This window comes from Rattus norvegicus, chromosome X (genome assembly GCF_036323735.1).
Source record: "Rattus norvegicus strain BN/NHsdMcwi chromosome X, GRCr8, whole genome shotgun sequence".
NCBI lineage: Eukaryota > Metazoa > Chordata > Mammalia > Rodentia > Muridae > Rattus > Rattus norvegicus.
This window is the reverse complement of record NC_086039.1, coordinates 17,036,275-17,092,341: the sequence shown is the minus strand read 5'-3', so window position 1 is coordinate 17,092,341 and position 56,067 is coordinate 17,036,275. Positions and strand designations below refer to the sequence as shown.

General features: G+C 45.4%; 2 protein-coding genes and 1 non-coding gene across 7 annotated transcripts in view; 1 reads left to right on the top strand and 2 right to left on the bottom strand.

Moving 5' to 3' along the window:
• Nucleotides 1-6,539: 6,539 nt before the first annotated feature.
• Was (WASP actin nucleation promoting factor) lies at nt 6,540-15,285 on the bottom strand. Its single transcript, NM_001398747.1, has 12 exons — nt 15,092-15,285; nt 14,642-14,782; nt 14,027-14,113; nt 13,836-13,938; nt 13,662-13,703; nt 13,515-13,568; nt 12,436-12,610; nt 11,554-11,596; nt 11,199-11,352; nt 10,346-10,755; nt 10,013-10,127; nt 6,540-6,780 (listed from the first exon to the last, which is right to left on the bottom strand). The coding sequence occupies exons 1-12, from the start codon at nt 15,221-15,223 to the stop codon at nt 6,725-6,727; spliced, it is 1,512 nt and encodes a 503-aa protein (NP_001385676.1). The 5' UTR covers nt 15,224-15,285; the 3' UTR covers nt 6,540-6,724.
• On the top strand, nt 8,161-8,265 carry LOC120099411 (U6 spliceosomal RNA). Its single transcript, XR_005498599.1, has one exon. It is a non-coding gene; the product is annotated as a U6 spliceosomal RNA (small nuclear RNA).
• Nucleotides 15,286-46,659: 31,374 nt separating the features above from the next.
• The window catches only part of Wdr13 (WD repeat domain 13), a 10,904-nt gene continuing 1,496 nt past the window's right edge, over nt 46,660-56,067 (bottom strand). For 4 of the 5 annotated variants that reach the window (XM_039099770.2, NM_001108247.3, NM_001398749.1 and 1 more), the window contains exons 3-9: nt 55,483-55,592; nt 55,233-55,363; nt 54,259-54,566; nt 53,321-53,501; nt 53,089-53,230; nt 49,378-49,496; nt 46,660-49,005 (exon numbers count right to left, since the gene is read on the bottom strand). In XM_039099770.2, coding sequence (XP_038955698.1) covers nt 48,821-49,005; nt 49,378-49,496; nt 53,089-53,230; nt 53,321-53,501; nt 54,259-54,566; nt 55,233-55,363; nt 55,483-55,592 — 1,176 coding nt within the window. In that variant the 3' untranslated portion in view covers nt 46,660-48,820. The remainder of the gene's footprint in view (nt 49,006-49,377; nt 49,497-53,088; nt 53,231-53,320; nt 53,502-54,258; nt 54,567-55,232; nt 55,364-55,482; nt 55,593-56,067) is intronic. The other variant, XM_063280050.1, reaches the window with a different exon arrangement.

Here is a 56,067-nt window from a genome sequence, read left to right as displayed (position 1 = left end):
TCACAATAGGGAGCAGAATGATGAAACCTTGGGGCTACTTATCAGTGGATCCCCGATTTAAAGGGAAAACTCCGCGTGTGAGAACTGGCTGCTAAAGGCAGAAAATGCGGAAAGACCAAAGAATTGGGCAAGGGGCTGTGGAGATGGCTCAGTAAAGTGTCGGCTATGCTAGCGTAAAGGCTTGAATTCAGATTCTCATTCTCGGCATCCATGTAAAAGCCACATCCAGCAACAAAGTGCTGGAGTTGTGTCAGGAGGCCTGAACTTGCTTTTATAAGACAGAACCCATTCCTGTAAGCTGTCTTCTGTTCTCCACACCTGCACCTTGGTAGATGTGTGTACACACATAGCCCAAATAAATGTAGTAAAAAAATTTAAATACTACGAAATCAATCAAGGAAGATGCTCAACTCTGGCCTACATATCTATATGCTCACACACACGCACAATAAATGTAATAAAATTAAAAATAAAATGGATCACAATCAAGGGAGATGCCCGACATTGACCTCTAGCATACACGTGTGCATGCACATGTACACAGCCCACAGTAACATGTACATATACCAGAAAAGTTAGGAAGATCTAGGATTTCTCAAAGTGCAATTTATTACAGATTTCCAGACTTCATTGTACTCTAGTGTTAGCATGGCAAGAGATACTACACTGTATAGCAGGAGGAGGGGGTTTACATTCTATACTAACTTCAGTACGGCACATCAATTATTTTTCTAAATATATTTCATTAAATATCAGTCTAAAATAATTTGGGCATCAGTACTTATCATGAAATGCTCACGATTTTTTTCAGATTTTCTTTTTTAATTTTTATTGGTTATTTTATTTATTTACATTTCAAATGTTATCCTCCCTCCTGGTTTCCCCTCCACAAATCCCCTATCCCACCCCTTCTCCCCTGCTTCTTCTATGAGGGTGCTCCCCCACCTACCCACCCACTCTCACCTCATTACCCTAGCATTCCCCTACACAGGGGCATCTAGCTTTCACAGGACCAAGGGCCTCCCCTCCCACTGATGCCAGATAAGAACATCCTCTGCTTCAAATGCAGCTGGAGCCTGACTTATCTTAATGGCTTTGTTTATCCCATAGGTTTGGAAAGTAAGCTGAGGCCCTGTGCTTTATCAATGAAGTTATACCTAAAATGGCTGTGGTCATGTCAAGCTGGGTTCCTATAACAAGTCTATCTTTTTTCATTCCCACTAAGAGTCAAGCAGTCAAGATCTTCTGATCTTCTTTGGGAATCTTCAAAGAGACTGGGATTCTATCGGTCTATAGTCTGTAGCCTTATAGGTATCTGAGGAGTCAGGGAGCTTAGCTGGTGTCAGCTGACCTGGGACTCATTCATTCTTCCTCTCAGCTTGTCAGATAAACAGGTAGTCAGTCTCAGTATCCCACTGACAATACTACCTGAGGGATTGAGTCGGAATGCTCAGTATCATGTGCTTAAGCCCAGGTAGACAACCAGCCACCAGAAATAGCTGCCTAGCTGGAGACTCCATACCCTTTGATCGACCAGCCTGAAATTGCCAAGATTACCTCTGCTATTAGAACACCCACATTCATTTACCCGTGACTGGAAAGAGTCAGGTTGGGAACAAAGAAAAAAGCTCTATTTGGGAAGTCAGCAAACAAAAGAAGATAGGATACTATCACGAATGGAGACCATTTTGCTTAGTGTCTGCAGGTATAAGGCAACTAAGAGATTTGAGGAAAGTTATCTTTCTGGTTTGAGGAGGGCTGGGATGGTCATAAATTCCACAGTGGCCTGTTTTTCCATGTAAACTGTTACTGACTAAAGGTTCTTTGGTGTGCTGGAGTCTGTAAATCTCAAGAAAAGTTACTGATTAGCAAGTTTTCTGACTCATTTCTTTATGTCAGGAAGTTGCTTGCCCTTGTGATTTGAGATACCAAATGGGGCAGGGGACAGGAGTTTCAAAGCACCTTTGCCAGACAACAATTTAAGTGATCTGGCAGCCCTACTCAGAGACGATATCTTTAGCAAAGCCAGTGAGAGACTAATTCTAAATTGTTTGCCCTCGAGACCTCCAAAATTAGGGATTTTTTTGGAAGCAAATGAAGCTATGGAGTTTCTTTCAGTGTTTCCTTGACTCTACTTTCTTTCACAGTATCACATCCAGACATTCTCTCAGGCCAGATGTGGTTCTTAGAAGCCAGATTGGTTCTTTAGCCGTTCACAGCATCTGATAGCCCGGTCGACAGCAGTGCCATGGATTGTCAGTGAATCAGCCAGTAAAGCTGGCAACCCAACCAGTGCAGGCAGGCTTGTCATACAACCTGCATGTTCACCCTCTCACGACATCAGAAAAGTGCAGCATCGCTACCCCACACTCCCCTCTTGCTGTTGCTCCGTGGGTTTTAAGGTTCCAAAGGCTATATTCTCTGTTGTCAACTTGACTACATCCAAACGACTGAAACCCAAGTGACTAGGTACACTGGTGAGGGAATATTTTTCTTAATTATCTGAAGCAAGAAGATCCACTTTTAATTTGGATCTTTTGAGGTAGGACAATCCGCCTTTAATCTGGGCCACTACTTTTTTTTTTTTTTTTTTTTTTTTGGTTCTTTTTTTCAGAGCTGGGGACCGAACCCAGGGCCTTGCGCTTCCTAGGTAAGCGCTCTACCACTGAGCTAAATCCCCAGCCCCTGGGCCACTACTTTTATGGGCAGCCTACAAGAAGGACATAAAAGAAGGAAGCTTGTTCTCTCTCTCTCTCTCTCTCTCTCTCTCTCTCTCTCTCTCTCTCTCTCTCTCTCCCTGCTCCTTCATTGGCTTCAAAGGTTACTTCTTCAGGATTCTGCCATATAGGCACTGTGGAACTACCAGGAACACAGCCTATAAACCATTCCAATAAACCCCATATATAACAATAAATGCATGCATACACATATATAATTAAATGTAAATTCTGTTCATCAAGTGGTTCTAGAGAAATGAAAGTATATGATGCGGTTTCAATTTGTTTTCTCCAGACAGGATTTCTCTGTGTAGCTCTGGCTGTTCTGGAACTCTCTCTGTAAACCAGGCTGGCCTCAAACTCACAGAAATCCACCTGCTTTCTGAATGCTGGGATTAAAGGTATATACGACCACTTTCCTGCAAGGATTAATTTTTTTATTTTAAAGATTTATTTACTTATAAGTATACTGTTGCTGTCTTCAGACACACCAGAAGAGGGCATCAGATCTCATTATAGATGGTTGTGAGCCACCATGTGGTTGCTGGGATTTGAACTCAGGACCTCTGGAAGAGCAGTCAGTGCTGGAGAACCATCTCTCCAGCCCAAGGATTAATTTCTTTTTTTTTTTCTTTTTTCTTTTTTTTTTTTTTCGGAGCTGGGGACTGAACCCAGGGCCTTGCGCTTGCTAGGCAAGCGCTCTACCACTGAGCTAAATCCCCAACCCTGGATTAATTTCTTAAATGTCTGAAATAGGCTTTCCAGTTTGCCAGCACGTATAGTAACCAAAGCTCCTCCAGTTACTAAAGCTTCCCTTGGAAGGTTGGAGACTACTGAAAGCTCCTGGTATGAACTATTTTACAAACTTAAGGAGAAAAATGTGCCTGATTATCCTGATCCACAAGTGGTGAGTCTGGATATAACACTTTTGACAATTTGTGGAAAAATAAGGAAGATGCTGCTGCCGGTTGGTTGCTCCTAGCATCTCTGGATAAACTGACAAAGGAGTGCGTTCCATGATAAAAATTAACCAACCAGCATTCTAGCATCTCCGGATATGGTGACAGTGAACTCAGTGATAGAAACTGACCTGTTCCAGATGCTCACAAACAGTCTAAAGGTTCCCGAGTGTGCGCTGGAAGAGAATCTTCTCTCCAGTAGCCACAGAGCTCAAGTTGTGGGAAGTCAAACTGAAGTCTTCAGTACAAAAATTACAGTGAAAATTCAAATCCCAACCTTGGAGGGTGTTGGCAGTTAAAGTAGGGCATTGATTGGTAGAGAATGGGATCTTGTACCTTGAGATGGGGATATGTGGTGGGAGGACCCTATTGGAGCTGAGAACGTTGTACCCTTAGATTCTCCCCCCACTTTTTTTAATGTATGTGAATACATTGTCACTGTCTTCAGACACATAGAAGAGGGCATCGGCTCTCTTTACAGATGTGGTTTCTGGGAATCAAACTCAGGACCTCTGGAAGAACGGCCAGTGCTCTTAACCTCTGAGCCATCTCTCCAGCCAGAACTCTCAGATTCTCAAGAGTTTACCTCACCTGGGGCAGTAGTCTCTCTCCACACTCATCAGAAGATGAACCCCATCCCACACCCACAAAGCCTTTTCAGCTTTGATTGAGGAAATTAATCCTTCATTGTCTGCTAAACCAATAGATAATTTCTCTGATGCCAGGCAAGACAATGCTGACGTCCCTCAGGACCCACCAACAGTTGCCTCTAGACCTATACCAGACTAAAGGTTAAGCAGGGTCCTGGAGGAGAGGTGGAAAGTGTAGTCTCTGAGGAACTGTGCTCCACTACTAAGGAGCTTAATGAGTTTGCTAATTCATTCAAATAGAATCTGGGGGATATATGTGGGAATAGATTTTATTGGTATGGGATACATGTGGAGGGAACATAAAAATTGTATTAGGCTGAGTTTATTGATACGGGCCCATTAAGTGAAGATTTTAGGTCTAATATGGAAACCCACACATTAAAAAAAAAAAAGGGGTCAGCAGACAGTGGTGGTGTATTCCTTTTATCCCAGAGGCCAAGGTCAGCCTGGTCTACAAAAGTGAGTGAGGACAGCCAGGAAGCCCTCTTCAATCAATCAATCAATCAATCAATAAATAAATCAATAAAAGTAAATAGATTTAAAAAAGGGCTGGAGAGTCAGACCCTGTCTTAAAAAGAAAAGAAAGGGGTTGGGGATTTAGCTCAGTGGTAGAGCGCTTGCTTAGGAAGCGCAAGGCCCTGGGTTCAGTCCCCAGCTTCTGGAAAAAAAGAACCAAAAAAAAAAAAAAAGAAAAGAAAAAGAAAAAGGGCTGGACAGATGGCTCAGCAGTTTAGAGCACTGACTGCTCTTCCAGATGGTCCTGAGTTCAAATCCCAGCAACCACATGGTGGCTCACAACCATAAAGGGATCTGATGCTCTCTTCTGGCATGTAGACCATGCAGCACAGCACTCATACAAAAGGAAACAAGCAAGGGGTTGGGGATTTAGCTCAGTGGTAGAGCGCTTGCCTAGGAAGCGCAAGGCCCTGGGTTCGGTCCCCAGCTCCGGAAAAAAAAGGACAAAAAAAAAAAAGAACTAAAAGGAAACAAGCAGATGAATGAATGAATGAATGTAGCCAGGTATGGTGGCACTCGAGAGACAGAGGCAGACAGATCTCTGTAAGTTCAAGCCCAGTTGATCTATACAGCAAATTCCAGGACAACTAGAGCTACATAGAGAGACTGTCTCAACAACGACAAAATAAAATAAAACAAACAAATAACCAAGAAAATGTCTTACACAATAAAGAGTAATTGAGGAATATATCTGTCCTACTTAGAGTTTCTAGAGCTGCAACAAAACACTGTGACCAAAAAGCAAGTTGGGGAGAAAGGGTTTGTTCAGCTTACACGTCCACATCACTGTTCATCACCAGAGGAAGTCAGGACTGAAACTCACACAGGGCAGGAACCTGGAGGCAGGAGCTGATGCAGAGACCACGGTGAGGTGCTGCTTACTGGCTTGCTCAGTCTGCTTTCTTATAGCACTCAGGACCACCAGCCCAGAGATGGCACCACCCACAATGGGTTGGGTCCTCCACACTGAGTATTAACTGAGAAAATGTCTTACAGCTGGATGTCATGAAGGCATTTCCTCAACTGAGGTGCCCACAGTCCCTCTGATGACTCTAGCTTGTATCAAATTGAAAGAAAACCAACCAGTACAATATTCAACACCAACCTTTCGCTTATGAATTTCTCTCCTCCCTGTCCCTCTCCCTGTCCCTGTCCCTGTCCCTCTCCCCCTTCCCCCTCTCTGTCACACACACACACACACACACACACACACACACACACACACCCTACTATATCTTCACACATACACACTACACTCTCTCTCTTATACAGATATGCATACACACACCACACATACTTTCTATGTTTTACACACACACACACACACACACACACACACACACACACACACACAAAGGATGTGATGTCTGGAGCTCCAACCCTTGGAAGACTGAAGCAGGAGGGTTACATAACTCCAATAGTTTGAGGAAAAGCCTAGGAAACACGTACTGAGACTACTGTAGCCCCTTTCCCCAAAATCATAACAAATTTTAAAGCTTCTTTAAAAGGGGGGAGAAGGGAGAAGAAAAGAAATACAGGCTAAGTGGCTGAAAGCTTAAAGGAATAAATGAATAAACACACAAAAGGCTTGATAAACAACACACAAAGCGAGATCAAAGTCCGGAAAGGACTGTGAGGGGAAGAAACCCAAACCACTCATTTAGGATGGGAACAAACACACACTCGGACACAAAGACTCATTTTCATCCTGTTTAATCCCTGCGTGGGAAGAAGTAAAGGTTGACGCGGTGTTGAGTTTAGAGTGGGTATAAGGTTGAATGAATTCACCACAGATGAATTTGGAAGCTGACAGTGAAGAGGAATCTCGATGGCAGAGTGAGTGTGGAGTGAGAGGAACTGGCCTGCAGGAAGGAAGATGAGTTCAGTCGTCCCATTCATCATCCTCTTCATCCTCACCGGTCTGATCCTCCCCTTCATCTGGAGGAAGAAAGATTCAGAGTATTACTCAGGATAGGAAGGGAGGTTCGAAGGCCGTGAGAAAGGTCCTACAACCTAGGAGATAAAGCCTTGGCCCAGGTGGGTGCGGAGAGACTAAAGTTTTCTGCTAAAGGCACACCTTGGGCAAAATAGGGATTATGTTGAGGCAGTGGATTTCAAGTCCATGCAGTACTGAAAAAAAATGGTCAGGCTGAGTTTGGTAGCACATGCCTTTAATCCCAGCATTCTGGAGGCAGAGGCAAGTGGATCCAGCCTAGAGTTCCAGGATAGCCAGGGCTATCTATATAATAGTGAGACCCCATCTTAAACCAACAACAAAAAATGTTAATGGAGCTGCAAACACTGGTGCATTTGTATAACTTCAGCATGCAGGAGCTTGAGGCAAGAGGATCATAAATTTGAGACCAGGCTAGCTTATGCATAATGAGTTCCAGGCTAGCCTGGGCTACATAGTCAGACTCTGTCTTAAAAAGAAAAAGGGCTCAGTGGTTAAGAGCACTGACTGCTCTTCCAGAGGTCCTGAGTTCAAATCCCAGCAACCACATGGTGGCTCACGATCATCTGTAAAGGGGTTGGATGCCCTCTTCAGGGGTGTAGGCCATGCAGCAGAGCACTCATACATAAAGTAAACAAATAAATCTTTAAAAATAAAAATAAAGGCACCTGCCTCTGAGCCTAACAGCCGTAGTTTGATCCCCAGAACTCATAAGGTGGAAGGAGAAACCCTACACACATGAGATGCACATATGCACCAGCATACACACACAGACACTAAAGAAACAAACAGAAACGAATGCAAAAGTACGCATGCTAGAAATGTGGCCCAGTTCTTAGACAGCTTGTCTAGTACTTGAGAAGCATTAGGTTCGAGTCCCAGCATCACATAAACTTGAGTCGTGGTGCACACCTGTTATCCCAGCCCCAGGGAGGGGGAAGCCGGAAGATCAGAAGCTCAATATCATATAGTTTGTGCTGCAGGAGACCTTGCCTCAAACATGTTCTTAGTCTGAATATTCGTGCTAATGCCTTTGTCAGGTTTAAACATTAACAAAAGTGGAGTAATTTATTATTAATTCTTGGTGCATTAATGCTAATATTGCTGATTCAGAATGAAGCTAATGAGACTATTGTCAAATGACATTTGTTAAAATATCATCACAGAATGAATTCACATTAGTCTTGTGGACAAACTTAGGTTAATATTAATATTATTGTGGAGTCAGAATTAATGACATTATTGGGAACCTGCTTTCAACCTATTGGAACTAGAGCGAGATCAGTATCACCCCCACATTCTGGATTAATGACAATATAATTTGGCACATCCAGTTCTTAACATTGTAGAGAGGCTAGGCTAATGTCTGACAGCACACACACAGAGCATATGGAAGGATACAGAGAAGATTAGCATGGCCCCTGTGGAACGATGACACAGACATCTATGATGCATCATTCCATATTTTTTGCCCAAAATGTCTAGTTATATTAGCACGCCATAAGTTGATGTGTTTCTGTGAATTATTGGATTTAATGTTAATGTGACTGCCAAAGACGGAGGTTTCTCTTTTTTAAATTATGTCGTTCCTCATTTGTGTGTGGGCCCATGTATGAGTGTAGAAGTCAGAGAATAACTTGCAGGAACCAAATGAATGGTGGGTGTCACTCAAACTCACGTCATCAGGCTTGGCAGCAGGTGCCTTTTAGCCAACCTTTAAACGCCTTGCTTTTGTTTTTTGGTTTTTTTTTTTTTGTTTGTTCTTTTTTTCGGAGCTGGGGACCGAACCCAGGGCCTTGCGCTTGCTAGGCAAGTGCTCTACCACTGAGCTAAATCCCCAGCCCCACTTGCTTTTGTTTTGAGACAGGGTTTTCATATGTAGCCTTAGCTAGCTCTGGAACACTCTAAGTAGATGAAGCTGGCCTTGAACTCACAGAGACTCATCTGTTTCTGCCTCCCAAGTGGCAGGGCTAAAGGCACGTACACAAGCTCAGGAAAGATGGAGTCTTCATTTTTTTTAAAGTTTATTATTTTACGCATGTGTGTTTGCCTGCATGTACATTTGTGCCTCGAGTATGTGCCTGGTGGCTGTGGGGGCCAGAAGACTCTTCTGGATCCCTTGGAACTAGAGTTTATAGATAGTTTTGAGCTGCCATCTGGGCTGTGGGAATTGAACCCAGGTCCTTTGGAACAGCCGCTATCTCTTAACCAAAGATGGCGTTCTTTATAACAGCATTTTCACATGGTGAGCTAATGCTGTCTGACAGTTTCCTCTGAGATGAACATTGAAGTATTTCATCTGCTTAAGCCCGAAGGTAAACAACTCAAAATAGCTTCAGCAAGTCCCTGAAAGTGGCCAGATTCACCAGGCCCCTTCCTCTCAGAACAAGCAATACAGGCTACCGTGAGTCACTCTCAAGACATGCCAACCACAAAGAAGACCAGACCCGCTGCCTGGAAAAGGTTTAGACCAGAGTCACTTGGGAAAGACACTTCCCAGCCTGTTATCAGCCTGCAGGCTCCAGGCTCCCAACTTTTATGAGCTGTCACCCATGCTGGGATGGGATCTGGTGATACAGCTGTCTTGAATCATATCTGCTCCTGTAAGTGACCCCTCATCCATATTCCTGTAAGTAACCCTAATAAAATCCATTGATTCACCATGTTGGACTTTGGTGTTATCTGTCCTTCAGTCTGTCATGGGTTCCCTATCTAGGGTGAGAAAAGTCTTGTCACACAACTAAAGTTAGTATCACTGAACACATGCGGTTAATGTTCATACTGTGGGCATACCCTGGCAAATGTTAATATTATTGCCAAAGATGCACTTAATTATATTACTGCTGCCTGACGACTTGATGCCAACATGCTGAGAAGGGCCTTCAAAATCCATGTTTCTACGGTTATCCACAGATGGTGACTGTCAGCTTTCATTGCTGCGAATAGACATGAGCCTAAGGCTTTGAGCTAGACAACTGCTGGACCACTTAGCTCTTAACTCCAGCCTCTGTCCGTTGTTATTTTTCTGATTCGGGTTGGCCTTGAATGCAAGATCGTCCTTAACTTTTCCAGCACTGGGTTACACATATGCATCACATATATCACCATATGCACGGGCCTCTAGTGTCACCAGTAAGAGTGACATCTGGAGCTGTTTTCAAGCCAGTTCTAACTAGCTCCGGGGGTCAGGTCACAGTTCTGGCAGAGTGGGCTCACCTGAGGAGTGGATGACTTTACTCCTCTTCTGCATGACATGCATCAGGGCACCCACTAGGCCTTCTGACTGCTGAGGGAGTGCTTGCGGTACTGAGTTCTCCATAGCTCCAGGGGTCTGCAGCGAGAGGTTGGAGCAGAGAGGCGGGCTCAGGACTGTGAGAAGAGCATTTCTCCTGCCCTTTCCTCATTTCTTCTCTCACACACTCCAGTCTCTTTCAAGGGACCACACCAATCTCCAATTTATCACCGGGTCCCCCAAAGCCGGCATCTCAACCACGGCCCACAATGTTCCGACTTACACAGACCCCCGTTATCTATCCTGCCCGTCTTTACCTTGTTCAGCTGAATTCCTTGCCGGATTTGATCCAAAAGTGCGCCCCGGCCCCCACCAGGTGCTGGCCCCACCCCAGACACTGGAGTAGGAGGGAGCGGGGGAGGGGCTGGCCCACTTCCAGGGCAGACTGGAGGTGGTGGTGGTGGTGGTGGAGGTGGCGGTGGCGCTAGTGGTCCCCCAGCTCCAGGGAGTGGAGGAGGTGGTGGTCCAGATCTTCCAGTGGCTGGAGGGGGTGGTGGTGGAGGACCCCCTCGGCCCGGAGGTGGGGGCACTCGGGGTGTTGGTGGGGGCGGAGCACCCCCCATAGGTACAGGGGGCAGTGGACCACAGCGACCCTTATTACTCCCAACAGGGGGTCTTAGGGGCTGGCTTCCTCCTCCTCCTCGGCATGGTGGTGGTGGTGGTGGCTCTGCACAGGGGTAAAATAACACGTAAGTTTGATAAGTTTTGAGCTTCATTTTCTTTCTTTCTTTCTTTCTTTCTTTCTTTCTTTCTTTTAAACAAAGTCTCTTTTAAAAAAAATTTGGGGTTGGGGATTTAGCTCAGTGGTAGAGCGCTTGCCTAGCAAGCACAAGGCCCTGGGTTCGGTCCCCAGCTCTGGAAAAAAAAATTTTTTTTTTACTTTGTGTATAGAGGTACACTGTAACTGTCTTCAGACGCACCAGAAGAGGGCGCCAGATCCCATTACAGATGGTTGTGAGCCACCATGTGGTTGCTGGGAATTGAACTCAGGACCTCTAGAAGGGCAATCAGTGCTCTTAACCGCTGAGCCATCTCTCCAGCCCTTCATCTCTTTTTTTCTTATATATTTCTAGGGTAACAACCCCCAGGACCAGAGAAAAGAAAGCTTACCCTGGCGCCTCATCTCCTGCCGGACTGCCTCTAGACCACCCTGGTCCTCAATAAAGTCATAGATGAGCTTGGAGGTCTCTGCGTCAGTGAGTTGGGCCTCACTGATCCCTGCCCTAGAGAACAAACTGCGCAGATCCGGGTCGAGGTTGTTCACCTGTTCAAGTGGGAAAAGAGCAGAGCGGGGTTAAAAGCAGAAAGAGAATTAGGAAGGGGCACAGATTATCACCATAACCATAAAAACGAAGAACCCAAGAGGGCTGTGGAAGGGCAGGGGCTGGGCGTGCGCTCCGAGCCTTGGGCAATGGGAAAGTATGTGGAAACTGGGTGGAGTCAGGGGGTGTTTGGAGCTACTCACATCAAATCCGTTCTGTGGATCCCAGCCCACGTGGCTGACGTGTCTAGGGAAGGGAAGGGGATGTCAATCAAGCCCCAGGGTCTTCTTTACCTCTTGCCCTCTCCTTCCCAGAGGGAGTCCAAAAGGCCAGAACAAGTGAGCAAATACTTTGGTTCACATTCATCCGTCAGACCATTGGCTGGACCATGCCTCTGTCCCTCCTTCCATCTGCCTACACATACCTGTTTCCGGATTTGCCCACCAGTCTCTCCTCTCTTCTTTTCCTACCCATCTACTCCTACATTTACTTTTCCTTCCTTCCTACTGCTCTTCCCTCCTCTTCCTCTTCCCTTCTCCCACTTTCTTGTCTACGGGTTGTTGTTTTCTTCCATCTACTTTTTAAAAAGATTTATTTAGTTTGTGTATATGAGTACTCCATCTGCATGTGCACCTTACGCCTGCGCACCAGAAGAGGGCATTGGATCCCATTCTGAACGGTTGTGAGGCACCGTGAACCCTTGTCCTTAATGCTTCTATCTCAAAAGTGCCGGAGTACAGAAGTGCCCCACCGCACTTGGCAATCAATCCATTTGCTGTTTTACATGTTCTCTCCACACGTGTGTTCACTCATTATACACTATCCTCATTCTCTTGACTGTCTAGTTTTCTATCCCTGTCCACTATGTGGGTGAAACAATGAATCTGCATAACTGTCTGCATCCTCATTCACTCACCCATCCAGCTACCTGCCCACTCCTACCAATCCCCTACCCATTCATTCTTCGACCCATGAATTAATTAATGCTACCCACTCAGCCATCTGCCCATCCTTCCCTCTGCTCAGCTATCCACCTGCTCAGATGCGTCCCCACCCACCGGGATCCTAGGGGAAGAAGTTCTCACTTGAATCCACTTGGTGCACCAATATCAGCTTTACTGATCTTCTTTTTTCCTGAGCGTTTCTTATCAGTTGGGCCAGGGCCAGGTGCAGGGAGCCCACGGTAACGTGAACTTGTGATGTCAGGATTCTGAATGTCAACTGTCACAAGTCCCAGAGATAGTGGACCACCTGATGGGCCTGTGGAAAACATGGTGAATGAACCACTGACCAACTCACCTACTAACCAAAGCACAGGGGCAAGACATAGAAAGACCATTGGCAAAGTTTGTGGATCTGTTCAATGGTCGTGGAGGACAGGGATGAGAGAGGTCTATGCAAGGCCTATAGAATGGTGGATGGATCCCCAAGAAACACTGACGGAGTCACCAATTCATGTATCTTTCTCATTCAAGTACTTATTCATTCTCTGGCTCGTTGGCTAAAAGGCTTATTAAGTTACTCATTCATTCACTTAATCATTTAATCTTCCCTGGGTAGAATATTACCTCATCTCATTTTTGTGATTTAATTCTTTAAATGTATTATTATGTGTGTGTGTGTTTCTGTCTGTCTGTCTGTCTGTCTGCATGCATGCATACAAATCACATGTGTGGACGTCAGAGGACAACTTTGTGGAATTGTTTCTCTCCTATCTTTTTTTTTTTCCGGAGCTGGGGACCGAACCCAGGGCCTTGTGCTTCCTAGGCAAGCACTCTACCACTGAGCTAAATCCCCAACTCCGTTTCTCTCCTATCTTTATGTGGATTCGAGGGCTAGAACTCTGGTCTCTAGGCTTGGCGGCAAGCCCTCTTTATTCCTTATTCATCTGTTTACGTGCCCATCCATTAATTCTCTGAACCATCTATTCATTACTTAAATACAAGTAAATATTCATTTTACCCAAATACTCACTCCCCTATTTCTCTATAAGTCATCATCAGTTCATCTCTCAATAGTCACGCCTGCCACCAATCCATCAATGTGCTCCTCCATCCACCTAGCCATCCATCTACCTCTCTAGGCATATACAGATGCACCCAAGCCCTCATTCATCTACTAACCCCCCCACCATCTCTCCAGAGACATGAGAATCACCACTCACCCCCATGATCTCCACCGGGATGTGGGGGCACAGGTGGGAGCCCTCCTCTTCTCTCTGGTAAAATGGAATGAGTTCATATCTGTCCCAATCTTGCCCCAGGATTCTGGGTTAGTTCTTCATAACCTCTACTTGAACTAGAGGACTCACCCTCATTGGTTGGTGCTGGTGTCAGTGGTAGCTGGCGTCTTTCTGTAGTGAAACAGGGTGGACTGAGAGCCAAAACCATGAGAGGGGTTTATCCAGCCTCACACCCATGAAGCCACCTCTGTCTAACCCAGCCCCCCTCCCTCCTCGAGCCAATTCCCACCAAGGCCTCCTTACCTCCACTTTGCCTCTGATTCCTTTTTTGTATCTTCTCCTGCACCAAGGCCCGGAAGGCCTGGGCTTCACTCTCATCCGAAAAGTTCAGTCCTACTTGACAGTCCTATACATACCTTGAGGTCAGCAAACTTCTAGCACTCCCTCCCCCAACCCCCCATTCCCCCACAAGGATGTACAGACTGCTCACTTACATCTCCAGCAAAGGTGTGGAAGAATGGGGTAGGAGTAAGGTAAACCAGCTGTGAGTATAGCTCCTGTTCCCAGAGTAGTCGACCAGCCTGGAGAAGATGGAGAACATGCTGGCATCCATGAATCCTGGGTAGCAAACCTCTGCTTTCTGACCAGGAAGCATGGTGCCCAGATTTGGTGTCCCAGGGTTTTATTTAGAGCTCTTTGGCTCAATATTAGAGTTTGGGGTCTAGGTGTCTGATATGGAGGATTGGGGTACACTCTGAGAATCAGATACCCATGTGAGAGATTTAGGTTTGGGATTCAAAGCCTACATGTAGGAGTTGAGGGCTCTAAATTGTGAATTTAAGATTCTAGTTCTAAGAGTTGGATTGAAACAGAGTTGAAGTTGAGGCTCAGGTATAAATATGGTGCTTTGGGGAAGTTTGTGACGCAGATGAGGGTCTTGATAACGAGGTCAGTCTTCAGAATGAGAAAAACACAACTTGGGATCTGTATTGGTCTTTGGTTCTGGAGCTCAGAGGGTCATTGATATGAATGAGGGCTTGGGGACAAAAAACAAACTGGTTTTTCGAGTTGGGAACTAGCTTTACTGTCCAAGGGAGCATGGGGGTCACCTGTAGGCCATAAAGGCGGATGAAGTACGACTTCTGAGGGTTATCCTTCACGAAGCACACAGCCCCGCAGTGTTCCATGGTCCAGTGCTCAGCTCCAGGGGGCAGTGCCAGGTACAGCTGAACAACTGCAGTTGCCAGTGTCTAGGAGGGGAGAGCCCGGGATCAGTGGAGTCTGTTCATGGGTAACAAGGCCTGGTCCTTGATTGCTTGTGGCTGTCATGAGCTTGGGAAAAGAGATATAGCTAGGAGGAAGGTGAGTAGACAGCAAGATAATGGGGGGGTGAATCCTGGGAGAGGAGATGGGGAGAAGGGGAAAAGAGGGATGATGGGAAGGAGAAGGAGCAGGGAAGTATGGGTAAGAGGAGGAGGAGGCAGAAGGGGAAACAGAGGTATAGAGGAAGAGGAGAAAAGGGAGGGAGACTGGGAGGATCAGGGCATCTCCGAACTCACCCAGCATTTTCGGCCGAGAAGCTCGAAGAGTCTCTGGTTCTCATGGTCCTGGAGGAGGTTGGAAGGAATGTTCTGCTGAACTGCTGGTCCCCCTCGGCCCCCAGACCTGCCTCCTACAGGGCCACTACTCATGATGGTGCCTTCTGCCTTAGTCCTCTCCAGCTAAGAAAGCTCTGGGTGCAGGGTAAGAAGAGGAACTTCCGCAGTGAGCAAGGGAACAGGAAGTACAATAAACCACAAGGGAAATAAGTCCTCCAGGGGCCCCCAGAGGGCTTGTCCTCCTCTCTAGGACTGGCTTGGGCCCTCCTCCATTTGCCTGGCTAGATCCTGTGTGTAATGAGCTCAGGGTTTCTTCCTTTCGTCTTTCTTCCCAACCCTCTAACCCTCTCTGTGTGGGGCCATTTCCTTCTGACAAGCTCAGATCAACCTTGCTCTAGTCAACAATGAGAGAGAGTTAAGCCATCTGTAGTGCTTCTACTGCAGGGTAGCTACACAGAGCATAGTCACAAGTCTGTGTAGCCTCCTTCCGTCTTCCAAAAGCACTGAGTTGGCCTGAGGTTGTGTCTAAGGCTCCAGGTGCTAACAGGTCATTGCATTACAGCTTTTCCTTTTAAAGGCATATTGAACCAATCTCTAGCTTTGGACATTGCCAATAATATAAGGCCTTGACTCACTTCCCCATCTTTTACACTTGCCTCCTGTAGCTCCCTAATTACTTTCTTTTTAAAAATTTATTTATACTTTATGTGCATTTGTATTTTGCCTGTGTGTATGTTTGTGTGAGAGTGTCAGATCTTGGAGTCACAGTCGTAAGCTGCCATGCAGGTGCTGGGATTTGAACCTGGGTCCTCTAGAAGAGCAGTCAGTGCTCTTAACCACTGAGCATTCTCTCCAGCCCAAATTCAGACCCCCTACCCTTTTTTGTTTTCATTTTGTTTGGTTTTTGTTTTGTTTTATTTTGTTTTTTGAGGCAGGTTTCACTGTGTAAAGCCCTGGCTGTCCTAGAACTCACTCTATAGACCAGGCTGGCCTGGAACTCACACAGATCCACCTGCCCCTGCCATCTGAGTGCTAGGATTAAAAGCATGTGCCACAGGGGTTGGGGATTTAGCTCAGTGGTAGAGCGCTTGCCTAGCAAGCGCAAGGCCCTGGGTTTGGTCCCCAGCTCCAAAAAAAAAAAAAAAAAAAAAGAACCAAATAAAATAAAATAAAATAAAATAAAAAAGCATGTGCCACTATGCCTGGCCCCTGGCCCTAATTACTTTCTTTTTAACCTTATTCTGGAAGGAAGGACTTCACAGTATAAATAAATACTAAAACAACATCATGATTGATTTTTTTTATTATATTGGGACTTTTTGAAAGTATGTAACCTTTGAAGGCTTAAATTTCTCCATCTTTTAGTGATGAGGATTGGCTACAGGGCCTTGACCAGGTTAAGTACATGCTGTAACAGTGAGCCATACCCTCATGTCTTCTCATTCCATTGCCTCAGGGATGAGGCCAGGGAGGGGGATCTCGGGTGTAGGGACAGCAGTTTGACACGCTGAACAGGTCTCAGGTGTGGGTAAAGACCTTTGAATTGGATGTCCCCAGGGCTGCCTGGAACTTGACTCTCTATGCCTGCAGGCACAAGGTCTTAGCTCCTGGACTCAGGCTTCAAATGACTGTTGAGATGAGTCCTCCAACTTCCTCCACCCTCTCACCTAGTCTCCTAATAGTTTATGGAGCCCACAACACACAGAAATACTGACATCTCCGGATCTGAAGCACCTTACAACCTGATATTTATTGTCTTTCATTTGGGGGGAGAGAGTGGGACCTATAGAGTCTCACTTAGTCCAGGATGGCCTTGAACTTGTGTCATTGTGGGTGATATTAAACTTCTGACCATTCTGGGAATTGAACCTCTGGAAGAGCAGTTAGTGCTCTTAACTGCTGAGCCGTCTTTACCTCATCTCATATGCTGGGATTATAGATACCATTATCCTTGCCTTTTCCAAGTACATATTTGTCTTTTTTTTTCTTTTTTCTTTTTTCGGAGCTGGGGACCGAACCCAGGGCCTTGCGCTTGCTAGGCAAGCGCTCTACCACTGAGCTAAATCCCCAACCCCCATATTTGTCTTTAAAAAGCCATTGTAGGATGCTGGGTATGGTGACACATACTTTTATCTCCAGAATTTGGGAGGCAGAGGCAGGAAGATCACTTTGATTTTAAGACCAGGGGGTCTACATAGTGAATTCAAGAAGAGCCAGAGCTACACAGTGAGACCGTTTCTTGAGAGAGAGGGAGGGGGAGAGAGAGAGAGAGAGGAAGAAGAAGAAGAAGAAGAAGAAGAAGAAGAAGAAGAAGAAGAAGAAGAAGAAGAGGAGGAGGAGGAGGAGGAGGAGGAGGAGGAGGAGGAGGAGGAGGAAGATGGGGGAGGGAGAGGGGAGGGGGGAGGAGGAGGAGGAGAAGAAGAAGATGAGGAGGAGGAGGGGGAGGGGGAGAAAGAGGGGGAAAGGGGGAGGGGGAGGAGGAGGAGGAGAAAGAGGAAGAAGAGGAGGTAGAGGGGAGGGGGAGGAGGAGGAAGAGGGCTGAAGGGGGAGGAGGAGGAGGAGGAGAAGAAGAAGAGGAGGAGGAGGAGGAGGAGAAGAAGAAGGAAGAAGAAGAAGAAGAAGAAGAAGAAGAAGAAGAAGAAGAAGAAGAAGAAGAAGAAGAAGAAGAAGAAGAAGAAGAAGAAGAAGAGGAGGAGAAAGAAAAAGACATTCCAGGCTGCGAGTGGCCCAGTGTGTTAGAGCTGTGGTTTACATTTCCTGTATTGTATGTGTGTACATTTCTAGGTAAACATCTCAATTAATTAAACTGTTTCTACAAGAAATGTATTACAGACTGACTTCTAACTTTCCATGTAGCTGAAGCTGACCTTGAACTTCTGATCCTGAAGCCCCAACTTCCCAAGTACTGAGATTATAAGCATGTACCACTATGATTTTTGGGATGCTGAGAGTCAAACCCAGGGCATCCTGTGCCAAGCAACAGCTGTACTGGCTAGAGTTCTCTCATTTTAACAGTACTGAATGTTGTCTACTAAGAATTTCTAGAAACTAGCCAAACGTAAACACTCAAGAAATATGTTTATTGGGGATGGTGGCACACACATGCAATCCAAAATTTTGGAAAAGAGAGGCAGGAGGATCAGGTATTCATGGTCAGCCAAAACTACATAGTGAATTAGAGGTTGGCCTGGGCTGCATGAGACCCTGTCTCAAAAAGAAAATGTGTTGAAGGAATAAATGGGAGGACTAATAGTCTTTGATTTGGGGCTAGACAGATGGCTCAGAGGTTAAAGAGCACCGACTGCTCTTCCAGAGGTCCTGAGTTCAATTCCCAGCAACCACATGGTGGCTCACAACGATCTGTCATGAGATCTGATGCCCTCTTCTGGTGTGTCTGAAGACAGTTATAGTGTACTCACATACATAAAATAAGTAAATAAATATTTAAAAATAAATAAATAAAAAGAAAAAAGGAAAAAAAGTACTGTCTGTTAACTCACTCAGTATTCCCAGGTAACCCTATGGAAAAGGCACAGTTCTTATGCAACAATTTTCCTGGTAGGGAGATTGCAGCACAAACTGTCTGTGGTCATGAAGCTGATGCCAGCTCTGTAAGAAATGGTTCCTAAACTCTTAGGAGGCACCCCCAGGATATGATAAAATTCGTGGAGTGTGAGAGATTGCTCAGAGGCTGTTCTTCTGAATAGTACCCACCCGGCAGCTCTTAGGCTTGTTTAAATTCCAGTTTTCGGGGCTCCAACACCCTCTTCTGGCTTCTATGGACACTAGGCACACACATAGAGCATAGGCATAGATGCAAGCACAACACTCACATGCATGAGATTAAAATCAACTGCCCCGCTCCTATGGGTTTTTCTTCTTCATCTTCTTACTGCTTCTGTAATAAGAAGCACAAGAGCTGCCCCCATTACTCTATAGACATGACGTCAAACGTCCATGCTTCTGCTAGTTGGGATTTTTAAAATTAACATTGCATAGTTGTGATTCTGTCTGGGTGTGTGCCTTTAATTGGGAGGCAGAGGCAGAGGCAGAGGCAGAGGCAGAGGCAGAGGCAGAGGCAGAGGCAGAGGCAGAGGCAGAGGCAGAGGCAGAGGCAGAGGCAGAGGCAGAGGCAGAGGCAGAGGCAGAGGCAGAGGCAGAGGCAGAGGCAGAGGCAGAGGCAGAGGCAGAGGCAGAGGCAGAGGCAGAGGCAGAGGCAGAGAAGATCTCTATGAGCTCAATGCTGGGCTGGTCAACATAGTAAATTTTAGACCAGTTTAGGCTATTTGGTGAAACCCTGTCTCAAAAAAGAGAAAATTAACTATGGCTGTGTTTCTGCTTTTATTTGTAAGTAGCAGACAGAATTATAATTTATACTTTTTCTCTAAAAAAAAGGGGGGGGTTGGGGATTTAGCTCAGTGGTAGAGCGCTTGCCTAGGAAGCTCAAGGCCCTGGGTTCGGTCCCCAGCTCCGAAAAAAAGAACCACAAAAAAAAAAAAAAAAAAACCACCACCACCACCAACAACAGAAAAGAAAACCTAAATCATATATTTGTTTAAGATTTATTTATTTAGTTATTTAATGTACACTGTCACTGTCTTCAGACATACCAGAAGAGGGGGCATCGGATCCCATTACCTCTGTGTGTGTGTGTGTGTGTGTGTGTGCAGATACACCACCAGAGGCTCCATGACTCCATGATCAGCTCTTCTTCCCAGCCCCCAGGGCCCTCAGGTGGGGAACTGCTTCCAGTTTTGGTCTTGCTTGTTTGTTTCCCACCCCACCATGCTCCAGACAGGGTTTCTTTGTGTAGTTCTGGCTGTCCTGGATCTTGCTCTGTAGACCTTGAACTCAGAGATCCTCCTGCCTCTGACCCCGAAGTGCTGGGATCAAAGTGTGTGTCACCACAGCCCAGCTAGATGATGTTGTTATTGTGGCTGTTGTTTTGTCTTTTATTTTGTAAAATACTTGAGCTATAACTCCAGTAGCCTCAAACTCATGGTTCTCAGCTTCCCAATAGCTGGAATTACAGATGTGTATCACCGTGGCCAGCTTGTTTCCTGTTTATAGTGTTAGCTAGTACTTACTCTGCTTTACGATTGGCCTTCCATGTCTGTGACTTTAATCAATAAAGGATTTAAAAATATCTGAAAAATAAATAAATAAATAAATGAAAAAACCCTCCTTGCTTCTGTATTAAATATGGTCTGAATATTCGAGAATTCCTGGAAAGAAGATGTGAATCCAGAACCTGTTTGACTGGATAAAATTGCACAGACAGGGAGAGGTTGGATATTACCTTATCCTTGGGCTGGTTTAACTCCTAGAGCAGCCAGCCATTTCTTGCCCACCTTTGTGTCAGAACTAACATCCTGTTAGTAAAAGATAAAACCGTTGGGAATCTATTGATGTAGCAGACTTCTTGGTTTCCACCTAAAAGCTAGGAATGCTATCAGATAGCACCTTGGGCTGATAAAAAGCTTCTGCCATCTCTGATGTACCCACCAGTGTGTTTTAAACTTGTCTTGATTTATGACACTCTTTGTTCTGTGAAACTACAAAATTGGATGAAACTGCTTCCACGTAGGAACCTGACATTTGGGGCCAACTAAATCTGTGTTCCCAAACCATGGTCACTCAGAATGTCTTCAGAATAATCTCCTATTCTCTTGAAGATGAGTGCTGTAGGTGTGGTAATAATGGGCAGTTATTTTATTGACATTGCTCCAAAAGGAAGACAAGACTAAGGGCTATAGAGATAGCTCAGTGGTTAAGAGCACTGACTGTTCTCTTCCAGAAGTCCTGAGTTCAAGTCCCAGCACTCATGTGGTGGCTCACAACCATCTATAAAAGGATCCGATGCCCTCTTCTGGCATGCAGGTGTACGTGCAGCAGATCACTCATACATAACGTAAATAAAATTTAAAAATTAAAAAAACTAAAAAAAATAAGAATAGCAACTCTCTACAGAGCATTACATTGTAGGATTTGAGTCATACTGCATTACATAGGAAGGTATATGTAAAAGCTACATCATTTTATACAAAAGAGAGAGTCATTGGAGGAACAGGGTATCTGCTGGAGCAGGAGGATGGACCTAACCCCTAACAAATGACAATGGGGGAGTCAAGTATGCTGGCATGGCCAAAAACCTAGCATTCAGGAGACTGAGACAGGAGGATTGCAAGGAGCTTGAGACCATCCGATCTATGTAGTATGTTTTAAACCAGCCAAGGCTACAAAGACTGTGTCAAAAGAAAAACAACGAATGATTATAATTTGTAAAGATGTTGCCTAAAAGATCCCAATTGCATACCTCAAGCCCTGAATTGGGTATCTTTACATTCTGGTTCCCACCATACAACTGAGTCCACCCTGAAAATTTACTTACACATGGGGATGGGCCAACTACTGTTTCTTAAGAACTAGATGAGAGTGAGATGGCAAATTTTACTCCTGAGGTGTTTCCTGAGGCCAGGAGTAAGTGAGTGGTTTAGAAGCCTCGAGTCCTGGCACGGTGAGTGAGGAACCGGGTGTGCACAGAGAACATCTGTAGAGATAAGAGTCACTTGTGCTGTGCTGAGGGCTGAACTCTGTGCTGCCTTGTGTTTCAGAGGCTTTAAAGTCCATCTTGAGCAACACCGTACACACACACACACACACACACACACACACACACACACACACACACACACACGTACACACACAGCTCGGTAGCTAATGGGCTAGAAGCTAAATTTGGAGCTATACAGTTTGGGCTCTGGCTCTTGTCCTCTTGTCATCCCTGTCCTTTCTGGTGAGCTCTGAGTACCTCAGTTCCCTCTTCCACAGCAAAGAAAATAATAGTCGTTAAGGCCATTAAGATGACTAAGACCATTGGTGTAATGTGATGAAGATGCGGGCGAAATCTGTCAGGTTATAATTATTTTTTAAAATAATTATATTATGGGGTTGGGGATTTAGCTCAGTGGTAGAGCACTTGCCTAGGAAGCGCAAGGCCCTGGGTTCGGTCCCCAGCTCCGAAAAAAAGAACCAAAAAAAAATAATTATATTATTTTAGTTTTATATTATCATCATTATTATTTGAGGCAGTTTTATGTAGCCCAGACTGGCTATATAGTTGAAGATGGGTACCATCTCCTGAGTGCTGGGGTCACAGTGTGTGTCAGTCAACAAGCCTGGGTGAGTTATTATTTGTCATTTTTATAAAACATCGAGTAATGTTCAGTATTACTCCAAGCTTCTCCCCGCCCTCCTCGGTCGCTCCTATATCTCAGTGCTCAGCGGGTTAGGCAGGAGGATATCCTTGAGTTTGAGGCGAATGTGGCCAGCATGGTATGTTCGAGGCCAGCTTGGACACACATAGTATGCGACCCTGCCTCAAAATTAAAAGCCAGGTCGCTCCCAGCAAGTCTTCCCTGTCACAAACGTCTGTGGTCTCAGGACTGAAAACACCCTGAGAATTTGTGTTCAAGGGAAGTATCCACTTCAAAGCCTGTGACGCTAGCATGGATCAAACCACTGCGCGTGGCCCGAGGGGCGCCCACGTCTCAGCCCCTGCGGCCCGGCACAAGCACGGCCGCCCGGACTGAACCACAGGGGTGTCGGGTGTGGGGGGGAGATCGGGAGCGGAGCCGCAGCCGGGGCTCACGCCACTACGGAGAGCGGCCATCTTGGAACGGTCCACTTGTTGATGGGGGAGGAGCGAGGAAGCGGCGCCTGGCCCCAAACGACCACCGGTCCGCCCGCCACACGACCCCGTCCTGGCCTGCCGTTTGCCGTTTGACTCTGGCGGATGGCAGGATCGAGTCGGCGGAAGGACTCTGTCCCACCCTCCACGTTCACCAGCTTTCCTCTGACCCCCTATCCTTCCGTTTGGAACCTGTTCCCAAGGCATTCGCGCAGGCCATTGGCTCGGGAGCTATCCTGGTGACTTCTGATTGGTTCGAGGCTGCCATAGTGATCTCTGATTGGTTTCTAGTCAGATGGAGGCGGGACTTTTCCTTTCTCAGGCTGCGGCCCTAGGAATAGCGTAGCTCCGCCTCCACGTTTGCACCAGTTCCTGTTGACAGCCTCGGTGCATGCGCAATGGTTGTAGCCTGTGACTGGGCATCCTGCCAAAGTCGGGCTTTAGGTTTAGGGACCTTGTGTAGTGGATTCAAATACCACCTCAGTCTGTAAAATTAGTCGTGGGTAAAAAGCTAACGGAGGGCACTTGTTTACTCTGGAAGGTTAGGGAGCTCGCACTATGGGGCTTAGGACTTCTGCAATGAATACTTTAGTAGCCAACCTGGGTCATATAAAGATTTATTTTATATATATACACACACTGTAGTTGTCTTCAGACACACCAGAAGAGGGCGACAGATATCATTACAGATGGTTGCGAGCCACCATGTGGATGCTGGGAATTGAACTCAGGACCTATGGAAGAGCAGTCAGTGCTCTTAACCACTGAGCCATCCTCCAGCCCAAGTCAATTTTTTAAAATTGCGTTTTGTTGTTTGGTTCTTTTGAGGACAGGGCTCAGTGTAAATTTTGTTCTTCAAACAGGGTAATTTCTTAGTGATCCTTGATCATGTGTAGCAGAAGCTAAGCTTTGGTGGCACAGGCAAGTGGATCTCTGAGTTTGAAGCCATCCTGGTCTACAGAGCATGTCCCAGGGTTTCAGGACAGTCAGGGCTACACAAAGAAACTGTCTCAAACAACAAACAACAAACAAACAAAAAAAAAAAAAGACATGCCACAGGAGAGTGAACGTTTATGGTAATAGTAAAATCTTCCTCTGAGCACAAAAGAGCAATCTTGCTACTCCTGCAAACAAAAGACACCAAAGGGAGACTCCAGGGTCTACCAACTGAAGTCGTGATCAGTCTAGTTCCACAGACCCGGCTTGGTGTTCAGAACACCTATATCAAAACAGTCAGCACACATCTGCTCCTCAGGGATTGGAAGCACAAGGAAAACATTTCTCAATACTAAAAATTCTGTGTAGTCTGGATGAATCTGAAAAGAATTGAGGTTTTCTTTTTTTTTTTTTTCCTTTTCTATTTTTCGGAGCTGGGGACCGAACCCAGGGCCTTGCGCTTGGTAGGCAAGCGCTCTACCACTGAGCTAAATCCCCAACCCCTGAAAAGAATTGAAATATGGACTTCAGATATGTCTTCTCTGTGCACTTTGAAAGTAAGAGTTGTCTGGTACCCATTCTGAAAGTACAGTTATTAAAGCAACGTTTTCCTTCAAAACTTAAATTTTATTTAAAAAAGTATTTTCTTTACAAAGCTTTAAAATCTTACTTATTGCCAGCAATTATCTTCTTGTACAGCTGACACAATATTTGGGTTTTGTTTGTTTCTTTTTGAGACAGATTCTCTCTGGTCCTGGCTTGTCTGAAACTGACTGTGGAGGCCAAGTTAACTCTAACTCAAAAATTTCACCTGCTTCTGTCTACCATGTTGAGATTAAATGTGGGTCACTACAACTGACAACAGAAAACATTTTGAAGCACTTTACTTGTGAATTTTCTTTGATTTTTTTTTTTACTGAAAAATACTGTTTTTTTTTTCTTCATTTTCTCTAAGTACTACAGAATGAAGCCAGAACCTTTTTCATGCTAGGAAAGTATCCTGCAACAGAGGTACATCCTGGGTCCTATTTTTTGTCTTTTTTAAAAAAAATCCTTACACAGAAATTCTCTGTGTTGCCCCTGGCTGTCCTAGAACTTGTATCGAAGGCTGGCCTTGAACTTAGAGATCTGCCTTTCTCTGCCACTGGACATCTGGGGTTAAAAGCCACAGGGCTGGGCTGTAAAGTGTTTTTAAATTTTTTTGTTATTGTTTTTGTTTTTTTAAGACAGGGTTTCTCTGTGTGGTCTTGGCTGCCCTGGAACTTGCTCTGTATGTAGACCAGGGTAACCTTGAACTAAGAGATCTGCTTGTCTCTGCCCCCTGAGTGCTAAGATTAAAGTTGCAGGAGACCACCATTCAGCTGATATGAGGGGTGTGGATATAGCTCAGTAGTAGACTGAATTTACAGTGCCCTGGTTTGGTCCCTAACACCAGAAAAAAATAGTAAAAAAAGACAAACTTTCACCAAAGGAGTATCTACAGGGCATACTAATGGACAAGACATGGTATAATTTGCTATCTAGGTTAAATACGTAATTATTGGTCTAAACAACCAAATGGAAGGTGCGGCCTGACTTTAAAAGTGAAAACAGGGCTGGAGAGATGGCTCAGCGGTTAAGAGCACTGACTGCTCTTCCGGAGGTCCTGAGTTCAAATCCCAGCAACTACATGGTGGCTCCCAACCATCTGTAATGGGATCCGATGCCCTCTTCTGGTGTGTCTGAAGACAACTATGGTGTACTCATATACATTAAATAAATCTTAAGAAAAAAATGAACAGGCAGAACTAATTATTAAAAATGAAAACAGCACCTTTGATGGTGTAGGGAGAAAAGGACATTTAAATTGCTTATGTGGAGCTGGTGAGATGGCTTCATTCAGTTCCTGGATCCCAAGATGAAAGGAGAGAACAGGTCAGCACACAGTCTCTGACCTTCATGCCTATGTCATATTGCATGCATCTCCCTTGCATGTACATAATTAGTACAGTTTGCATTTATTGATTTAAAAAAACCTGGGGCTGGAGAGATGGCTCGGCAGTTAAGAGCATTGACTTCCAATGGTCCTGAGTTCAATTCCCAGCCACTACATGGTGGTTCACAACCATCTGTAACTGCAGTTCTAGGGTATCAGAAACCCTCTAATGGCCACTGCAGGCAACATGTATGCACACAGACATACATGTAGATAAAACATTCCCATAGAAGAAAACTTAAAACATTTTAATTGCTATTTTAGTGTATCTGTCCATTCTATTATAAAACTCTCTCCACTTCCAAAGAGGGCTCAAAATTTTTAGTTGGTTTCAGAATCAAACTGGTAATATTAAAATTTGGTCCAGCATCTGGGTAGTGGTGGTTCATGCCTTTAATCCCAGTACTCAGGAGGTAGAGACAGGTGGATCTCCTAGAGTTTGAGGCCAGCCTGGGCTACACAGCAGGTTCCTGACAGGCACAGATACACAGAAAAGTCTGTCTTAAAAAAACAGAAGGAAAGAAAGAAAGAAAGAGGAGAGAAAAACAACTTCCAGTAATATAGTTATGACGGTAAAAAAATGCTTTTTGTCTAGCTTGATGGTATGACTTAAATTTCTGAAACCCACATGATGGAAAGAAGTGACTCCTGCAAGTTGTTCTTTCGCCTCCACACACACAAAGTTTGGTAAGTGTACACACATATGCACACACACAAATACACAAAAAGAAATGAAAAAATAATAAATAAATGTAAAACATTTAAACTAAGTTGTAGAGTCTAGGAATGTGACTGGTAGAATGCTTTTGTAACATCATGAGTCCCCTCAGTGTAGTCTCAGCTGCACCTGCATATGAATGCATACCCACCCTATGTCACACACACACACACACACACACACACACACACACGCACACATACATGCATGCACGCATGCACGGACACTCACACCTCAGCACCTTGTTGATACGCAGTAGCCAGGGCAGCTCTCCTTTTATAAAAAAAGCTAACCTTTCTTTTTTACTTTTGTGCTTTTGCGAGCTTGAATTCAAGTGGTCAGGCTTGGCAGTAGGCGAATTTTACCCACTGACCCTGGTAGGCTAATTTTTTTTTTAAAGATTTATTCATTTATTATATATAAGTACACTGTAGCTGTTTTCAGATACACCAGAAGAGGGCATCAGATCTCTTTACAGATGGTTGTGAGCCACCATGTGGATGCTGGGAATTGAACTCAGGACCTCTGGAAGAGTAGTCGGGTGCTCTTAACCGCTGAGCCATCTCTCCAGCCCAGGCTAATTTTTTTTAATTATGAAGGAGTGAGGAATACAGCTTACTCTTACAGAGACACAGAAATCCCCTAGATATGGAATTTGCCCTCCCCCAACCCCCATATATCATAGTAGCTGTTTTAACAGAGCGCTAGATAACAGTGTTGTCTTTTGGGTTCTCAGCATTAACAGGTGACTTGGTTTTAGATAGAGGTGAGCGTGGGCCTGCTTTGGTCTGATTGGACTTTTAGCAGACTAAACACCAAATCTGTCCTCTTAGTGCAACTCGGAGCCGGCAGCTGTGGCAGGAGCTGATAACTGAACTGGCCAAAGAACTGTCAGCCATCCATTTCCCAGGACTTGTGGAGAGAGGCCTACTGAGTTCTTTTTTTTTTAAAGAATTATTTATTTTATGTATATGAGTACACTCTTGCTGTCTTCAGACGCACCAGAAGACGGCATCAGATCTCATTACAGATGGTTGTGAGCCACTATGTGGTTACTGGGAATTGAACTCATGGCCTGCTGGAAGAGCTGTCAGTGCTCTTACCACTGAGTTATCTCTCCAGCCTCCACTGGATTTCTTTTTTTTTTTCTTTTCTTTTTTTTGGAGCTGGGGACCGAACCCAGGGCCTTGCGCTTGCTAGGCAAGCGCTCTACCACTGAGCTAAATCCCCAACCCCGTTCCACTGGATTTCTTAAATCCATGATTTGAAACTTTCAGTATCAATTTGGACCCACTCTATAGGACTATATAGACGGCCTCCAGGTGTTTAACATAATCATGAGGACATCATGTCCTCTTTATACTGGGTGACAAGACAATAAAGTAAGAGGTGGGCATTTTGGTGGCAGGGCATAAGGACAACAGTTGTAGCAACTATAACAGCTTGTCTGGATTAAAGGTGTATCTTCTCACTTTAGTGGCTGCTTACCTTCTGTGTGTAAGGCCCTGGGATACTCTACAACTTCCCGAGAGAGAGAGAGAGAGAGAGAGAGAGAGAGAGAGAGAGAGAGAGAGAGAGAGAGAGTGCCACAGAGCCACAGAGCCACAGAGCCACAGAGCCACAGAGCCACAGAGCCACAGAGCCACAGAGCCACAGAGACAGACACACAGAGACAGAGAGAGCACCTGAGAGAGCTATATTCCCAGGGTATACTTTCTTTTCTAAAAACTTAAAGGTAGGCTGGATGTGGTGTTATATAACATAAACAAGCACTCAGGAAGGAGATGCAGGCGGACCTCTATGAGCTCCTGGACAGCCAGGGCTACACAGTGCGACCCTGTCTCACCCATGGGGGTTTGTGCTTATTTGAGTACACCTGTGCCAACAGAGTAATCTTCAAACTCTAGCAGCCATCACAGTCCCTTGCTGGGCAGGGATGTATATCCATCCATCTTCATATTGTTTATTTAGAAAGTAGGAGCTAGGGTCTGGGAAACTGTCAGTAAAAACTTCCCCAATAATGCAGATGCAGCCTTTGAAGACCCCACTTTGAGGACCCCTGTCTTATTGCCAGGCGTCATGAAATAGCAGTGGAAGTTAGAAGGCATGGAGGCCCTGGACCATGTGGCTCCATGGTCAGTGATAACTTCTCGCAGGCCTTGAGGTGAGTGTTCGCAGGTTTCTGCACCGAGAGCAGCCTCTTTAGCCTGACCACCTGATCATGGAACTGAGAGGAGCTCTCACAAAGGGCAATGCAATTCTACAAAAGACATCTTAGGATCTGCAGCTTGGATCTGTAATGATTTCCAATTTAAAGGAACAAAGCTGCTACCCACAGGGTAGCTGCCCTCCTACTGGCAGGCAGCCTATCTCCCAACTCTCAGCCTGCTTGCTTCCCTAGCATTTTTTTCAGACCCAAAGGGTGGGAAAAGAGAACATCAATTTGGGGAGTGGGTGAAGGATTACAAAGCTTTTCTGGTTTCTAGGGCAACACTGCCACCAAGAGTAAGCTGTGAGGCATCGCAAGCGGTGAAGTTAAACAAGAAGAAACTGCAAAACCTGGCTGTGAAACTGCTGTCAGCCATTTCTAGAGTCATGAGAAGGATCCAGCAACAATGAAAAGGGATGCAGAAGCCACAGGGGTGTGTGTGTGTGTGTGTGTGTGTGTGTGTGTGTGTGTGTGTGTGTGTGTGTCTGTGTGTGTGTGTCTGTGTGTGTGTGTGTCTGTGTCTGTGTCTGTGTCTGTGTGTGTCTGTGTGTGTGTGTGTGTGTGTGTGCATGTGCGCATGTGTGTGGATATGGATGTGTGTGCATGTGTGTGGGTATGGATGTGTGTGTGTGTGTGTGTGTGTGTGTGTGTGTGTGTGTGTGTGTGTTGCCTGTAATCTCAGCCACTCGAGACTGACACTGGAGGATTGCTTGTGCCCAAATATCAGAAGCAACACATGATGTGATCTTTTCTTTAAAAAAAAAAAGGAGGAAATGAAAAGAAAAAAGGAGGACTGGAGAGATGGCTCAGTGGTTAAGAGCACCGACTGCTCTTCCAGAGGTCATGAGTTCAATTCCCAGCAACCACATGGTGGCTCACAACCATCTGTAATGAGATCTGGTGCCCTCTTCTGGCCTGCAGTCACATATGCAGGCAGAATGCTGTACATAAAATAAATATTAAAAAAAAAAAAAGAAAAAAGGAAGGGGGGAGGAAGGAGGAAAGAAGGGAGGGAGAAGAAAGAAGGCAGGCTCAGAAGTCAATTTGAAGATTAAAGATGGGACAAAGGGACCAGCCTGATCGTTTAATGTTTGCTACCTTGCTTGACCTCCACATGTGTGCTGTGGCATGCATACACGCACACACACACAGAGTGTATATATATATAATATATATATATTATATATATATACACACACACGCACACAGACACACACACATACAAACAAACAAACATTTAAATGTAGAATAGAGCCTTGTGTGTGCCTCGCCTGTAATCCCAGAACCCATGAGGTTGATGCAGGAGGATTGAGTTTGAAGGTAACCTGGGCTACAAAAAGAACTGGTCTTAAAAACTAAACAACCCCGCCCCCCCCCAAATAAAACCACAGAAAACAAACAAAAAACAAAACAAAACAAAAAATAACCAACCAACCAAACAAACCCAAAACAAGAAAACCAAACGAGTACAATTTGACTAGATTCAAGTAGGTTCCAGTTACAGTTCTGTCACTTATTCACTGTGTGGTCTCAAAAAAATTCTTAAAGCTCTCTGTATATGAGGTTTCATCGTCTGTGAAAATAGAGATAACACTAGGTTACTTTCTGGGTGCTCTTGAGGATTAAAGAACATGTGCGAAATATTCAAGACATCTGCTTGCATCTGGCTGCGCGCGGAAACTCCTGTCGGCTTTGAAATGACACAAAGCTAGGAAGAAGAGATGCTCGTGAAAGAGTTCATGACCGACCGTGCACAGTGCCCTTATGCATTTCTTTGATAAAATTTCACACAGATAATTTAACTGAGCCAGAAAAAGAAGCATCGAACATACTTTCCTGTGCACTCAGAGTCAGGGTTTCAGGGTCTTTATCTACAAAGGGACAAATTCTGAATCCTTGGCGGTCATTGTCTACAGGCAACCCTGTGGACAATGCACCATTATCAATGTTATAATGTTGTAACTCCCAATAAATAAAAGGTACAAGGGGCCCACAGAGGCAGGATCTATATTTTTCTGATACAAGCATTACAAGAAGCAACAGTATTGCTACAGGCTGGTGGAAAGGTATATAAGATTGGCCAGGGGAGGGTTTGGGGATTTAGCTCAGTGGTAGAGCCCTTGCCTAGCAAGCACAAGGCCCTGGGTTCGGTCCCCAGCTCCGGGGAAAAAAAAAAGATTGGCCAGGGGGGCTGGAGAGGTGGCTCAATGGTTAAGAGAAGCACCAACTTTTCTTCCTGAGGTCCTGAGTTCAAATCCCAGCAACCACATGGTGGCTCACAACCATCTGTGAGGAGATCTGATGTCCTCTTCTGGAGTGTCTGAAGACAGCGACAGTGTACTCATAGATAATAAATAAATAAAATATTTTAAAAAAAGATTGGCCAGGAAGCAGAGCGCTCAGGACTGAGCATGGTGGCACATGGTTATAATTCCAGATACTTGGGAACTAAGGCTACAGGATCACATGAGCAGAGAAGTTTGAAACCAGCCTGGTGAATGTTGTAAGGCTCTGTTCCAAAAACAACCAACCAACAAATATGTACAATGGACCTGTATCCCGACATTCAGAATGTTGAGTCTAGAAGATCATAATATTGTGGCCACCCACTTTTAACTCCATAGCGAGTCTTTTGTTTGTTTTCTTTTCTTTCTTTCTTTTTTTTTTTTTTTTTTGGTTCTTTTTTTCGGAGCTGGGGACCGAACCCAGGGCCTTGCGCTTCCTAGGCACGCGCTCTACCACTGAGCTAAATCCCCAACCCCTATTTTTATTTTTTGAGACAGGGTTTCTCTTTGTGACCCCGACTGTCCTGGAACTTGCTCTGTAGACCAGGCTGGCCTTAAACTTAGAGAGATCCGCCTGCTTCTGCCTCTTGAGTACTGGAATTAAGGGTGTGCACCACCACCTGGCCACTATATCGCAGTCTTGTTTTAATAGAGGAAACTTGTCTTAATAAAAAATAGTGGGTCGGGGGTTGGGGATTTGGCTCAGTGGAAGAGCGCTTGCCTAGTAAGCGCAAGGCCCTGGGTTCGGTCCCCAACTCCGAAAAAAAAAAAAAAAAGAAAAAAAATAGTGGGTCGGATTGGGTGGGAGGGAGAGAAGGCGTTAAATTGTGTAATTATATTTTAATTAACATATATTCGAGTAATGCTATGGCTGGCATCCGTAGCTGAGGATCAGTTACTGTCAGATGAAGCTTCTTAGGGAGGGAAAACCCATTTTCTTCAAGGATGTGCTACCTGGGGACCATGCTCTAGTGGCTAGCCCCTTATCAATGAATTTATGAGTAGTACCTGGATTTGGCAAACTATTAAAAAAGAAAAGAGGGGGCTGGAGCAATGTCTCAGTTTAGAGCCCTTGCTGTTCCTACAGAGGATCCAAGTTTAGTTATCTGGTAGCTCACAACTTCCTGTAACCCCTGTTCCAGAGGATCGAGTGTCCTCTTCTGGTCTCTCCGGGCTACTGCAGACACATACACGTGCACCCACAGACACATAGACACTTAAAATATAATAATAAGGACTGGAGGGATGATTCAGCAGTTAAGAGCACTGGCTGCTCTTCCAGAGGTCCTGAGTTCAATTCCCAGCAACCACATGGTGGCTCACAACCATCTGTAATGGGATCTGATGCCCTCTTCTGGTGTGTCTGAAGACAGCGACAGTGTACTCATACACATTAAATAAATAACTCTTTTTAAAAAAAGGATTAGGAGGGGAGGTGTGGGCTTGTTGGAGGAAGTATGTCACTGGGACCAGGCTTTGAGGGTTCAAAAGCCCATGCTATGCCCAGAGTCTGTCTGTCTGTCCCCCCTCTTCTCTGCCTGTCACTCAGCATGTAGTACTCCCAGCTCTTTCTCCAGCACCATGTCTGCTTGATACCACCATGCTTCCTGCCATAAAGACAACAAGCGAACCCTCTGAAACTATAAGCCAGCTCCAGTTAAACGCTTTCGTTGCCTTCGCCATGGTGTCTCTTCCCAGGGATAAAATAGTGACTAAGACACTAATGATCTGGGCTTAACCACAGAGATGGCTCAGTGGTTAAGAGCACTGACTGCTCTTCCAGAGGTCCTGAGTTCAATTTCCAGCAACCACATGGTGGCTCATAACCATCTGTAATGAGATCTGGTGCCCTCTTCTGGTGTGTCTGAAGACAGCTACAGTGTACTTATACATAATAAATGAATAAAAAAAAGACACTAATGATCTGTATAATCTCCTTTCCAAGTGTGGCCTGGGTTTAGTGACTTACTTCCAACAAATAAAATACAGCAGACGTGCTGACATGTTGTAGGGATTCATTTTGCCCGATTGCAGCCATCTGTACCTATGACTACCATGACTGGCCCAGAATATTCTTGGGCATTTCTCCCATGTAGTTTTCCAACATTATAAGTAAGCAAAGCTGTTAGAGTCTTCTGTGTATCTTTGTGACCGGGCTTTGGTAGTTTTAACACTAGAACATGAAGTCAAGATAAACCAGGTATCATCCAGCTTGGATAAAGTTACTGGTGTTTGGATCAACGTACCTGCTTCTGACTCAACATAGTGGAGATCTACTCTTTTTGGTCTTGCTTTTTCCCAGGATGACACTTCTGTCCTTAAGGCTCCACTCAGTTGCACCATGTGCAGTCCTAGGTTTGCCTACCTCTTTCTTCAGTTTTGCAGCACTTTACAGCTAGAATTCTCAGCGGCTATGTTGGTGCAGAATAGAAATCACCCGTGAGATTAGTTTATCTAAAGACTGCAGGGACGGGGCATGGTGGTGCAAACCTATAATCCCAGTCCCAGGGATTCAGAGGCATGAAGGTTGTGAATTTGAGGTCATCCTGGTCTAGATAGTGAGACCTTGTGAAAAAAAAAAAAAGACAACTATGGCTTCCACCACAAGTGTGCTTTCTCTCACTTTCTCTCCACCCCACCCCACCCCCGGCTTCCTTCTAGCTCTATGTTAGGGTTTCTAATGCTGTGATAAAATCCTATGGCCATAATCAACTTAGGAAGGAAAGTTTTTATCTGACCTTATAGCTTTTAAGTCTATCACCGAGAGAAAGCAAGACAGGAACCTGGAGGCAGGAAGTGATGTAGAAGCCATGGAGGGATGCTGCTTACTGGCTTGCTCTTCATGACTTGCTCAGTCTTCTTTCTTTTTTTTCCCAGAGCTGAGGACCAAACCCAGGGCCTTGCGCTTGCCAGGCAAGCGCTCTACCACTGAGCTAAATCCCCAACCCCCTCAGTCTTCTTTCTTATAGCACTTGGGACTATCAGCAGAGGATGGCACCACCCAGAGGGAGCTAGGCCTTCCCAAATCAATCATCTATCATGAAAACGCCCCACAGGCCAATTTAGTGGGGGCACTTTTTTTTTTTCAATTGAGGTTCGGGCTTCCAAAATAACTTTGTGTTGATATGCATGAAACCAAGCCATCATGCAAAGAAGTTCATGGTTCAATGGTAATGGCTCAGTGGGCAAAACACTTGCCCCATATGCATGAAAAACCCAAGTGGAACCTGCAGCTCCCATGTAAATGATGGGCAGGTATGGTGCCCTGCCTGTGACCCAGCATTGCAAGGGTGGGGTGGGAAAGGGAGAGGCAGATATGAAGAGTTAGCTAAACTCCTGAAATTGGTAAACTCTGAGTTCAAGGAGAGATTTGCCCCAATATATTAAGAGGAGAGTAAAGGGACTCTAGGCAGCCCCAGCACAGCAAACACAGCTCTGGCAGCCTTGCCCTTCTCCCCCTTCCCCAGCCTTGCTAAAAACCATTAGACTCCATTCCTGAAGCTAGCCCCAAGGCCTATTCCCTTATTTGGCCACTTCCTCCTCCTGAGGCTGACCACCAAGGTTCAGCTACCAGAGCGTTGAAGTCCAACAACCAGGTGTCCCCTTGGCTCACCCAGTTAACACAGCCAATCAAAATTAAACACTTCATGCTAACGTGGGTTTCCCCCTTATACCTTTATAAACGGCCATCTTCCTGTGTGCCATGTCTGTCTCCTCTCTATCCAGACAGAGGGGCAGTCCTCTGTCCCCCAGGAGAAGTACCCCTTCTCCCTCTCCCTTGTTCCCTTCTTCTCCCTCATCCTCTACCTCCTGTCTTTCTCTTTTATTCCCTGCCTTTTGTCTCTCTTGGGCAAATAAATGTGCTTTGTGCTAAGAACTTGGCCTTTGAGTCCTGAGCCGATACTTTCCCTTTCAGAGCGTAATAAAGTAAGACACTTAATGTCAACTGTGGTTTGCACATGCACTGGCACACGGGTGAACACACACACACACACACACACACACACACACACACACACACACACACGAAGCCCAGGTTACCCTGTCAGAACGTGGAGAAAGAGTAAGCCTGGAGGATAAATGCCATGTGTATGCATACGTAAAATTTAAATATACAGGCTGGAGATGGCTCAGTGGTTAGGAGCACTGACTGCTCTTCCAGAGGTTCCTGAGTTCAAATCCCAGCAACCACATGGTGGCTCACAACCATCTGTAATGAGATCTGATGTCCTCTTCTGGTGTGTCTGAAGACAGTGACAGTGTACTCACATACATTAAACTGAATAAATAAATAAATGAATAAATAAACAAATCTTTAAGTTAGATTAAATCTATGTTTGGCATATGAGAGATAATATGTGATGTCTCCCTTATTTTATTTAATATGGTGATCTTCAGTTCCTGGAAACAACGTGATTTCATTTTTCTTCACAGTTGGGGAAACCTCCATTATGTGTGTACCACATTAGTTTTTATTTATTCATCTGTCAACAGCTATCTAGGCTAGTTCTGTATCTCAGCGATTGCAAATAGCACCACAGCAAACCTACTATGCTGTGGTGCTGAGCGGTCGTAGCAACCCCGCCCCCCACTTTAAGCAATGAGTTTTATTAGGCCTAATAGCAGAAGTCTGGGTGAGGGGTTTATTTAGATGAGCAGGCATGACTCAAAAGTAGCCATGCCACGAGATAGCCCACCCCAGGGACTCATGAAAGTTCTCTGTACAACTTGCAGGCAGATCAACAGGCGAGAGATCGCTTCTTCAGAGCTAGACTGCTCAGAGTCCCTTCTGCTGCTGGTGTTCACTGTTTCTCAACACTGAAGAGGGGCCTTTTAGAGTCCTGCAAGTGTCAACTCTCCCAGACACGTTTACTCACCTCCCAAGTCTCTCGCTGGTTTTTTAACTCCCTCCTGGAGGTAATTGTTTCTAAGTTTCTATTTTCATTATTACTATTTTATTTATTCACCTTACATCCTGCTCACTACCCCCCTCCCAGTCATCCCCCTCTCACAATTCTTCCCCTTCCCCTTCTCCTCTGAGCAGGTGAGGGACCCCTGAGTATCCCCCCATGCTGGCACTTCAAATCTCTGGAAGACTAGGCCCATCCTCTCCCACTGAGGCCAGACAAGGCAGCTCAGTTAAAAGAGCATATTCCACATACAGGGAACAGCTTTTAGGACAGCTCCCACTCCAGTTATTCAGGAGCCACATGAAGACCAAGCTGTACATCTGTAACCTATATGCAGGGAGGCCTAGGTCAAGCCTGTGTGTGTTCTTTGGTTGGTGGTTCAGGTTCTGAAAACTCTAAGGGTTGAGGTTACTTTACTCTTTTGGTCTTCCTGTGGAGTTCCTACCCCTGTAATGGGGTCTGTATGTATGCCCTCTTCTGGTGTGTCTGAAGACAGCAACAGTGTACTCATATACATAAAATGAATAAAAACAAATCTTTAAAAAAATTACTTGGTGTCTCAGTTAGGGTTTTACTTCTGTGAACAGACACCATAACCAAGGCGAGTCTTGCAAAGGACAACATTTAATTGGGGCTGGCTTACAGGTTCAGAAGTCTAGTCATTATCATGAAGGTGGGAGCGTGGCAGAGTCCAGGCAGGCATGGTGCAGGAGGAGCTGAGAGTTCTACATCTTCATCTGAAGGCTGCTAGCAGAATACTCACTTCCAGCTAGCTAGGGTGAAGATCTTAAGCCCACTTCCACAATGACACACCTACCCCAACAGGGCCACACCTTCTAATAGTGCCACTCCCTGGGCCGAGCATATACACTTAGGGGAAAAGGGAAAGTATACATGAATGAAATAAAACCAGGAGGCAGGAAAAGTGGGGAGGAGAAAGGGGAAGCAAATTAAATAAAAAAGAATAATATAATGAGTAGAGAGAGAAAAGAGGAGGACATTAAAGACTGTGATAGCAGCCAGACCTGGCAGCACAGACCTGCAACCCCTGCCTTTCAGCTCAGCCTTAGGCACTCTGAAGCAGGACTGAGGCTGCTGAAATCAAGTGCGCAGCAGCGAGGTTACAAGTTCAAAGCCTTGCCAGACACAGAGAGTGAATTCAAGTTGAGCTGAGGCAACTTAGCAAGCCCCTGTCTCAAAAGAAAAAGAAATGTAAGTAAGAAATGTGTGGGGCCAGGTAGTGGTGACGCATGCCTTCAATCCTGATGCCCTCTTCCGGCATGTAGGCGTACATGCAGATATAGAACTCCTACATTAAAAAACCACATAAAGAAAGACGTTTTAAAAATGGAGGGAGGGAGTGCTGGCCAGTGTGTGAGAAGCCCTGGATTCACATTCCGGCTCTAAAATTTGCATGACAGAGGGAAATACATAAATGAGGTGAATGCAAGAAGGTGAATGCAAATAAGAACATCAAAGAGGGGCTGGAGAGACTGTTCAGCAGTTAAGAATGTGACAGCAGTTAGCAGTGACAGCAGTTGGTTACTGTTGCCATGGCAACGGCCATACATTCCCAGCAGACCTTTTGGCTCAATTTGCACCTCCACCTGGGAACCTTTATGGCACAGTCCAAATAAAAAGCAGATTTCCTGCTGCCCCCGCTTCCTCTTTTTCTCTTCTTCCTCTCACCCCTTCCCTTTGTCTCGTTCCTCCATTAAAATCTCACCACGTGGAACCATGTTGGTGTTGGTTTGGTGTGCTCTTTCCCCACGGGTGCGGCGTGATATCTGATATTATTAACAACTGATATCTTATATTAATATCTGAGATTAAATAACAACAAAGAACACTGACTGCTCTCCCAGAAGGCCTGCAATCAATTCCCAGGAACCACATAGTGGCTCACAACCATCTATGATGGCATCCGATGCCCTCTTCTGCTGTGTCTGAAGACAGGAACAGTGTGCTTACATACATAAAACAAACAAAAACATTTTTTTAAAAAAGACATGAAATTAAAGTAATAGGAAAATCATGAACAAAGGAAAATATAAGAAGCAAAAAATTGGGGGGAATAAAAGAAGAGAGAGCACGAAAGTAGCCTCTTTCTGGGTCCTAGAACATTGGAGTCTGTGGGTGAGTGGTGGGTAGTTGACCCTTTTTGCTGTGCCTTGCCTTTCCTGTCATTTAGGCTGGCACCAAGTCTATACTGGTCAAGTATCAGATATCTGACAGCTCTTTAGAAACATCCCTGTCCTACACAGCAGGAGCCTCTGGTGGCCATACTTAGCTTTGCAACCAGTAGACTGGACGGGTTCTTTCACAGTCCAGTTTGTACGGAATGGCTAATGCTCTAGGCAGGAAGTACCTGCATTGGGAATTGGGGAGACAAACACAGCCTCGAGACCTGAAATACCAGTCAGCCAGTCTTAAATATTTTTTTTTTTGGTTCTTTTTTTCGGAGCTGGGGACCGAACCCAGGGCCTTGTGCTTCCTAGGTAAGCGCTCTACCACTGAGCTAAATCCCCAGCCCCCAGTCTTAAATATTTTGAGGAAGGAGGCTGCAGAAGGCAGATGCTCAGCCCTATTAGCAGCGAGCTGTGGGGCAGGTAGATGGGCCCAGAACTTGGGCCGAATGATAACCTTTGAGGCTATCAGTTTCTGCAGCTATCCCAAGATGATGGGGTCTGCCCCCAATTACAGAGAGTGTGTGTGTGTGTGTGCACGCGCGCACGGGCCCACATGAGTACTTGTGACCTTGGAAGGCAGAGGTATGAGATGCCCTGGGAACAGACGTTATAGGCAGTAGGTGCTGACGTATTTGCTGGCAAACAAACTTGTCCCCTCTGAAGGAGCATTGCACTCTTAATTACTGAGTCATCTCTCCAGCCTTACCATCCAAACTTTGGAGAGTCTAAATCAGGCCCCTCCTCTCTCCATAATTGACTTTTACAACCGTCTCCAACTCGAGGGCTGTGGCAGGTTATCTCCCAGGCTTCCTGTCTTGGGCTTGTTCTTTGTTATCTGGACCCCAGAGGAGCTCAGTCTTAAACCCCGGGCTCCCTCTGGAGAAGGAACCTGGGCAAATAGTAGACTGGACCTGACTGATAGACTGACCTCCTCTCAGATCATGAGCATCCTATCATGCAGGAAGAGTCACTATCTCCCCAAAGCCTCCAACCGGAAGTATTCAAGCGTGCGGACTCATCGTATGGGTAGGACCACCAACCAGCCTTGTTTTCACCTCAGCCCTCCTGGCTTATCTCTCGGCTTAGGCTTGTTTCCCGGTCCAGTGCCAGGAACTACAGCAGGGGTTGTGTGGAGACTCTTCCTTCCACACTGCCTTGCCTTGTCGCGGTCCTGGCACCACGTTTCTGCCTGCCACCGCATTACAGTCTTTGCAGGAGACTCTGTTCCTCATCACTCCGACTCCTCATACTCACTTCCTCACAGAGAAGCAACTTTTTTTCGGAGACAAGGTCTGTCTCTGTTGTTCTGGCTGGCCTGGAACTCACTCTGTAGACCAAGTTGGCCTTGAACACTGAGATCTGCCTGCTTCTGCCTCCCGAGTGCTGGAGTGCTAGGATTAAAGGCATGCGCCACTGCCACCACGAGACCAGGAAGCAACAAACTTTGCCACCTTCTATAGTTTTTATCTCTACATTTAAATTCATATCAGAAGGCTACCGCCGGGGCTGAGGATTTAGCTCAGTGGTAGAGCGCTTACCTAGGAAGCGCAAGGCCCTGGGTTCGGTCCCCAGCTCCGAAAAAAAGAACCAAAAAAAAAAAAAAAAAAAAAAAAAAAAGAAGGCTACCGCCATTTGGAATATTTGCCATAAGCTCAGTTTTGAAATATTACAAGATTTAAAGTCAGAGAACAAGACACTGATGATGGACTAGTTAACACATTCCAGGATCTGTGCTCTACAACAGGAGGATAGCATTCCCAAATGAGGCAACACAGTCTCAAATATGAGGCCAACCTGGGCTATACACAGTGAGACCCATCTGGGGATATGGGTTCAGTTGGTAGAATGCTTGCCTGGAAGGCATGAAGCCCTGGGTTCCATCCCCGGCGTGGCGTATACCGAATGTGGTGGCACACAGCTGTAATCCCAGCATTTGAGAGGTAAAAGGAGAATCAGAAGGTTGGAGTTGGGGCTGGAGATATGGCTCAGTGGTTAAGAGAACTGATTGCTCTTCCTAGAGGTTCTGAGTTCAAATGCTACCAACCACATGTGTTAACTCTTTTTTTTAAAAAAGATTTATTTATTATTTTTAAAGATTTATTTATTATGTGTTAACTCTTTTTAACTGCCTTCTCCTCTGATCTTGAACCATGTTCTCTGTTCATTTTCCACTATTGGCTCCCTCACCCCCACTGGGATTTAAAGATTTAAATAAATCTTTTTTTTAAAGATTTATTCATTTATTATATATAAGTACACTGTAGCTGTCTTCAGACACACCAGAAGAGGGCATCAGATCCCATTACAGATGATTGTGAGCCAGCATGTGGTTGCTGGGAATTGAACTCAGGACCTCTGGAAGAGCAGTCAGTGCTCTTAACCGCTGAGCCATCTCTCCAGTCCCCAATAAATCTTTCTTAAAAAAAGTTTAGACGCATCCTTAGCTACACAGTGATTTCTAGATCAGACTGGGGTATATGAGAGAGACCCTGTTTCAAAAAGGAAAAAAAAAGCCAAATCAAAGCACCACAACAAAACCCAACCCAAGGGTGAACTGAGTGGTTAAGTCCTTACTTAAGACACAGAAGACTCTTGATTTTGTTGTTGTTGTTGTTGTTTAGACAGGGGCTCTTTTTTTTTAAAAAGATTTATTTATTTTATGTATGTGGTAACATATAGTGTCACTGTCTTGGCATCAGATCCCATAACAGATGGTTGTGAGCCAGCATGTGGTTGCTGGGAATTGAACTCAGGACCTCTGGAAGAACAGTCAGTGCTCTTAACAGCTGAGTCATCTCTCCAGCCCCCTATGCAGGGGGTCTTAATAGTGAGGCCTAGGTAGAAGGCACCAGTACGAGTGGGGGTGGGGGAATCAATAGTGGAAAATTAACAGAGAGCATGGTTCAAGATCCGAGAAGGCAGTTAATAAACGAGTTAACACACTGGGTTATTAACAGACAAGACAAACATTGATAATGGAATAAAAGACTCTAATTACAGAGTCTGATGACCAGGTTGGCCTTGAACTCAGAGAGCTCTGCTTGCCTCTACTTCCTAAGTGCATGCTCAGCAGGGTCAGGATTTTTTTTATATTTTATTTTATTTGTATGAATATACTGTAGCTGTCAGACACACCAGAAGAGGGCATCAGATCCCATTACAAATGATTGTGAGCCAGCATGTGGTTGCTGGGAATTGAACTCAGGACCTCTGGAAGAGCAGTCAGTGCTCTTAACCACTGAGCCATCTCTGCAGCCTCAGGGTCACAATTTTTAATTAGTTAACAATTGTCCTGTTTGAATAACTAGATGAGATACAGGTGCTGATATTAGACTAGTTGGTACATCTTTGCAAACAAACTAAGTTGGGGCTTCCATTGCTGTGAACAGACACCATGACCAACGTAAGTTTTATAAAGGACAACATTTAATTGGGGCTGGCTTACAGGTTCAGAGGTTCAGTCCATTATCATTGGCATAGGTTGAGCATAGGAGACCTCAAAACCTGCTCCCACAGTGACATACTTCCTTGAACAGGCCATACCTAATAGTGCCACTCCTCATGCAGAGACCCCAGGTAGTAGCTTGGAGTCAGAGCACGGAAGGGGTGGAGATGATTGGATAAATATTTGGGTGTAAGGAGGTTAATCAAGTGGGGAGTATATTCTAGAGTAGGAAACACAGCCTGGCGTTTGAATCCAGACCACGGGGTATTGGTCAAGAATTGAGAACAATGTACCAGGCATGGTGGTTCACACCTGTAATCCCAGCACTCAGAAGGTGGAAGTGGAAGGACCACCATAAGTTCAAGGCTAGCCTGGCCTTGTTTTTCATTTCGATTTTATTTATTTTATGTGTATGGTATTTTGTCTGCATGTATCTGTGTACCATGTGCATGCACTGTGCTCACAGATGCCAGAAAGAGAGCGTCAGATTACTTGGAATTCCAGTTATAGACAGTTGTGAGCTATGCCTTGTGGGTGCTGGGAATTGAACCTGGGTCCTCTGGAAGAGCAGCCAATGCTCCTAACTACCGAGACTTCTCTCCACTCACCCCCACCCCCACCTCTTTTGAGGAGGTGAGGAGGTGTGATGGGGCTTGGGAACAGGTTCTAACCATATAATTCTGGCTGGCCTGGAACTCACTGTGTAGACGAAGCTGGCCTCAAACTCACAGATGGACAGTCCACCCACTGGTCTCTGCCACTCAAGTCCTGGGGTTATAGGTATGTGCCACTACACCCAGCAAGGTGGTGTGCCAAGATGAAACAACTGAAGAATGGCCATGGTTCAGAGAAACCTGAAGGCTGAATGGTTCAAGAGGTCTAGGTGGTAATGCTGGCCAGTACTTCGGATGGGAAGTCATGAAGATCAGGAGTTCAAGACCAACCTCAGCTACATAGTATTTGAGGCCATCCTCACTTACATGAGACCCTATCTGTAAAAGCAATGGGAGTGGGGGTGGGAGATATGTGAGTTAGAGACCAGCCTGATCAACATAAGGAGTCCAATGTCATCCAGGCTAGCTAGTAACACCCTGTCTCAAAAGCAAAAACGACAACAGCAACAGCAACAACAACAACGAGATCTGGGTTCCATCTAAGACCAGATGAGGCTTGTAACCTGTTGGGAGCTCAAAGGGAAACCAGAAACATTAAATATGTAGGGTTGTCTCTTTAAAAGAAAATATAGATGACTTGCCTAAAAGGTTAGCAATGGTGGTGTCTAGTAGCCTAGGTAATCCTTTTGCTCCTTGGAGGGCCAGGCCATACCAAGCTCTCACAAGCACGACCAGAGATGGCTAATAAGTCTAGGCGACCTTTATATTATCTGTATGACCAGGAGCTCCCCCAAGCTCTCTGAATCAGGACTGGCAATACAAAATAGTCTAGATGACCTCTATGCCAAATGTATGGCCAGGGGCTTCGCCAAGTTCCTCCAACCAGGACGAGAGTTGACTAATAGCCCAGATCACCTCTATGCTATCTGTATGAGTGAGACCACACCAGGTCCTCCCCCAGTCTGTAATGATAATACATGTAGCCTATCTCTAGAGCCCATCTTCCTGGAAAAAGTAGCGTGTACTTTGAGAAGAGTTTTGATGCAATTATCCCTCTTCGTGCACAGGAAACTGTGTTATATCAGGAAACTTTTTGTTATAAATTGTACTGTTCTTAAATATGCTCACAATAAACTGCCCAGTACCAGACTCTAGGAGTCTGAACCAACACCAGATATGGAGTTGAACTGTGTTTTCTTCTTTTGAAAATATCATTTATTTTGTCTGCATGTACATCCGTGTGAGAATGTCGGATCCCCTGAAACTGGAGTTACAGACAGCTGTGAACTACCATGTGGGTGCAGGGAATTGAACCTGGGTCCTCTGGAAGAACAACAGTCAGTGCTCTTAACACTAAGTCACCTCTCTAGCCCCAGATTTCCTTCCTGCCTCACAAGTATCATCACTGTGCCAACGCTGGTGTTTGCAGAGATGCCTACATTAAACTAATGATTTAATGAAAGTCTGAGCTCAAGGCTATATCAGAGGAGCACTAATGGTGTAGTTAACAAAACCTTCTACTTAAGGGGCTCAGCAGTTAAAATCACTTGTTGCTCTTGCAAAGGACCCAGGTTTGAATCCCAGAGTCCACATGGTGATTCACAACCATCTGGAACTTCAGTTCCAAGGAATCTAATGCTCTCTTGTGACCTCTATAGGCACCAAGCACCCACACACAGGCAAAACATTCAGTTACATAACATTTTAAAAATGTAAACAAGGAGGCTGGAGAGATGGCTCAGAGGTTAAGGGCACTGACTGCTCTTCCAGAGGTCCTGAGTTCAATTCCCAGCAACCACATGGTGGCTCACAACCATCTGTAATGGTGTACCCTCTTCTGGTGTGTCTGAAGAGAATGACAGTGTACTCACCTATATGCATATACATATATACATACATACATACATACATACATACATACATACATACAGATAGATAGATACAGACTGATAGATAGGTAGTATTATTTTAAAAATCAAAAGAAAACTTTAAAAAGACTTCTATAGATTTTATGAGCCAAGCATAGTGGTGCATGCCTTTAATTCTGGCACTTGGGAGGCAGAGGCATGTAGATCTCTGAAATGGAGGGCAGTCTGGCTTACCAAGTGAGTTCCAGAATAGCCAGGGGTACATAGAGCAACTCTGTCTCAAAAACTAAAACCGGGGCTAGGGAGATAGTCCAGTGGTTAAGAGCACTGACTGCTTGCTCTTCCAGAGGTCCTGAGTTCAATTCCCAGCAACCACATGGTAGCTCACAACCATCTGTAATGGGATTCGATGCCCTCTTTTGGTGTGTCTGAAGACAGCTACAGTGTACTCATATGAATAAAATAAATCTTTTTTTTTTTAAAAAAGAGAGCACTGATTGCTCTTCCAGAGGTCCTGAGTTCAAATCCCAGAAACCACATGGTGGCTCACAACCATCTGTAATGGGATCTGATGCCCTCTTCTGGTGTGTCTGAAGATAGCTACAGTGTACTTATATATAATAAATAAATATTAAAAAAACTAAAACCCAAACCAAACAAGAATTTACTTAGGTATATGTGTGTATGTCTATGTATGTGTGAGTGACCACAGTAGCCAGAAGGACTAAAGTCCACTGGAGCTGGAGTTATGGGTGGGAATGAGCCAACTGATGTGGGTGCTAGGAACTATACATGGGTTGTCTGGAAAAGCAAGGGCCTTTAACCCTGAGTCATTGATCTAGCCTCCAAAGGCAATTTTGATGGAATCTGATTCAAAGGTCAGCCCAGAGATGACTTGATAGTGTTAGGGTTCACAAAGGCCTAGCTGGAACTGGGCCAGCAGTGGAGGGATATTAACCAAAGAGCTAGATTCAAGGTTGAGCCAAAGAATATTCATCCAGAATTTCAATACTGAATGAGACCAAAAAGGCATTAGTGATGAAAGGGGTTGGAGGAGTTCAGAACAAAATAAAAATGGTCACGGAATAGTTAGCTGACGCAAGGGTGTGAGGCATGCCAAGAGGAACAGTGTTCCCTAAGGTCAAGATCAGAATAGTTCTAGAGGAATAGAGAATAGAGGCCAGGGGGGCAGTGAGGAGGGAAAAAATAGAGGCCAGGGTCTGAGGGAAGGTCTGAAAACTATCAACAGGGACTACTTTACTGAGGTCTCAGAAGCATTGAGCACTAACAGGGGCCAACTTTTCAGGTTTCAGACCTAAAGAGCATTGCTTATGTGTTAACTTAGGCCTGGATTCAGTTTGCAGGTCTCGAGTTGAAGTGTAGGATACCATGACATGGATGGAAGGGTTAAAGAAACTGAAACTAAGAGGGCAGGGGATGGCCCTGATGGGGAGGCATTACCACAGGTCCAGGTTTCAGAACAGGCCATATGGATACCAACAGTAGAATTTAAAGTACCTGGTAGCTGAAGAGATGGTTCAGGGGCTAAGAGTACTGGCTGTCCTTTCAGAGGCTCCAGGTTTGCTTCATAGCACCCACCCTGTGGCCCACAAATATGTCTGTGACTCCAGTTCCAGGGGGATCTGACAGTGTCTTCTGGCCTCTGTGGGTACCACAGATATTGGTGGCACACAGACATATATACAGGCAAAACATCCACATACATAAAATAAAAATGATTTGAAATGAAAACAAAAAGAATTTAGAGCATCTGGCTTGACTTAGTGGTACATGCCTGTAATCCAGCACTTGGGAGGCTGAAGTAGGAAGACAAGTCATCAGGTTAGAGGCTAGCCTGGGCTACCCAGAAAGCCTCTGTCTGAAAACAGTGTTTTGAGTTTGAGGCCACCCTAGATAGACATTGGTGAAGGAAACAATAAAAAAGCCTCAGGTACAGGGGTGTGGTGGTTTAGTGGTACAACTTTTGCTTATCATGCAGGTCTAGGCTCCATCCCTTGAAACAAACCAAACCGACATGCAGATCTGGTATCAAAGAGACAGTGATGACAGAATAGTTGACAGAGGCCTGGCCTTAAAGTTTGATAGACTGCATGGACATTAATTGTACACTCTATGCTATATATATATCTATATATAGATATATATAGATATATATATGTGTGTGTGTGTGTATGTATATATGTATACTCTATATATTGCATATATAATATATAATGCATATATACTCTATACTATATGATACATAAATACTCCTCCATACTATACATACTGTATAGTATAGAGATTGGAACTGACCCTATTAAGGAAACCAATGGTCAAATAATAGAGTTCCTGATATAAGGAGATCAGATTGAGAATCATCAGAGCAAAACTAACGCAAGTCCACATTCAAGTTCAAAGCCTGATCAGGAGACAACTGTTGGTGGAAGCTCAGGTTTTGGATTTGGCTAGTAAGTGGTGCCTAGTGCTGGGGAAATAATTACTAAATGCTTAGCTTCCAGACTCAGCCCTGATTTGCTCTCAGTATGGTAGCAGCTAGCAAACACCAAGGTCAAAATCAGATAAAGGGTGCAGACCATGTCTGGATTCGAGAGGTAGGTAAAGAAGCTGAGGTGATGGAATGACGGACAGAATTCCACAGTGATGATGGACAAATGAAGAGGCCCCAGTTTGACCAATAACATTATTTTTTATTCTTTCTTGTTTGCTCAGTGTTTATTTTCCTTCAGGTTGTGAGTCAAAAGTGTCACCAAGATAATTTAACATAAAATGTCAACTCTGCCACCTCAAAAATTGCACAAGAAGTAAACTCCCCAAACATCATGCAAACAATATTATTCATCACCAATCATCCCAAAACCAGACTCATTAAAGAAAACGGAGAGTGTGAAGAAAAGGAGAAAGTTAGAGAAAACCGTTATTTACTCAAATTCTCTTGCTACTACAGACCTTGGTTGACATGGTGCATACATTTGGTACAGAAATGCACAGGTCTGAAGTGTTAACCTTGGCAGGTTCTCTCAAGAGATTATTAGCATTTAACTGCGGTCTGGCAGCCTTTGCTGTACCTTCCAGCTGCGTTAAGTTACAGTCCTCATAGAAAAATCACTGACCCCAAAGCTGGATTAGGGATGTTGGCACACACATCTGATTTTGACTACAATGACCAGTCCAGCTCACTGACATTCTAATCTAATAACCTAAGATCTGGCTGATGGAGTCAGAAATGCTTTTGGCTGGAAGTGACCATACTCTTAAACAAGAGAGGAAATAAATAGGAAATTGTCTTCTTCCCTCAAAGAGCTGCTGTTAGTTCCACAGCTCACCAGGTTGGGGACTCTGAGGTCTAAAGATGTTAGCCAGAGTTTCAATTGGTACAAATGTAGCAGCATATAGGAGCTGTAAGAGCCCCTTCAAATTTCTTCATCACCTAACCACTGATGGTGATCTGAGAATTTATTTCCTAGACAATACCCAATAATGAACATTAGTATTTGGTCTCTGAGCAGGTCCAGGACTGAAATACGGACCCTGGATGGACATGAGAGGAGATAGGTGTGACTTAGAGATTTCCTATTTCTTCCACCCCACAGCAGGAGCAGTGCCTTAGCCCCAGAGTCCATGGCTGTCTGCATGCTAATCTAGTACGCCAAGAACTCAATACTCTGCTCACTGCTTGTGGGACGCAACTCAGTGCACAGATTAAGTGTGGGGTCCACCCAAACAGAAACTTCTAATGTTGGCAAGTTTCACAACCTAGTCTGGTGAAAACCCTGAGGTTGAACTTAACATTCTGTACCTAATTTCCCTACTGCTCTCTGAGCTTCCTCCCTTACTATGGCCCAAGATGCCCCAAAGACGTGTCTCATGTCCTCTCGAACACTCCACCCAGTCACACTCTGACCTACTCCAGGCTCAGAGTCTCTGATCTAACCTTTCTTCCTGACAAGGATGTTCTCCTACACTACCCTATGACTTCCCTTATTTCATTCAGCTCTTTAAAATGTCATCCTGTTGGGAACACGTTTCCTGATGACATTGCCCCAAGAAGCTACCGCCCCTCCCATTCCTGCAAGCTCCTATCTCCTCCGTTTGTTTTTCTTCACAGCACTCATCTTTAACTATCGATCCTATTATATACAGATGTGTCTTGAACAAACAGGGTTATACCCCAACAAATCTGTCTTGAACTATCTTATGTTGAAAATGCACAAATATACCTACTGAACACCCTAGCTTAGTGTAACCTACCTGAAATGTGCCCAGAACACTGACATTTTTCTACAGGTAGGCAAACTTACCTAATGCAAAGTCTACTTTACAACAAAGTGTTGACTAGTTCACGTAATTTACTGAACACCATACTGAAAGTAGAAAAACAAAACTGGATAGATGCGTGTGGTTCGGTACCACTGAAAGGTCAAAAAGTCATAAAGTTGAAAAATTAGAAAGCAAATGCTACACCAAGGAATGGCTGTACTTTTGTCTTTTTGCCACTATTGAGATGCAAGCCCATAGGGGTTTGAGGCCCTACTTTTCAGAACAGCTCCTGACAACATAGTTGGTGCCCCCCTTCCTGTCTACTGACTGCATGCTTATATGACACATCACAGCAGATACTCAGTAAGTGCTTGTTGAAGGGACAAAACGAACACAGTACTGCACAATTGAGGAACTGGTCCCCATTCCACTGGAGGCCTGAGTGCTCCCTAGTGCCTCCTTGTGGGAGACCTGGGAGTTGCTCTTCAACACAACCACAGGAATTTAATTTATGACACAAGACTGGAGTGAAGGAAAAGGGATTGGTAGGCAGCACAGGGTAACAGGACCCTACTTTTGCTCTCGTCTCCAGACGATGACCATGCCACTGGCATCACTGGAGGCCAGCAGACTCTCGTCACAGTTGAAGCTGACGTCAAGCACGGGTGCGCTGTGGCCCTGCAGTTTGTTGACAGCAGCCTTGGCTGCCCGCTCCACATCAAAGAAGTGAACGCACATATCTTCACTGCCTGTTACTGTGCGGATGAAAGGGAGAGGCTATCAGGGGGCTACGGTGGCACTCCTAGGATGAAGTCCTTGAGGTTATGTGAGATGTGAGGGTCTCGGATAGCTTGGGGTAGTCTACAAAGAACTATCCCTAGAAGGGAGTTCATCTGCCTCCTTTGGTTCTGTGAGGACTATGGAGGTTTTAGGACAGTGTGGGCTCTGTATCTCAGCTGTGGAGTTCCCAAGCTGTTTGTGGCTCCATGTTTAAAGCGTTTAGATTTGACGCCGTTAAGGTACAGGAGATAAGGCCCAGGAAATCATGGGTGTCATGATGTTGGAATCAGGCTGGCTGCACTACTGGTCTCTGCCTTTTTCCAGCTCCCCTGCTCCTAAGTACTCACCCACACAGGCCCCCTGGCGGAAGGACATGAGGGGGCAGAAGATACTGCGTACAGGGTGGGAACTCTGTTCAATGGGGAAGCTTCTCTTCAGCTGTAGTGCCCCTTCGTTGTCCACCACTCTGAAGAGAAGGCAAAAGAGAAGGTTAGGGCACAGACTCAGCTTCAGGAGATGACCAGCTATGGGCCAGTATATGCTCTGAATCTTGTATCTCGTGTTTGCAAAATTCACATTTCTTTTTCATTTGGAGACAGAATCTTACTGTGTTCTACAGTCTGAACTCAGGCATTCAAGTGATCCTCCTGCATCAGGCCTTAGAGTGCTGGCATCATAGTTGCGTATCACCACACTAACTTTGCTTTACAATTACGTATTTTCAGTTTATGTGTGTTTCAGTTATGGGTGTTTTACCAGCATGTGTGTCTCCACACCACGCGTGTATAATACTAGAAGAGGCCAGAAGAAGGGTTGGGTTTCTGGAACGGAATTACAGGCAGGTGTAAGCTGTCATGATTGCTGGGAACTGAACTTCAGTCCTCTGGAAGAGCAACACATTCTTAACTGCTGCTGAGCCCTCACTCCAGCCCCTTAGGTTTGCTTGTTTAATTTAAAACAGGGTCTTACTGTGCAGTTCTGGCTAACCTGAAACTTGCTATGTAGACCAGGTTCGTCTTGAATTCCTATAGATCAACCTGCCTCCACTTCCCAAGTACTGTGATCCAGGACATGAGCTTCTTATGCCCGGCATGAAAAAACACACCTTTTTGAAGTGATTCTGGTTATTACGTTATACACCCCAGCTAAAGAATTGTAACGTGACAGAAGTGAGTGAGAACGAATTCTGTCCCCAAATCAAAAGAACAAAATAATTTAGGCTGTGGGTATATCTCAGTGGTAGAGTGTGTTACTAGCATGTATAAGGTTCTGGGTTCACCACATACCTATGGTCACTTGATTTTTGACAAAGGAGCCAAAACCATCCAATGGAAAAAAGATAGCATTTTCAGCAAATGGTGCTGGTTCAACTGGAGGTCAACATGTAGAAGAATGCAGATCAATCCATGCTTATCACCCTGTACAAAGCTTAAGTCCAAGTGGATCAAGGACCTCCACATCAAACCAGATACACTCAAACTAATAGAAGAAAAACTAGGGCAGCATCTCAAACACATGGGCACTGGAGAAAATTTCCTGAACAAAACACCAATGGCTTATGCTCTAAGATCAAGAATCGACAAATGGGATCTCATAGAACTGCAAAGCTTCTGTAAGGCAAAGGACACTGTTGTTAGGACAAAACGGCAACCAACAGATTGGGAATCCTACAACAGATAGAGGGCTTATATCCAAAATATACAAAGAACTCAAGAAGTTAGACCGCAGGGAGACAAATAACCCTATTAAAAATGGGGTTCAGGGGCTGGAGAGATGGCTCAGTGGTTAAGAGCGCCGACTGCTCTTCCAGAGGTCATGAGTTCAATTCCCAGCAACCACATGGTGGTTCACAACCATCTGTAATGGGATCCGATGCCCTCCTCTGGTGTATCTGAAGACAGCTACAGTGTACTTGTATATGATAAATAAATAAATCTTTAAAAAAAAATGGGGTTCAGAGCTAAACAAAGAATTCACAGCTGAGGAATGCCGAATGGCTGAGAAACACCTAAAGAAATGTTCAACATCTTTAGTCATAAGGGAAATGCAAATCAAAACAACCCTGAGATTTCACCTTACACCAGTGAGAATGGCTAAGATCAAAAACTTGGGGTTGGGGATTTAGCTCAGCAGTAGAGCGCTTGCCTAGCGAGCGCAAGGCCCTGGGTTCGGTCCCCAGCTCCGGGAGAAAAAAAAAAAATTCAAAAACTCAGGTGACAGCAAATGCTGGCGAGGATGTGGAGAAAGAGGAACACTCCTCCATTGTTTGTGGGATTGCAGACTGGTACAACCATTCTGGAAATCAGTCTGGAGGTTCCTCAGAAAATTGGACATTGAACTGCCTGAGGACCCAGCTATACCTCTCTTGGGCATATATCCAAAAGATGCCCCAACATATAACAAAGACACGTGCTCCACTATGTTCATAGCAGCCTTATTTATAATAGCCAGAAGCTGGAAAGAACCCAGATGCCCTTCAACAGAGGAATGGATACAGAAAATGTGGTACATCTACACAATGGAATATTACTCAGTTATCAAAAACAATGACTTTATGAAATTCATAGGCAAATGGATGGAGCTGGAAAATATCATCCTGAGTGAGGTAACCCAATCACAGAAAAACACACATGGTATGCACTCATTGATAAGTGGCTATTAGCCCAAATGCTTGAATTACCCTAGAACACATGAACTCATGAAACTCAAGAAGGGTTACCAAAATGCGGATTCTTCACTCCTTCTTTAAAAGGGGAACAAGAATACCCTTGGCAGGGAATAGAGAGGCAAAGATTAAAACAGAGACAGAAGGAACACCCACTCAGAGCCTGACCCACATGTGACCCATACATATACAGCCACCAAACTAGATAAGATGGATGAAGCAAAGAAGTACAGGCTGACAGGAACCGGATGTAGATCTCTCCTGAGAGACACAGCCAGAATACAGCAAATACAGAGGTGAATGCCAGCAGCAAACCACTGAACTGAGAATAGGACCCCCATTGAAGGAATCAGAGAAAGAACTGGAAGAGCTTGAAGGGGCTCGAGACCCCATATGTACAACAATGCCAAGCAACCAGAGCTTCCAGGGACTAAGCCACTACCTAAAGGCTATACATGGACTGACCCTGGACTCTGACCTCATAGGTAGCAATGAATATCCTAGTAAGAGCACCAGTGGAAGGGGAAGCCCTGGGTCCTGCTAAGACTGAACCCCCAGTGAACGTGATTGTTGGGGGGAGGATGGTAATGGGGGGAGGATAGGGAGGGGAACACCCATAAAGAAGGGGAGGGGGAGGAGTTAGGAGGATGTTGGCCCGGAAACTGGGAAGGGGAATAACAATCGAAATGTAAATAAGAGATACCCAAGTTAATAAAGATAAAAAAAAAAAGGTTCTGGGTTCAATTCCCAGCATGAAATAAAGAAAAATAAAGAAAAGGAAACTGGAGAGATGACATAAGTGCGTAGAGACACTTGCTGCCAGGCCTGACAACTTGACTTCCATTCCTAGAAAGTACAGGCAGGACAGAACAGACCGCCACAAATTGTCTGCGTGCACAAACACATACATGTGGAAAAATCTAAAAGAAGGAAAGAGGACTAAGTCCTGCTAGTTTTGTTCTTTAGCTATAATGTTGGGAGTGGGATTCAGAGCCTCATACATGCTAGGCAAGTGCTCTCCCACTGACTGTGAGGATTAAATAAGGTGATAGATAAAAAGTGCTTTGAATGGGACCGGGTCATAGCAATGTTCACATAGATTCTTATTCTACTATTACTATTTATGTTGTTATTGATCTCACGATTATTGCAGAGTACATATATTATAGACTGGGAATCACTATAGTGCATATTGTGTATGTGTGTGTGTGTGGGGGGGGCGTGTTTCTGAGGATGGAACCCAGAGCTCTGTAATCCCCAACCCTATCTTCATCACATTACGAGGTCCTCTGTCCTCAGTGAAATTACTGTGATGGCGACAGGTTCTTGTTCCACTCTGAGGGAAAGGGCAGGCCCTCCCTGACAGGATGACTGTGAGTGGGGAGGAACCCACCTGTACAGCAGCAGTTTGTTCAGGCAGGCATTGATGAGCAACGAGGGGTCCCGTGCTTCACGGCTCACCCAGGACCGGGCAGAGATGCTGGTTACAGGGCTACCCTCATGCACTACTAGTCGCTTGGCTTTGGTCAGCTTTCCTGAATCCGTGGAGGCAAAAGTGAAGACAAGGACTGAGTCCTGGGAGAAGAAAAATCAAGGGTACCGAAACAGGGGTGGGGTCTGCCTACCTGTGGCCATGTCAAAGAGAAAGGAGAAGACACTGCCACGGTCATCACCTGCCCAGAGCAGCCGGCCAGGGGCATCAAAGGACAGGGCGAGGACACGGCCTGTTAGCTTGCTGGAGCCACCCTTTACTTTCTTGCCTGTGGAGATGTTCATGACGTGTACATTGTGCTTGGCATTCCCCACCTGTGGGTAGAATACATACACCATCATTCTGACCCATCTAGTCCTTTGTGGTTAATGCAGTGGGACTGTGGCAGGCATGCCAGGTGACCCAGGCATAATCCCTACTCCTTAGCTACTCCTCAAAATGCCCACAATAGACCAGTTGGGCTCACGAGACCAAAGCAGTCTCGTTCGTTCTCTGAGTCTGCAAAGCTCAGCTTTAACACCTGACATTTTTCCCTTACACCCTGGACTGCCCCCTCCTGAAGCCCATGAGCTGCTACCATTGTCAAGAGACAGAGCCACGAGTGCTAGCTCACTCATGGCCTGTTGTTCCCCTACATTTCAACTCCCTACCCCCCCAAGGCCATGCCAGACTTTCCATGTCCTTCCTCTGCCCTCTGACCAGTCTGTCCTGGAGTCTGACAACAGTGGGGCTGCCACTGATAGACTAGCCGAGCTTGGAGCCTCACCATCCTGCTCCCTAGCAGCAGCCCCTGTAGACAGAAAACTGTGAGACTGTGCTTGATGGGACCAGAGGAATCCCAGGGCCATGAGCCACTCCCTCCACCCCAGCCCAGGAGTGGAGACACAGTCAGCACAGCAAGGCCACACCAGATCATGAACTGTGCTCTTTTGTTGGTCTCTTTCCCTTTGAGTCTGACCACGGACTGCTGTATTAGGACTTGGGGGTATTAAACCTTATCCTCTACTGCCCCAGACAGCCCTCCAGACCCAGCGTGCCCGCCCTTGGTGAGCAGGTGTCCTGGAGTCTGACCACAGTGAGGTTGTTGTTGACCGGCTGGAAGGTACAGCACAGCAATTCGGCGCCATCAGGGTCAGGGATCTCACGGATGCAGCGGCCGTCTTCGGAGGCCCAGATGCGCATGGTGGCATCGAGGGAGGTGGACACGAGGATGTCATTGGAGAGGGACCAGGCGAAGTCCGAAACGCCACGCGTGTGGCCCCGTAGCACATGGAGCACAGTGGGTGGGGCAGGCACCAGCTGGCACAGGGAGATGCTGCCGTCCAGTGAGCAGCAGGCCAGGCGGTGCCGGTCGTCATTGGCGAAGCGCACCCTTGGGACTGCAAATGCCAAGGAGCCATTTGTGGGAGTCAACACATTCACTGAGCACAAGGAATGATAGCCTCCACAAAGGACTTTCCTTGGCTTATAAAGGTAGTTGCAATCTTAGAAGGCCTACTGTCAAAACACCCTCTAATTTTAGCAGGCATTTTGAGGACTGCAAAACTCTTCTGCAATGCAAACAAATTGTACTGTCTTATTGAGTACTTTACAATAATTAAGCTCTCAGGAGTTTGCAAAACCATCCACACATTGTGCCCCACTATGCCTTCTGCAAGGGAATTACCATCAGCAAAGATTTTGAACTCTTCCAAGAGACTCTAGAACTTGGGCAGCCTGCTACAAAGAGCTCTCTTGGGTTGCTGTGGCTTTTTTTTTTCTTTTTTTTCAGAGCTGGGGACCGAACCCAGGGCCTTGCACTTGCTAGGCAAGCGCTCTACCACTGAGCTAAATGCCCAACCCCTGTGGTTTTTTATAATAGTACCCAAAGTACCAAAAATGTTGCAGACCATTTGCAGAGAGCATTTGCATTTGCTAAAGGTTTTATCAGTGGTAATTCTTCCTTCTGAGTTGTGGTGCCAGAGGCCTTGCATTCTGGAAAAGGATGCCTTGGGTAGTTGTTTGAACAAATGCTTGGTGATGGGCCCTGCCACCCAGTAGCTCACCTGCCTCATCCACGTGTTGGTCAAAAACATGGTACATGCCTGCAAAGGCATAGTTTTCACTCAGCGATGTGTCCCCGGCCATGGCCCGACTTGCCTCTGCCACCGACGTGGGTACCACACTGCCGGGAGGCCTGAGCCCCAACAGGAAGTGAGGGGTGACAGGAGGTAGGTGTGGGTGTTCAGACTGCCACATCCCAGGGCCCCTCTCCTCCTGGTGAATCTCCACCCCCTGCCTGCCTCTGGTATGTACCTGTCCTCATAGACTGCACGGTTCATTTGTGCCTGTAGCTGGTAGGAACCTCTGCTGACAGAACGGCGATGTCCTCGAGCCCCCAGGGCTCTGGGATCGTCTTCAAAGTCCTGCAAATGAGAGAGTGTTGGGGATGGTGCATACCTCTAATTCTAGCCCTTGGGAAACTGAGGCAGGACGATCAATGAGCTCAAAGCCTGCCTTGGCTACATAGTGAATTTGAGGTCAGCCTGGGCTAGATGGTGAGAGCCTGTCTCAAAAAGAAAAGAAATTAGTCTCAGAACAGCTGAAGTCTGGAGCCTCATCTCTTCTCACCATACACGGTGCCAGCCACCACTGTCACTGCTCGCTTGTGCAGTTTCAACAGTTTCACTAGTGCCCTTGCTTCTGTCCTTGCCTGTTCAATACAGCCTTGGTACATACATGTTTTCCTCACAAGGAATGACTACTTTCTCCCCAGAAAACCACTCAGATCAGTTTCTCACTTCTGGCAGGTTTCAGGGTTACCTCCCCAGAGAAGTCTTCCCTACTAAACACAGCTCCCTCCTTTAGCTCAAAGCAGTGACTTTAGCTCATGAGCCTTAC

Excerpts from the sequence above, each read along its gene's own strand:
- Was (NM_001398747.1), bottom strand. The coding sequence starts at position 15,223 with ATGAGTAGTGGCCCTGTAGGAGGCAGGTCTGGGGGCCGAGGGGGACCA. Across the intron at positions 14,114-14,641 it reads TCCGCCTTTATGGCCTACAG|GCTGGTCGACTACTCTGGGA; the intron begins GTGACCCCCATG and ends CATCTTCTCCAG. Across the intron at positions 12,611-13,514 it reads TCCCGGTGGAGATCATGGGG|GCCCATCAGGTGGTCCACTA; the intron begins GTGAGTGGTGAT and ends TGTTTTCCACAG.